Consider the following 72,089-nt stretch of genomic DNA (forward strand, 5'->3'; position numbering starts at 1 on the left):
ACAGGAGAGGAAACGTAAACCCAAGCTGTAGATAGCATTAACTAGCTACTCCAACACTCTTCTTCCTGTCATGCTTTATTAATAATGTTAAAGTTTTAGATATAATTTAAAAATAATGGAGTTGCTGCTGATACCAGAGGTGTTTAAAAAAAAAAAAAGTTTACATATATGTTGATTTTTTTTTTATTCTTTTCCTCATGGATAACAGAATAACATCTCCATGATTATTAGGTGGTTTTGCTAACAAGAATTGACATGTCTGCAAGAACATAAGAATACTGTTCAATCTGTGATAGACATGAGGAATAAAGAGTAGATCTGATATTGCTGGAGGCAAGAAAGTAGTTTGGGTGTTAAAAGCAGGGAAACAGAGCTTAACTTCCACATGCTCAACAGGCCCATGTACATAGGTGAACTGGATGGCATCAAAGGATTATATCTCACATTTTTAATAAATTTCCAGCTTCCATCACAAATCATTATTAACATTGTAAGTATCTTAGTAACACTTTTGAAAGTATTAAGCCCATTGTTGCTCCTAAATTTCCAGTTTACTGAAAATTTAATTCCTCCCTGCTGTTAAAACTCAAGTTGTATTTTTTTCCATTTCAAAAAAAAAAAAAAAAAAAAAAATTCATAGCTTTGTTAGTGAAGAAAGACTGTTGTAATTCCTTATAAACACGGTGATATAAGAAAGTCCTACTGCTAGATGAGAGTGGGCTAGCAGCCTCCAAAGGATTTACAGAGCCTGCAGGAGAAGAAATACTTTGTAGACATAGAATTAATCATTATTCATTTTGTTAAATAAATTTCAGTCTTGCCTATTAGGTTTTTGTAGTGACAGGCTAATTAAATAACAAATTCTCTTAAACTGAAATTTCTACCTATTTAAGATGCAGCAGAAATTAACTTCAGCTGCAAACAGTTTTCACAGGAGGTGTCTCAGCTGTTAAATGTCATGCAGTCTTTATTTTAATAGAGAGAAGCCTCAGGTTGAAAGATAAAGAAGATTCCATAAAGTAACTGCAAACCCCTCACTTGTTCTAGAAAAATAAAATATTAATAAAGCTCTAGCATTTGCATGCATTTTGAGACTGCTTTTACTTGGGATCTGCTTTTTATCTGAGGCTTCCCTGCTTGTTCCCCTCCTGAGCTCTGCTACAGATGTTGCATATCAGTGCCAATGACACACCATGCCCTCTGCTGACATGGACCATGAACCCCACTTGTGGGCCCATTTTCCAGCCCAGCCTTGTCCCATTCCCAATCCCCAGGGTGGTGCCTGATTTTCAAGGCTTGGGCTGCCTCCAGTGTCTCCCCCCGAGCTGCCCTGGTCCTGGCTGGGGTGGTGGGATTGGCCCTGCCCACTGGGTCCTGCCCTGCTTCTCTGGGGAGCCTCCACTGCCCTCTGCAACCAACCTCAGGGTGTCTCCAGACCCTACCATGCCCTGGAATAATAGATACCTGTATTTTATGTATCTTTATTTATGGGCCCACCTCTCAAGCCTGTCAACATTCCTCTGGATGGCCTCCCTTCCCTCCAGTGTGTCAGCTGTACCACACAGCTTGGTGTCATCCACAGATCTGCTGAGGGTGCACTCAGTGCCACTGTCCATGTCACCGGCAAAGACGTTAAATAGCACTCGTCCCAGTACTGATCCCTGAGTACCACCACTCATCACTCATCTAGAGATCAGGATGTTGTGTGGGACAGTGACAAATGATTTGCACAAGACCAGGTTATTGATGTCGGTTGCTCTTCCCTTGTCCACCAATTTTGTAACTCCATCATAAAAGGTCACCAAATTTGTCAGCCACAGTTTTCCATGCCCCTTAGCAGAGCCTTCAGGAGGATCTGCTCCACGATCTTGCCAGGCACAGAGGTGAGACTTACTGGCCTGTAGATGCCCAGGTCTTCCTTTTTACCCTTTTTGAAGATGGGCATTATGTTTCCCCTTTTCCAGTCAGTGGGAACTTCACCAGACTGCCATGACTGATACGAATAGCATCACTCTAAAACATAACAATTATTTAAATTCCTTCTGGTAGTCTTATGTAACTGCCATAGCCGTTTTGTCATATTTCTTGTATTTTAGTTGAAATGAAGATTCACATTTGAATTTATAGAACAGAAGTAAGCATCAGACATTATTAGAGATATAGTCTTTGTAGCCTGCAACAGCCTGGCTATCTTACCACCAACTTTGCCTCCAATGTTCACAAATATTTGAGGTGGTCAACAGTCTAGCCACTTAGCATTCAGAGACCATTTGTGCCAGACGAGAATCCCAGTGTAAGCTTTGACACAGCAGAGTTAAAATAATAAGAAAATTGCTAGAGCTGTTCTAGCTGGAAAACGACCTAAATAAGTACAGAGCTTTGTCTTTTCTGAAAATTAATAATGGAAGGCAGAATAATTCTACAAATTTGCTCACAGAATGGAAAATGGTAAAAAGAAAACAAAGGTAAAACTGCTGATATTTTGGTTTTGTCAAGAAAGCTAGTGTTCTTTAAATACTTTCCAGCTGACTTCTTGGTTACTTGCCATCTTAGTGAAAAATGTCAGAAACTCCCAGAAGCATTGAGGAATGCATCAACTTGAGCCATAACTCTAAATCTCACTATTCACACAAAGGATCGTGGGATTTTAATGACCCAAATGAGTAAGTAGCTTTGACTCACAGCTCACCTAGTAGGGCATTAACCTCAACATGTGTTTGTTTATCTTTACTGTTATTGGCCTATACAGAGAGGGGTAGTGTCCATTATTCTCCAGTTTAGGAGTTAAAAAGAAAACAAAAGGAAAAAGAAGACTTGTATTTCAGTCACGCCAACTATTATTGAAGATGTGAAACTGTGAACTTGTAATGTATAGTGCTCAACCAAGCTGAACAACAAATAAATACTGGGAAGAAATAACTGGGAAAACTGCAGTTCATTTTGAGCATTAGCTAAAGTCTTTCTTGCTACCTTTGTGGGACTGATCCAATATTAACATTTCTTGTGTTCTTCAAAAGATAATGGCTCTCCATCCCCTTGTGGTCAAATCTCTTTCAGCAATCAGAGCAGGGTAGTGATAATTAATTATAATGAATATTGTAACCCCAAGAAACCATGAGTGGAAACACAGGATAAGCACTCTACAGTTTTATGATAAAAGGCAGAGAAAGAGCATGCAGGCTGTGTAGCTGATAAGAAAGCAGGCGAATGAAACACCTAAAAGGAGAACGGGAAGGGAGTGGTAATCCTGATGCAGTACTGGCTGTCTACCCCTCTACCACTTTGCCATTTACAGCCCTGAGGAAATGGTCAGCACACACCCCTTTGGCTTTTCACTGGCCTTTTAGCATGAGGTCAACCCTGTGGTTTGGACTTCCTTCCTTTGAAGTGCTTGCCTCTGAGTTAACCTTCAGTTTACAACATCTGCTTGGAGGCTGGCTGTCTATAGGATTCACATTTACACAGGCTACAGCACATGGGCTGACAGATATTCCAGAAGCCCAGCACAACAAATCTATTTTGCTGTGTCAAATGCCAGAGCATCTTTTCCTTTTTTTCCCTCTGTTTTGTTGTCTTTCTGATGCAAACAGAAGTATAGTCAAGCACAAACAAGCACATGGTGATAAAGTGACAAATCCTCCTTCTGGAGGGTGGCAGTCGTGCACCTGCAGTGATGGGCATGCAATGCACCTTCAGCTGCCATCTGTATCCTAGCAAATCTGCTAGGATCTGATTTTGCTCTCTGGGATGCAGTCAGACATCCATCAGCTCCACAGATCTGTGTGTTTCCAGTGCCACATAGCATACCTTGTAAAACAAAGGTGATCTTCCAATCTAGGAATTCTGATTGTCAGTTCACCTTGCATTTCAATATTCAAAGCATGTAATCATGTGACTGACAGACTTCTGAAAAGAAGGACACTAAGTTCATTCTGTGATTTGCAGCTTGTGAGACAGGATGGGAAAAATAGTACTGAGAATGTTAATTCCTTATTAGGTTTCCACCAAAAACTCTATAGAAGATTTTAAAAATTTATCATACTGGTTACTTAGCTTTGTTATTGCCAATGCTCTTAACTTACCACAAATGTACAAAACTTTTCTTAGGAATGCTGATACACCAAAAACAATTGCCATGAATACTCATAGAAATCATAAAATAGTTTTAACATTTTCATTAAAACAATGTAATAGAATGGGACATGTCAGAAACGAATACAATAGCTGCTAAACATTGTAAAATCCATCCCCTATTCCTCTTTAATTCAAGTACTTAATTTTGATTTTACACTTCTTAGTCATTAGTGGAATGAAATTCTCATTTGATTTTCATACACTGTTAATTTGAAGTGCTTCACTCTTTTGCTTCTATTTACCCTCTTTACCTTCACCTGAATTGCAGCTCAGCATTTATCTTAGTTTTCAACTAAATATTTACAAGGACATTAATCCACCCACTAGAAAATAAAAAATTCAGAATTTCAAAAGATTATTTTTTTAAATATCTGAATAGCACAGAATCTCAGGCTCCTGAAGCAAAATTTTCTCAAATAAAGGCAGCATTTTTCTTATAGTTTTGACAAAAGTGTCAAAAGTCATAGGTTTTGTCACCTCAAGCCAGCTGGTTGTCTCAGCCCTGCAGGGTGCAGTGCTGAGAGTGGTGAGTGACTTTGCAGACTAAAGCACCTGCTGTGATGAGTCACTACTTGCAGCATCCTGCATTTTGCAGTACAGCAAAAAAAGTTTGTGCAACATTATAATCCAAGCAAAGTTTAAAGAAGTGTAATTTTCAGGATTTGTCTTTCTAGCACTAAAGTATTAAAAAAGGTAAGGATATTTATCCAAAGGTTGCAATCTGTCACTGTCACAAAATTCAGAACAAAAATTAAAGCAAATTAAAATTAGGTCATTGACAATATTTTGGGTTGAATGACTGTGAGGAATCCTGAGACTAAATTCTTTCATGCTGGGGTGATGAAAAATGGGTATTTTTAAATAATAAGTCTTTCTAATAATATTTAAAAATAACTATGTATTGAAAAAAGGAATTCATGTAGGCTGAGCTGTATACTCAGTTGGACTGTATTAAATGCTAATATTGTTACCAAAATTAAATTGTAGCATACTTTTATTTTCTCTAACTATGGAAATTGTTTTTGAAAATCAGAGCTCACTGTTTCCAAGTTCCCCATTGAAATAATGCCCAATAAATTCAAAAGATCTTAGAAACAGTAGTTAGGTAGTGTTGTCCAGAGTTGTCCAGAATACTACTAATGCATGAAAGATGACTCAGTGTCACAAATGTCATTGCCATGATTATTCCTTCTCATCTGTGACTGATACCCACTGCTTCTGATCCCTGTGTACATTTTTGGGCACCACACTGTAAGAAGAATGTGGAGGTGCTGGAGCAGGTCCAGAGGAGGGCAACAAGGCTGGTGAGAGGGCTGAAAAAAATGCCTTCTGAAGATCAGCTGAGGGAACTGGAACTGTTTAGTTTGGAGAAGAGGAGACTGAGAGGAGACTTTATTGCTCTCTACAACTACCTAAAAGAAGGTTGTGGTGAGGCTTCTGTTGGTCTCTTCTCCCAGATTACTGATGATAGGATGAGAGGAAATGGCCTCAAGTTACATCAGGGAAGGTTTCAATTGGATATTAGGAAGAATTTCTTCACTGAGAGAGTGGTTAGGCACTGGAAGGGGCTGCCCAGGGAGGTGGTAGAGTCACTATCCCTGGAGGTGTTCAAAAAACAAGTAGATGCAGCACTTGAGGCTATGCTCTTAGTGGTTAGGGAAATTCTGGGATGAAGGTTGGACTTGATAAACCTAGAGGCCCTTTACAACCATAGTGATTCTATGATTCTATTGTCAGTGTATGTAACACCATTTTATAAGGCAAACAGCCATTCTTTATGACTGAGCTGGTCATGTATCCATCCTCTTTTCCCTTCTCATCAGGCTTTTAAGGTCATGTGCATCACACAGATTTCTTCTCCCCCTCCCTATTCACCTCAAGGTTGCTGGGTGTCAGGCCAACTTCTTCCCTACTTACCAGCCTTGAAGGTTCCAGGCACCTGGCCATCCAGGTTGTGATGACCCTGTCACAGAACAGGGAAGCATAACAGCACACAGAGCACAGTCTATAAAATATAGCAGCTACAACCCCTAAGTGGGACTTGGACTGGAACTGCTGCTGGACAGCAAAACCTCTGATCCCTTGCTGGTCAGGAATGCCTCTGACACTGTCTGTTTCTCCAAGGACTGAGTGACTTATAATTCTTACCTGTTTTAAAGTCTAGATTATGATTGTTATATTGATATGGTAAACTAAGTAATAAGGCTTGAACCAGATTGCAGAGGGTCCAGATGATGAAGAACCATGAACTAAACTGTGCTATAAAATTCTGTGCTACACTACTTGTGAAATTGTGCTACTCTGTTTCTGCTTATAAAACTCCTGCCCTACACTGATCATAACATTCTGTTAAAAAAATAAAACTTTACTTGTAACTACAACGTAGTGCTGTCACCATTCTGCTGAGGATGTCCAAAAGAATCTGTCTGTCCCTGTAGTGTCAAGTGTCATGATCTTACCTACAGTTTTCAATAACTTCATTTGTTTAGATTGCAATGGGTCAGAAAGTAACTGGGAAAGCATGGTCTGAGAGAGATACCCAAGGTCTAAGCCATTAAATTCCAAATTTATATTCTGTCAGCATTGCTCAGGTAGAAGTTTAAAACCAGCAACAAATAGAATCTAAATTAAAATATACATATCAAAAGAAACTCTTTCCTTTCCCTGAAGAGAAAAACAAATAGATACAGTATAATCTCTAAGCTAAAAGTTGTCATGAAGACGCAAGAGGAAAGGTGCTGATGTAACAACAGTAAATACAGTATCATCAGTGGACTAGTTCTTGACAACAGCTGAATTAAACCTAGTGGAAGAAAACCCAAGGTTTTCCAGAGCAAGGTTTACAGAAGGTTTGCTGCCATGTGCAGTGCTGGAGATAATATTACCCTGCTCACCAAGACTGCAGAAATGAAGATGAGACTTCTTCATGCTTACTTATGCCAAGCTTCAATTTTAAACCTATTCACGTGTTTGTGTTAATTCCTTTGGAATATATTGTGACACCTTTAATGACAGAATTAAATCTTTACTCCATTTTCCAGGTAAGAGCCCAATATTGGTCATTTTTTACCTACAACATGGACAGGAGGAAGATTGAGAATACACACAATAGGCTTTATCCCTTTAATGCACCATGTATTCTTATTGTAGTGGCATTCAAAGGTCCCATTAAAGTTTCAGAAATTTAACACACTAGATAGATATTTCATGGATTTATCATGTATTTAAAAAAAAAAGTCCAAACTGTATTGCTCATAAAATTAGATAGAAGTTTCTCATGAGCACTTTAAATAATCCTCATTCATCAATCATGTAAACATGTTAGTTTACTGGTTGGAAGTATTTTTAATAAACTTTTTTCAAGTTTTTAATGAATTTTATAGTTTTCATCTTCTTTTCAAAAATGTAGCTAAATACATCTAGATACCTTTTTAATTTATGATCACATCAAAGAAAATAGGATTTATAAAAGCAAGCTTATTTCTATTGTCCTGAGGGTAGGAACACAGAATTATTTAATCATATGATACACTTCAACCTAAAAAATTTCTGCCCATTGGCTAAGCCTTCATAAAAGATTAGTTTTAGCCTACTTCATCTGGAAAGCAAAACATGCACATTTTAAATATCTTCACTGTAGGTCAACATGACAGTCTCTTCCTTGTGGCTAGAGTATGCATCGACAGTAAGCTGGGACTTTTCTGTTCATCATTAGCATTTTTTTTAACTTCTAACAATTAGACAAACCATGGGCCAAAGTGGTAACGGCTGAGCAACTGATTTGAGGCAACTCAATGAATTCACTTCCTGAATAAAGTTACCCTATACAAATTTCCATCTGAGTCAAAAACATTATTCAGCCTTAGAAAAGAAAGCCTTGAGCCTACAGATGAATTCCATCAATAAAAGCAGGATTGAAGGATATACAGATCTGCAGTATTGAATAGTTAGCATTACTAGGGCTCTTCAAAATTTTAAGAGCACTTTCGTTTTGAAGATTGAAATGTTCATAATAATGTGAAGTAGTCTCATAATTTTAAATCACTCTATACTACAGATCTCCAAGTTCCTATTACTGCTAAATTTCAGCTGCTCATTTGTTATAATCAATATGTTGGTTTAGAAAAGTGTTGCACTGCCTTTTTTACCAAGGCTCATAACTTCATTCTAAATATACAGTGAAATTAGCTGGGTCTTACAAGTGATGTCCTTAAAAATGCAAAAATAACAGACCAACAAACCAAGCCACCCAACAACCTTGATAAAAACATTATATCAGCTGAAGCAAAAACACAGAAGAGCATGGTGTGTGTTTTTTTTTTTTTTTTAATGTAAATTTGTCACTTTTTTAAAATATGGAAATTAAACAAGCTAGAACATAGTTGACTGTTGATAACATTCTCCTTTCACTTCTTTACGTAAATATTTTAGATATCTCTAAGAATGAAGACTCAACAACCTCTCTGGGAAAACTTTTCCAGTATTTGACCACCATCACAATAAAATGTACTTTTTGTTTTTCATGGTCTTTAGTTTGTGTCCATTGGCTCTTTTCCTGCCAATGGGCACTACTGAGAAGAGTCTGTCTGTCTCATATAAATTCCCCTTCAGCAGGAATTTATGTACATTGAGAAGACCCCTCCTGAGCTGTTTTTTCTCCAGACTCAATAGTCCCAATTCTCTGAAGGTCTCTTCAGGTGACAGATACTTTAGTCTCTCCATTATTTTCAACATCCTTCACCGGACTTAGATTAGTAATTTCATATCTCTCATGTACTGGAGAACCCAGAACTAGACATAGCATTTCAGATGATGCTGCACAAGTGCTAGGTCTCCACCAAACCATGTCCATCAGCACCACATTTGCATATCTTTTATATCCCTCTAGGAATGGTGACTCCACAACTTCCTTTCTTACTCACCTCTCTGTCCTGGCTGCAGTTACACACGTTTATTTTTTCCCTACTTGTCATGAAGGATCATTCTTTGGTTTGGATTAAGTGATCCTTAAATATCACCCAGCTCTTCTGAACCACTCTTCTCTCCAGGACAATCTTCCATGGGATTATTCCAAGCAGATCTTTGAAATAGATCTGCCCTCTTAAAATCCAAGTCTGTGATCCTACTTTTTTGTTCTATTCTTTCCTCTTAGGTTCTTGAACTCCATCATCTCATAGTCAGGGAATCACAAGCTGGTCAGCGTTACCTTGTTCCCTGGGAAGACGATGGAGCAGCTAATCCTAGAAACCATCTCCAGACACATGAATGGTAAGAAAATCATCAGGAGTGGCCAGTATGGACTCACCAAGGGGATGATGCTTGACCAACTTGATAAGCTTCTATGATGAAATTATTGGCCTGGTAGATGAAGAGAGAGCAGTGCATATTGTCAGCCTAGACTTAGGTAAGACTTTTGACAGTGTTTCCTATAAGTTCCTTATATACAAGCTGTTGATGGGTGTCATGGTCCACTCAACTTGACGGACGTGTGATGTTTCATTTGCTGTGATCTCAAAGTGGAAAAGAAAACCAGAGAGGGGAGCTTTACTTCAATTAAAGAGTGGAACTTTATTGTTTGCCTGTAAAGTGGTGTGCGATAGGTAAAAGAGTGCCAGGAAAGGTAAAGTAAAGAGGATAAAGAGAGTAATAGCTACCACTGCAAGTCCAGGGCATCCCTATGGTGCCTGGTCCAGATGGCATCTCATCCGTCCTTCTGATCATCGTGATCCTCAGTGGGGAAAGCTTCGCTAGTTCGGTTGCTAAGAAGCCATCTTTTATGCTAGGTGATGCACCTTGCTCCTCCTCTGACCCATGGACTCCTGACAGTCTCCACCTTCCTCCTGCCGATCTTTACCATCTCAAGCGAGGCTACCACACATGCCCAAGGAGGAGTGTCCGAGGCATGGTCTGCCTTAGAGGCAGATAGCTTTTGGCCAGGAGGTGTGTGTTTGTATTATAATGATATTATAATGAGCAAAGTTCACCCAAGCCCATGATTTCTTCATCAGTGCTGAGGTGGAAGTTGTGATCCACCTTCCTCAACAACAGCTAGGCAGTTTAATTTAGCAGCTCCGGCTCCTACGGGTAGTGCAGAACAGCTCAGTACAGCACACGGCACAGTACTGGACGCTTCATGGCACAGTCACAGGACACTTCACAGCACAGCACAGTGCACTTTATGTCACGCAGTTCTGGCTCCATCCTGGCGTGTCTACACCTTTGTATCCATAGGAACTGCATTCCATTCCAGGGATGCATCTCGGGTAGCTGCTGCAGACTCTTCTCAAGATGTTAGCCTAAGTTTCAGGGTACCTTGTTGTTCAAGTTTCTGATGGCAAGGTTGAGACAACATTCTTCTTTTGACCGACTCTTACAATGGATGGGTTGGATGAACAGATATTGAGGCTGATTGAAAACTGGTGGAAGGGCTGAGTGCAGAGCATAGTGAGCTTTGGAACAAAGTCTAGTTGGAAATCAGGAAATAGCAGTGTACCCCAGGGGTCAGTAGTAGATCCAGTTCTGTTTAACACCTTAGTTAACAAGCAGATGATGTGGTAAAATCTACCCTCAGAAAGTCTGCAGATGTCATGAAACTGGGAGGAGTGGCCATTACTGAAACTTGGTGGGACAAATCCCATGACTGGAGTGCAGCTATCAATGGCTACAGGCTGTTCAGTAAGTACAGGCAAAGAAGGGAGGGCAGAGGTGTTGCCATCTATGTAAAGAAATGGATTGCGTGTGAAGAGCTGTCTCTGAGGAATAGCCACAAGTAGGTTGAAAGTTTATAAGTAAGAATTAAACTCTGAGGCATCAAAGGGTACCTTGTTGTTGGTATCTACTACAGGCTGCCGCTGATCAAGAGGAGCCTATAGACAAAGTCTTCTTACTCCAGCTACAGGAGACATCACACACACAGGCTCTCATCCTGTTAGGGGACTTCAACCACCCAGCATCTACTGGAAAAGTAGCATGGTGAGTTGTAAGCAGTCTAGGAGACTCCTGGAATGCATTGAGAATAAATTCTTAAGCCAAGTAATAGGCAGCCCTGCAAGAGGGGCACAATACTGGACTTGATGGTCACCAATACAGGTGAGCTAATTGGTGACATCAAGATTGGAGGCAGCCTGGAAAAGAAAAGGCTCCAGGGAGACCTTATTTGGAGACTTTCAATACTTAAAGGGGGCCTATAAGAAAGATGGGGTCAATCTTTTAGAGGGCCTGTTGTGACAGCATAAGGAGTAACACTTTTAAACTGATAAAGAGTAGATTTAGATTAGATATAAGGATGACAAATTTTTTTATGCTGAGGGTGGTGAACCACTGGAACAGGCTACTCAGAGAGATGATAGATGCCCCATACCTGGAAACATTTGTCAGGCTGAACTGGGCTCTGAGCAACCTCACCTAGTTGAAGATGTTCCTGTTAGTGCAGGGGTGATAGACTAGATAATTTTTAAATGAACCTTCCAACCCAAAGAATTCTATGATTATATAATGCACCATACTTGGTTGACTTGCCATCCAGAGGGAACTTAACAGGCTAGATAAATGGGCACCTCATGCAATTCAACAGGGGAAAGTGCAAAGTCCTGAACTTGGTGAAGAACAACCTCAGGCACCAGAATATGCTAGCAGACAATTAGCTGGAAAACAGCCTGGCAAAAACAGACCTGGATCCTGATGGACACCAGCTTGAACATGAGCCAGCAACACACCCTTGTGGCTAACTAGGTCAAAAGTATTCTGGGCTGCATTAAACAAAGTATTGCCAACAGGTTGAGAGAGGTGATCCTTTCCGTTTACTTAGCATTGGTGAGGCATCATCTGGAGTCTTGTGTCCAGTTCTGAGCCCCTCAGTGCAAGAGATGTATGGATATGCTGAAGAAAGTCTAGCAAAAGGCCATGGAGATGATGAGTCTAAAGCATCTCTCCTATGAGAAAAGGCTGAGACAGCTGAGGATGTTCAGCCTTGAGAAAAGTTAAAGGCAGAACTAATCAATATGTATAAATTTCTAAAGGGAAGGTGAAAAGAGGACAGAGCCAGGTACTTTTCAGTGGTTCTCAGTGACAGGACAAGAGGAAATGGGCACAAATTGATACAAAAGAGGTGTCATGTGGACATCAGGAAACACTGTTGCAGGGAGGCTGACCGAGCATCAGCACAGTTTGCCCAAAGAGGTTGTGAAGTCTCCATCCTTGGAGATATGCGAAAGCCATCAGGACATGGTCCTGGGCAACTGGTTTTAGGGGGGCCTGCTTGAAACAAGGAATTGGGCAAGATGACCTCCAGAGGTCCTTTCCAACCTTAACCATTGCTTGACTCTGTGATTCCACATATAAGTATCAGATCTTGCAGAGTAGCTTTCATTTTTGTCTTCTTGATCACTTGTGTTAGGAAGATGTCAATGCTCTCCAGGAATCTCATAGATTGTTTGTGCCCTCCTGTGTTGTCCTTCCAAATTAAAGTGTGGTTGAAGTTCCTGACAAAGACCAGAGTATGTGAACTTGAGGCTCCTTACAGTTATTTAAAGGCCTCATCTACTTCCTGATCAGGAAGTCCATAGCACATACCCACTACAACAGCAGCCATATTACTCTGCCCCAGAAATTCTCCACAGACCCATCCCAAGGCAGAACTCCATGCAATCCTGCTGCTTTCTCACAAAAAGTGCAACATACCCCTCTGTCACCTAGCCTGTCCTCATGGTGCTTATCTAGCAGCTTCCAGCAAGGAGGTAAAGAGTTAATAAGGTACAGAATAACTGCAGTTGCATCCTTGAATCTAAGAAGGGGGGAGGGGGGGGAGTGGTGATGCCTTTTAAAAATTTGTCAGTATAAATTATAATCAATATATAATGGCTGACACTGTGGCTTAAAGAGTTGTTCACTGATTAATGCCATAATTTCAAATTGACCAATCAATTTAAAATGTAGTTATGGCAGGGACAGTGTAAAGCAAGTCTCATTTTTTTTTTCTATAAAAGAACGCAAGGGAGCTCCAGGCAATCATTTGCTAAATTTTGCCAGTCATTTCCCAATGGAAAGTTTCTTCCACAGCTTTAACCTGTAAGAGGAAGAAATGTGTGTCACGTAGCAGAAATTGTTCTGACTCTACAGATCCAAGAAACCAAACCTTAGCACAGAATGCAAGGGTGGGTCCATGGAGATGACAATCTCCTTTCTAGCCACTGAGGTCTAAAGGAAGGTGCTAACCTGACATGCCAGACACGCAGCAGTGGCCTGGATGGTTGCACTTGCACCTATTCTCTTGAGCTGTCAGAAAGCCAATGAAGTTCTGTAAAGCACCGTTGATTTGGTATGGGGTAATGATGACTTGACATAGTAGCACTCACTGTAAGCACTTTCTGCTTCCTCCCTTGAAATATAAAATTTAGCTTATATTTGGAGGTGCCTTACATTCATGCCAGTGCAGTGTCCTCATATAAACTATCTTCATGGCACTCAGCACTAGTGAAATAGTCTCTTCAAACTAATTTGAAGGCAGCTTTTTGTCTTTAGTAAATAAACGTAACCAATGGAGAAAGAAATAAACTGTAAATAAAGTTAGGAAACACCTACAAAACAGGTATTGTTTTTCTATTTTCCTGATAGGTTAAAAGATGAAACTCTGCCTGACTAGCACCATTCCTTTTTAGTTGTATCACAGAAAGAGTTGACGCTGAGGATTTGTGTTTGCATTTGCTACAGTAAGAGAAAGAGAGATCCTTCTGGCAGCACTTCCTTTTGGGAAGATACTTCTAACCAGTGTGCCTGCCAGAGAGATGCCAAGTGCTCCTGTGTTAGTGAAATCTCCCACTGTCCTTCACTCCTGGGTATTCGATGATCCCATATGGCCTCATTTAAGGTTTTGTTTGAGTGATGAGGATTCACTTGAGGGACATGCTAATATGGTCCTGAACCACAGCTGTAAAACTGATTGGATGTATGTCATATAATTGAAGACCTCTGTTTATTTGCAAAAAGGTAACTTATTTTTTTGCTGAGGAATTATCATCCTGTGTTTTCTTTGTGCAGTTAACAATAATGGTCAGTGTAGCTCCACATGTCGTAACCAAGGTGTTTGCTGAAATAAGAAGAAATGTGCCATGAGAGGGCTGGAAAACATGCCTTATGAAGATCAGCTGAGGGAACTGGAACTGTTTAGTTTGGAGAAGAGGAGACTGAGAGGAGACTTTATTGCTCTCTACAACTACCTAAAAGAAGGTTGTGGTGAGGCTTCTGTTGGTCTCTTCTCCCAGATTACTGATGATAGGATGAGAGGAAATGGCCTCAAGTTACATCAGGGAAGGTTTCAATTGGATATTAGGAAGAATTTCTTCACTGAGAGAGTGGTTAGGCACTGGAAGGGGCTGCCCAGGGAGGTGGTAGAGTCATCATCCCTGGAGGTGTTCAAAAAATGAGTATATGTAGCACTTAAGGCTATGATTTAGTGGTTAGGGAAATTCTGGGATGAATGTTGGACTTGATGGTCCTGGACATCCTTTCCAACCATACTGATTCTATGAGTCTATGATCAGTGAGATTCAGTCTGCTTAGGATTGTGTGACATACGTCCCTAAATATGCAAGATTTGAGCACTCTAAACTTTCTGTGCTTCCCTTGGCACTTTGGTGAAGTAGATACACATACACTTGAATGTGGATTGCAAGTTTTCATGGAGGCTTTGACAGATCTAGACACTTTTTCCCCATACAAACCTTAAAATACACTACAGCTTCCATACATACTGAGATGATGAAAACCAAGGTAATGTGTAATTTATGATAGCTCTATCAGGGCTAAGGGTTTTGGAATTTAATAGGTGGAACATAGGTAAAATTCAGATGCTAGGATTAGATACTAACTAGGAAAAACTGAGACAGATTTGATCTCATCTTCATAAGTACTGTCAGGAAGTAGTGATTGATAAATGGTAGGAATGGAAAATGAAAAGCTTACTTCTGTGTCTGTATTATTTATTCAATAGCTTCATTTACTTTACAGAATCTGACTGTATTTTTATGTCCACGACTGTGTAGAGTTTTTTTTTACGTATGTTAACAGCTCTTCAATAAATCTCAGTTTTATTATTTTTACAGCACTGTAAAACAGAACAGAGAAACTTTTAATGGACAGTAGGCTCACAAACATTACCAATGCATGTTCTTCCATCTTCTGCCAGCTTGTAAGAATCAGTATGGAGACATTTGTAGCTGCCTTTAGTGTTAATGCATTTAGCAGAAGGAGAGCATGGTGGATTAATTTTATTTTCACATTCATTGATGTCTGCAAAATGAATACATATTCATTAACAATCATTACCAATTACAGACAGGGATTACTACATTCCTATACACACCCTTTACAAATACTCATAAATGAAAGGTATTATACACTTTCAGTGACACATAGATACTGCCAAAAATCCTCACTGATACTGTTTAAAGCACAAAGCTGAGTGAGTGTTTCTTTTTTTTTTTTTTATTTTATTTTATTTTGTTTTGTGTTGGTTTGTTTTTTTTCCATTGGAAAATGTACATAAACTTATTGTTCTTGCGGCTATTCAAGACCTTTCACTCCCACATTCTGATTATGTGATGAAATGGGAGGCAGTGTGGAGTGCAGGAAAGGAAGTACTCAATGAGAGAAAGAATGGAATCTTTTCCATATTTCTGCATCTTTCTTTTTTCTGTGTAATATTTCCTGGGAGAACTGGATTCAGTTGCATAAATATAGGTGTCCAGCACTGGCTTAGGTAGTTTCCCACACTCCTGTATAGTATTTGCTATTTCCTGTATAGTATTTGCTATTTTCAGTGTCTTCTCATTTTGACTATATTCCTTTCCTTCCCTTCCCTACCACAATGTTGGATCTGCTACTTCAGGATAAGTAGCTCTGTTTGATCAGTATTAAAAATTGGCCCTGTAGGAATGATTTACTGACTTAGTTTGGCATTGTCAATACAAAGGGGTAGCTGTGTCCAAAGCCAGCAGCTGAAATGGTAAAAAGACTAATCATGTAAGGAATAATCTTAAACTTCAGAACCCTTAAAAAACACTAACTCTCATAAAACCTTTCTGAAGCAGGAAAATAATCTGTTGTTCAGGAAGAAGACTCCTGAATAAGTATTACTCCCTTCAAGACTACATTTTGGGTTAACTCCCACTATGTCATTATCTAGGAAGGAAAACCTGCACAGGCTTTGCCTGCGCTGTAATTCAAAGGCACCGTTTCAGTATTTGTAGACCCACAGTCATGCTATGTGTTAATTTGCTCTCTGTTCCATCACTAAATAGTGCATGTCAGACCTTACCAGCCTGTCCTACTACTCAAAGAGAGCAGTACTTTATTAAGGTAAACAGAGTTATCTATAAGAGTAAGATGACACTTAATATGAAGAAAGGTAGCATAGTCTAGCACTGAATGACTTCCTGAATCAGTAGAAATCATTTCTGTCAAATCCAAAGTTAGTAAGCAGGAATTAACAGCTCTCAGATTCCTATGCTTTTGCCAGCAGGCCACTCCATCTTTTCCAGAGCAGCATAGAAATTTGAAACCATCTGCAGAAATGCTAAGCTCTATCCTCCTCATTCTATGGCTTGACTTATTCCTAATTTGCTGCTGAACATTTAGAAGAATGGAGACACATTGCACAGTCATGCATAGAACAAAGTGCTTTCTACTGTAAAACTCAAGTAGCATCTGCATAAGTGGGTTTTGATGGCTTTCTTTTAATAAAGGCATTTCTTATTTAATATATTCAGCAGCATGTTTTCCTATAGTGGATATAGAGTCTTTTATTTACATCACCCAACATATTAAAAGAAACTAGGACAAGGAATGATTCATCTATATAACTTATTTATTCACTTTGCTGCTAGAACATTGATCTATTGAAAAGATTTTATTATAATTCATTTAACAGCTTTATTTCTTTATATGGTATTTATGTGGGTGGATTTCAGTGGATAAATAGGACTTGGATAAGGAAAAGAGCTGCAAATTTAATTTTGACTTTTTCCATACCAGGTATACAATTAGAATGAATAGCTTTCTATTCTACTGTCATATAAATACTGATACACAGATTTTATTGTGGATCAGCTGCAGCACTTGCATTCAAATGAATTTATCACCATCCATAATATATTCCTAAATATAGTCTTTTCAGTTTTCATTTTCTGTCATGTTCTTATAAAGCTAAGCAGTCTGAGCTTGTATATGTGTATATAAATATATATATATACACCAACGAAAACACATAGATTTGAAATGTGAACACAGATAATTCTTCCTTCATAGCTGTGAAGAGTGAAGGTCTTGTAATGAAATATTTGCCACATTCTATTTCTTCCTATCCTATTCTAGTCAACAGTAAAAATGAGGCAAGAGAAAAAGAGAAGACAAAAGAGCAATTAAAATAACAAAAAACGTTCTCCCCTGAAATAAAAGTGTGTGAAATGTCAAAAGACAATATCTTTTTACCGATTTTTTCACCTGCTCTACTTTTGTACTTGCAGATGTAATTCACTTCTAGCAGATCTTTTCACAGTTATTTGAGGGAGGAAGGTTGGAACAAAAGTGGTAATTAATTTGGTTAATTTTACTTATTCACTTAAGAATATTTTTTTCTTTGTCTTTGTGCTTCACTTAATAATCATGGCACATGAATGACTGGTGCTGAGCCCATTGTGTATCTAGAGCATCCATTGAAACAATACTGGGAAAATGACAGCTGCTTGTCTTGCTGTTATTTTGAATGTAGGAGGAAGCAATATATAACCCTGATTTGCTATTTTTTTCCTACAGGTTCTTAATAGACAATTTTTGTTTAATTAGGTAATTTTTAGTGACATTTTCCTCTCATCAACTTGATTGCTGAATCAGGATGTATGGAGATTGAGATAGCAATCCTGGAGCATGAGGAGTTTCACATTATTATGTTATTGTACCTATAAACCTAGAAGGCTACCTACAAAGGACCATAAGACAGTTTTGATGAGCTGTGCTTGATGTTAGCTCTTAGAAATTTCAGAAACAAGAAAAAACAGCTACCTATACAAATGGGAGCCTCAAAATTCCATCCTTTACTTGTGCAGGTTAATTGCTCTTCTCCTTGTAACTGAAATCCATATTGACATGAATAAGTGACTGTAGTTTTTCCAAATTCTGAACAGTATACAAAATCACCATTTTCCACACTCTTTGGTGCTCCACATATTTCCTCTATAAATAAAAAGACTATATTAGATGCTTTAAATCAATTACTATTTAACCTTAAACAACGGACATTATTGTTCACTATCATCCTTTAACTTTGTAAATTAACTGTGGTGAAAATACATGTTTTAAGGTGATCAAGAATTTGTTTATTTCTGGACAAGGATTTATATGGAATACCTCAGGTATGACTCACATTCCTTGTCAAATTACCATTAATTTCTAACAGGGCATTCTGCAGAGTTCTTTGTTAGTATTTTCTATCTAAGAACTTATGCCCCAACTGACATAATGTCTGGGTATTTTACAAGCCATTCATGTTATCAGAGTGCAGCTGGCAAACACTATCTTTTTTTGCAGAGGAAGTTAAGAAAGAGAAGAACCTAGATCCCATTTCTAAGTGCTAAAACTAAAGATCTGCATCAGACCGGTAGCTCAAGACCTGCAACAACCAAGGTGAGTGCTCTAACTGCTGGTTACTCCCCCCACCTGTCAGCCAAGATTAGGAATTACCAGATTACCTTCCTGATAGAATTCTTGCCAAGCTTCTAAATTCATCCCAGGTATATTGTCACAATGCTTAAAATCCTCTGGAAACTTTCCAAGTTGAAAGGCATCTGCTGGCACTTCAGAAATCCCTGTATTGTCACAAATCACGCGGGATAATGAGTGTTTTTTGAGTTCATGCTTTTGAGCTTCTGTGAAGACATTGTCATTTTCCCACCAAAATCTGGAAAGATTGATAGAAACATTTTTAAAAGATCAAATACAAAGAGCTGATTATTCTTACTTTCATAGTAGCCTATGTAAAACACCAAGAAAACTAATTACAGCAAAACCCAGGTGCATACAACAATAATAGAAGCAAACACCATGATCTGCAGATTTACAGGCTGATGTGAGTCTGGTGTACTGGTCAGTTCAGATGATGTGTCTGAGTTAAAACTATTAATTATTCCCATTTGCAGAACTGCTTTTCATTAATGATACAGGGCCACCAAGAAAATTTACAAACCTGAGAGAAAAACCTGGAACTATTTTTTTTTTTTTTTTGCTCTGGATACTTAATCTTGTGCACAGCAGCATTCATTTTGCACTCATAAATTGTCTTAAACATAAATTACAGGTAAATTACAGGAATAGATACAATAGATTTCCCCATACTATAGCTTTTGAATTCTGTTTGCCATTACTGAGTGGTTGCTATGAAAACAGGTATTGCTGGATGCTCCTTTGTTTAATGCGGAATTCTTAATTTGCTAATAAAGCTGTAAATGTGCAGATTAATTTTAGCAGAAAATCATAAGACAGTAATTGTGCTTTTAATCATACAAAAAGGTATGTTAAGAGGACTGGCTAGAACAGAGATGAGCTGCTTTTTCCATTTTGTCAGATCAGGAGTGCAGTGCCACAGCAGAAAATCAATTTGCACTGCAAAGGTGTGCATTGTATATGTTAAATGATTTGTATTACATACAATATATATGTGTGCATATACACAACCATGTGCTTAAAGATAAAAAGAAATGGAAAGAAAATACTGGGGGAAAAAAAACCAAAAAAACAAAAAAACCCCACATTTTGTACATAAAGATGTCATGAATAGAAAAAAAAAATATTTTTTTGAGAGCTTGATAGCACATCTGCATTATTACATTAAACAGTGTTAAGCACTGATAAACTGCTAAGATAGTTCCCTCTGGTACTCAATTTAATTAGGATTTCCCCAAATTCTGGGCAGGATTGTTGGTAACATGTCCTAGGACCATTAGCACTGTACAAAATGATTTCAGGTTTAACAGAGTGGAAAGTGTCTTTATTTGTGGGCGCATTGTTACCTACAGCAGGACAATTTGGGGAAAAACCTGACCCACTGTGCCCGTATTGGAGAAGGAGACGATCTACAAAACCAGGGATGGAGTGAATGTCTCACACCTCAGCAACACTGTGACAAGAAGTGCAGGAAAAATGGAGAGGCTGGAGAGAGAAAAAAGAAAAAAAAGCCTTCTTCCCAGCCCTCACCTGCATGGTCCTCAAGGTTCTCAGAGCATGCTGAAACCTCACTGACCATTCCAAGGTCCCATCTCATAATCAAAGCCATCAAATACTTTGCTCTATTGGGTCTCCTACACCTGTCATTTCCCCTTTCATGTGCATTAAACCTCATTCTACTTCCATCACAAAATCCAGTTTTGTCTACACTGCTGAGCAGCCTTGAGAAGATATTTATTTTTTTAACCTACCCAGCAGATAGGTGTTTATCCAAACAAAGGTTGCTCCAATTGATCTGTATCGAGAGACCAAAATTTTACAGGTAAATTTTACAGGGTTAGAGTAAAAAAAAAAAAGAAAGAAAAGAAAGAAAAAAAAAATTTTAAAAAATTAAAAATAAAAATAAAAATAAAAAAAGTTGCATGACTTCCCGTGGAAAGAATGATAAAATCTGCTTTAGACTTTTTGCCTGACTATTGTAAACCCTGAAATTACAAAAAGATTCAGTACTCTGGGTAGAAAAGGAAAAAGAAACAATTTGTTCCAGGTGATTTGGCTGAAGACTGCCTCAGTTCAGTACATTGGAAAAAGGAATCCTTTCATGTTCTGTCAGATTACTAACAAAAGATTTTAAAGCTACCAGAATGCAGTTCAGTCAAAAATTCCACTTAGTCATGATTTCTGAGCATAAATGAGTATGTTAGAAGAGATATTTTGAAACCTCTACATAATGACATGCACTTACAGTATCTAGTAAGCACATAGTGTTACTGGTGCAGATATAGATAATACCCAATAGTCTATTTGACAAGGCACTGCAATGGATGTTAGACTTTTCTATTTTTATACTTACTATGTGACAACTATAACATGGTACATATCTCCACCTTCTCTTAGACAGTTCCTTTAGTATTAATGACAGAATACCATTTCACATTTAAGTTAGCTGACACAAGCTTTGTAGCAGAAACTTGGGGAATTCTTTTGTTGCTGGAACTCTTTTTCTCAATTTGGAGGTAACATTAAATTATGCTTAAGTTTAATTAATGCTAGTAGTATCATAAGACACTGAATAATAAGGAGTATTGTAAGGCACTGAATAATGGAAACAAGGCTGGAAGGACCTTGATAGATTATCCCTCCCCAGAGAGGGTCAGCTATTCCTGTACAGTTCAGAAGACTTTCAATCATGTTTTTAACACAGCTGAGTGGAATGTTTGCTGCCTATATGGTTTATGGTAATAAGATACCACCTTTATGATTAACATCGCTCTTTCCTGTGAGCTAATTAATTAACATTTTTTAAAGTTCAGATTTAAATTCTGCCTTGGATGCTTATTTACATAATGGTTTCTTTCCACAACAGTGACTTATGAGAGGAGCTTAAAGGTGAGCGTAAGGACCAGACGTACTTAAAACACCACTGCTAGCATGGTGTGAGCGGTTTGAAATTAGTGTTCTCATGAGGTTCAAATTTACTGCCATAAGTACTTGATGGAAATGAAAAAAAAAAATTGTTTTTATAATTGCTTCAGGAGCAGAAGCAAGATATAAACTGCATCTTGCACCCCTTTGTGACATGAAGCTGCATTTCTCCTACGTTCCTTGTGTAGAGGGCTGTACTGACACAAGATCCTGGTGGCAGTTGTGCAGGGTTTGGTGGGTCATAGAATCATAGAATCACCATGGTGGGAAACGACTTCCAGGATCATCAAGTCCAACCTTCCTCCTAATTTCCCTAACCACTAGACTATAGCCTCAAGTGCCACATCTACTCAATTTTTTAACATCTCCAGGGATGATGACTCCACCACCTCCCTGGGCAGCCCATTCCAGTGCCTAACCACTCTCTCAGTGAAGAAATTCTTCCTAATATCTAATCAAAATCTTCTCTGGAGCACCTTAAGGCCATTTCCTCTTGTCCTGTCATCAATAATTTGGGAGAAGTGACCAACAAACACCAGCTTCACTATAAACTCCTTTTAGGTAGTTGAGTAGAGTCCGCCTGTCTAGGCCATAAACCACAAGCTTCTCTAGCAGAATGCTGTGGGAAATGGTACCAAGTGCCTTGCTGAAGACAGGTAGATAACATCCACCACTTTTCGCTCATCCACTAGATGGGTCACGTGACCATAGAAGGAGATCAGGTCATGAAGGGACATCCTGTGCTGTGTCTGATGAGGCAATTCTGGGAGCACTCTGCAATCCTAGTTCAGATAAGACCAGATATGTGGTGTTTTTATTAACCCTTCTAGCAAGCTTAAATTATATCTCTTTGCCTGTTCCTTCTGCCTTTGCTGTGGTTACCATGGAAAATGTTGAGGTTCTTCTGGTTCCTGAGTCCAGTGCAGCCCTCAGGGAGCAGATAGCTGAAGAGTGCACAGTATTACAACCACCCACACCACAGTTAGCTGCCCCTGCCACTGTTAACTGCTGGTGGCATCATACATCTCCACCAAGAGTGCAAAGCTGGTCATCTCAGTACCACAGAAACAATCTCCATGGTATCTGGAATTGAGATTATATACAGACCAAAAAGAATAAACAAAAGTTCACCCAAAAAACCCTGAAGGAGCTAAGATAAAAACATGGAAGTGGCAGGGAATAATTAGTTTAAAGCTTATATAAAAGTGTCACTTTGTCTTATGTTATGGGAAATACCCTCACATATCTGTAACATCTCCATTGCTTCTGCTTTTTCACACAAAGGATTCAACAGCCTGAATAAACTCACCGGTCACCATCCCGCAGTGCTTTCATTTGCTTTCCAATTAGACACGCAAACAGGGGACCAGTTCTAGCACCTGGAAGAAAGTCTTCTACTAGGCCACCCAGCCAAACATCAATATTGCTAGGATTATGGTACAATTCCATTATTTTTTTAGTGATATTGTCATTGGTTATTACTGTATTCAGGTCAGTGTGAGTTTCCAGTTTTGGTAAGCCACAGAATTCTCGCCAGTCATTATAACCTGTAAATATTATGTTAAAAGAAAGATTAGACTTGACTGTTAAGCATGATATATAAAGTTAAGAAATTTGTAAGCACTGGATTCTGACAACCTTAATCATAGTTGTAGACAGTTATGTCTAAAAATAGGCCTATTATTATTGGCTAAACTGATCAGTGAAATGACAGCAGGATCTGAAACTACAGGATATGCAATTGTTATATCATTTTAATAAAGGAAAATAAAGATTTAAAACAATTCTCCTGTATTTAAGCAATGAAAATATAATAGGTAATAGGAGCATGCACTGCATCTTGAGATTTCCACAGTAGCACTATAGGAGTTAGATGACAAGTGGGTAAGAAGTAATCTGGATGAAGTTAGTAACTACAGCACTTTGCTAAGGAGAGTGTCCTAGGGCACACATCTCTGGAAAATGGCTTTTTTTACCATTCCTTTGCAACATTGCAATTAAAGTCCTCCACCTCCCAACAAAACTTCAACTTCTGGTCTTGGAGATCAAAGCTCCATTTCTACCCTTGGATAGCTGATAGACTTAAACTCCAAGCCAGAGGATTATTTATTTAACAGAATATTTTAATTTCAAATGTGGCAGAATATTTTGTTTCCATCAAAGTTAAAAATATTAACAACTTACATTTTAAAAAATACTTTAGTTGCTTTTCTCATTATCAAAGCTATTATTGAAAAGCTACAATTATGTCCCAAATATAAGTGGTTATATTTAAGTTACTAGTTTGTATTAAGTTACTAGTTAAGTGGAAGAAAAGTCAAGAAAAATCAATAGACCTGGGAGTCCATGATCACGGCCACGCTGTAAATTTAATGATGCTAAATCAAGTGAACCATTATTGGACAACACAAACAGTTTTTCTGTTAACTCCTCATTCAGCAGTTGATCTTGTACCTGCAGTTTTGCTGAATGTGCTAGAAGACCCCTCAGTAAAGGATCCAAACCTCCTTTAAACACAAAAATAACATAAATTACAGCATATATGTACATATTTATAACTTTCTTAAGAAATGTGAATGCATGTATGTTTCTGTGATTTTTAAACACTGGCCATATAGGTTTTACATTCAAACCCATGCAAAAATCTCCTTTAGGTTGAAACAGAATTAACAGTGTTATGAAAAGGCTATATCTTCTTCTTCAGGTGTAAGAAAATGTTCAACCTGATAATACATTCATCTACAAAAAAAAAGATATGAAATATCTTTGTCATCAATCAACAGTTTATTGTCAATCTACCATTCTTATTTAATCTGGAGAATGCCATTTTTTTCTGATCCAGATACGTGTTTAACTGAGAATAATCATTCCAGTTCATGTCGGTGTTCTGGAAACCTTTCAACAATTCAAATCAGTGATGTAATTAAATAAATAGCCCTATTCCTAACTCAAGAAAAGTAACTGAAAAAAAGCTACAACACTCTGAAAAAAAACCCCAACCAAACAGTTTAAATAAAACTATACCTTCTTTAATGAGCCTCCAAGGACTAAAGAAAACTTCATGCAGATGAAGATTTGGGAGTCCTGGGTCATCTAAATACTGTATATTCAATCGCCTTACTATTGGTTGGATTGTTGCATGACCAAAACGAAAAGCAGCTGTTGAAAATACATTAGAAACTGTAGGATTCATTGTAGGATCATAACCTGTATAAAGGCCAATATACAGATTAAAAGCATCTGGACCAATGATTTTGGGAATGTAATCTCTTAAAGTAATAATCTGAAAGAAAAGAAAAAGAAACATTTATCATTCAACATTTTTACACACAAATAGTAATGACTCCCAGGTCCTAAATGCCTTTTTCTTCACTGATTTATGCTCAAGCATCCAACATGACTAAGATTACCATTAGCTGCTAATTAACATGGGTCTTATTTTTGCAGTAAGGAGATGAATGATGGGAGAGAATCAGTGGCACTGCTTAGTACAGTGCAACAGTCAGGCCTCTGTTAGCTGCTACCATAAATGCTGGACCAAAGCCTCTTGAGCAGAGATTACCAGTGTAGCTCTCTTGCAAACCACAGGAGTAATCCAGCTCACAGGAGGTGTGCTGAGATCTAAAACACTAGAATGCAATGGTGTAAATTATAATGCCCTTATAAATGGCAATGAAAGCATGAATTACTATAAAATCTTTCAAGAATGGTTGTTGATACGAATAGATTCTATTTTCAGACATATATTTGTGGCACAAATCCTCTTTACTAAATAATTTAAATGACCAGGCTTTAAAATACTGGTGCCCAGAATCCCTTGGTAGACATTTTACGCTAAACTTAAGGTAATTTATGGACTCCTACAAAACAGACCTTGAAAATGAAAATGCTGATAAACACCTTCTGTCAAATGCTTTTATAATGCAATAGTATTACAGTTCCCTGAAAAAAGCATATGAGTAATCATGACATAAAGAAAAAAGGGAGAAACAGTCTAATCTACTGAATAAAATGAAAGTGTATTCTAGGCTAAAAATTATGCTGAACTCAATAAAGCATAATGAGATGAATATGATGTATAAAATACCTTATAGATTCAATATTGTGTGTAGTAATATATACAGACAAATGTACTTCAAGACTGATATAGTGCATATTGAAAAGCTAGTTGGCATAAAATGACCTTATTAAAAATTAATCTCTTTATTTTAGGCATGCACAGACAAGGAAACTCTTCAGAATCTGTTCACTTTTCTCAGAAGTAACAATTTCCTTATGTTTTCAGGTTAGGTCACACAGTGAACAAAATATTTGAAAGACAATAGGTTAGAATTCCTTTTACATCTCCTTTAATACAGCATACAAATAAAATAAAAATAATTGCTAGAAATTGATATTAACACTGTAATTTGAGAAGTTAACCTTTTGCTACATTCACAAAGATTTTACAAGAAAACTGTTTTTTTCTAATTTCAGCTTTAGAGTTAGCTTTTACAAACAAAGACTTTAAACAGAACTAGGTTAGCCATGGACACAAACATCCTGATACGACTGTAAATTTTTGGTTCATTGTAAATGAAATCCCAAGCTAAGCTGCCCATAAAGGCCAGATTTCCTGAAGGGAAGAGCAGTTCAGATTTTTCATTTGTTCCAGAGGCAAGATCTTAATTTCTTGTTTCCTTGGTGGGGAAAGAGGGGTTGCCATTTCACAAAACAAGAATTAAAATGTTAAGGGTAAAACGTGGTCTTATGCCTGCCTTGAGCTAGGACAAGCATCTGTTTGATGGAAACTTCCAATGGCTAAATGAGGCTCCATCAAGTAGAGGCAATTTTTAGACAATACACACTAAGAAGCTGTTACTAATACAGCAGAAGATGATACTACCAGAAAAAAAAAAAAAGTAGAGTCTGACATAGAATTGGATCTAAAGTAGCACCCAGTATTTGTGTAGTCTCTGAATGTACCTTGCCTGAATTTGTTTGCCTGAAGTCAGAGGAGAGGCTCACTCCAAGGTTTGATAACTGATACATATATAAGTTTTAAGAAAGGAGTAAATAGCTGATAAACATAAAAAATATTTTTGTTAAAATTATTTTGCATGCACTCCCTGCTGTGAGAGAATGATTTGAAAGTTTTATTTCCTTTCATATTTGGCGTAAAAAAGCATAATATTTTCTTTCAGTAGTGTTCCTTCAACAATTGAGATTCTTGTGTGGAAACACAGGAAGGTGCTTGTCTAAAAATACGTCAATAAAATCAGAGCCAGGAAGGGACTATACGGAAAAGAAATTGCAAAGAAGCAGAAGGAGCTGCGGCACCATTTATTGCTTTGAGTTTATCTGTGAATAATAAATTAACTTTCATGTGTTTGCAGCAGCCTGAGGGATTTGTGTGGATATGATGAGGTGGAACCTGCAAGGTACTGGGTGGTCTCAACTCCTTGTGATATTTATGAGATTAGTGATAATCCAAGCTCCTCTTAGGATACATTCAGCACCTCATAACATCAAATCAAGCTCTACAGAACCCTCATAAGGAAATTAATTTTAATCAATAAAGTCATTATTTCTACTATATCATGGCAGTCATTGCTTCAATGGTATAATTCAGTGATAAGTGATGACAAACGGGCACTACTTTTTACATAGAAGTCCATAGCCTCAATGTTTAAGTGACTTTAGTAGTCTATATGACCAGTTAGCAACAGAGCAATTAAGAATATTTAAATGTTATTCATTTAGTCATATAGGAGAACATAAAATTCTTAGCAATTCAACAATTCGTAAGGCCTTGTAGTGATAGGATGAGAGGTAATGGCTTTAAACTGGAAGAGGGCAGACTGAGATTAGATGTAAGGAAGCTCTTCAGTCTGAGGGTGGTGAGACACTGGAACAGGTTGGCCAGGGATGTTGTGGTTGCTCCATCACTGGGGGGTTCAAGACTAGGTTGGATGGGCCTTTGAGCAACCTGGTCTAGTGAGAGGTGTCCCCGCCTATAGCAAAAGGATTGAAGCTTGATGATCTTTAAGGTCTCTTCCAATCCAAACCATTCTATGATTCCATGATTTGGTAAGCATCCAAACAGAAACAGAATCTGAATGATTACAAGACTGTCAGAAAAGGCTTTGTACAGATTTTACATCCTATCATGAATGAAAAATGCACTGTTTATAGAAAAGTAACTGAATACTGATCTGCAAAGACAGTAATAATCCACTTAAACAGGCTGTTAGCATGAAAGGCAACATCCCTTTCACTCAGAAGCCAGAATTACAATGGAGGTTCCCAAGTGTCATTATGAAGTCAGCAAGCAATTTGTCTGGGTTTGCCTCCAGGCTGGGCCACCTCCAGCTGAAGTCAGTCATACATTAGATATTTGGAAACAGGTTACATAATTTCAGATTATTTTTTACTTTTTTTTTTTTTTTGTCTATGTTAAAAGTTATTTCAAATTAGGTGCAAATGATACAGAAATTCATATTACTTCTAACAAAGTTCAGTAGGCTTCCATTGCTAAAACCCCTCCAGTATTTTCCAAAGTAAGCGTGAATGGGACACAATGGATGTAAAAGACAAATTTAAAAAAAAGTGGAAGAGAGAATATAAAAATAGGTGAACTATCACAAGAATAAGATCAAACGTGTAACTTGTCTTTGCCACTGGCCAGAGGTAATTGCAAAGGAACAGTATCTTACTGAGATAATGAAGAGCCAATTAAATGAAGGTCCTGCACTAGAGAAAGATTGCAGAAATACTAGAGAACAACCAAACATAGCAATGATGTTTAATTCTTTAAAGTGCTATGCATAGTTAGTTCTTACTGTAAATATTAAGGATTTACAGATGATATTGAAGTCCAAAACTTTTATATAAAGGTTGATTTTAAGAAAGTTTAATTTTTAATAAAAATAAACACATTATTACAATTCTGTTAATAGTCTGAACTATACTCTATAAATATGAGTTATGACAGTGTGCAACACTTCTATAATATCTATTCTTTGTCTATTTATCCTTTATATATTCATAGAGTTTAAGCCCTGAGAGGAGTTCTCTAACCATCTAATGTCACAAACAATTTTCATCCAAGTTAGCATGTTGAACTCAATAAGTGTAGTTAAGTCCACGTATGTCAGCCTCAGAGGACACCCACTTCCAACCCGCGTCTTGGATCATGGAAGAGAAGTAGGGATGCAAGATGCTCAGAGAACACAATCAGATGTAGAAGGAAGTGAAAAAAAAAAAAAAAAAATATATATATATGCACATACTGAAAACTAAAGGTGGTTGTCAGCTACAATTGGGATCAACTGGCAGTTATACCATTAATTCAGAGATGGTTCTCTGATACTGTAATAAATCAAAGAGAATTTGATTCAGATTGATCTGCAAAACTTCTTTTTCACTCTGACTAGTGGAACATCATCTGGCGTTCACAGTCCAAATGGCACATCGAGAGGAACAGCCTCTGGAAGGAAAAGCCCATGTGCCTGCAACTTCATCCTGCAAAATCCTTTGTGTGTATGAAATAGTCATGTTAAGACTTTAACAGCTGCATAATTTAGCTTTTTTTTTTCATATTTTGTCTACACTTTTTGTTTAAAAGAAAACAAATTTAAACTATTTTCTTTCAAATATCTTAAAAGGAGGAATCCTAGTTCTCCTTAGCCTGTTTTCTAAAGTTAAAACAGGAATACGCAAAGCAGGCTGATAGTTTCATTTCAGTTAGTAAATGACAAGGAAAAAAAGTCTTTCTGTGCAAAACACTAGGTAAATCAGAGAATCCATTTTTACCACTGCATACTGCAGTGTTAATACTTTAGAGTTAAGCACCTGCCATGCCTGTGAAGTATAAGGAGAGAGCTAACCACTGTTGTGGCTTATATAAACTATGACTTATCATTGAAACATGTCTACAATGTAACCAAAAAAATCTGTTTTGTCTATGATATCAACAGAGTATTGTTATGTTTGGTAGCTTTGTCAATTTTCTATTATTAAACAATTGTCACTGAAGATATTTATGGTGCCAAAAAATATCCATGAGGAAAAGTATGGTCTAGAGAGAGATTTTTTTCATTCTCCTTTGTATAGAAAGAAGGGAAGGCTTTTTGTTCAATTCTCTATAATTACACACCCACAGGCAAAAATTATACTTGAAAGCATTTGTTTTAAAAAGAGAGAATTTTAGAAATGTGTAGCAACTGAAATAAAATTTTAGAGTGGAAATCTCAAGGTAACTTCAACTAGAGCTGTCATTAGTGTGCTGGTTAGCATACCACATTAATAGAGATACTCCAATTATTTCTCTTGAATGAATGTCTCTAAATCAGACGGATATAACTCACACACATTTCTAATAGGCCATTGGCAAATCTCATTAGTCTGTGATACTAGCAGAGATAATGAGTAGCCCAGATTCATGCAGTGTATTGCTGTGTACAAAGTGTTTTCTTTCAGGTCATAGTATTAGTGGGTGTAAAACAAAAGTGTATGAGTGCATAGAGGCTTACTTTCAGATTTGCACTTTTCTTCTGACAAGTATTCACAACCATCTAACTTGTCAATGCCATTAATTTGATGCAAAGAGCACATTTAAAGCAGCGTAGTTGACAGAGTTAATGTAAACAAAAAAATATATATTTTCAAAAGTGCCAGGCTTTTGAAAAGGACTGATTAAATACAATTAAATAAAGTACCTCATTTTTCTGCGATTATCTGACTTTAAGTGCAAATAACAATATGCCAGAGAAGCCAGGCAGTTTCTTAAAGGAAACATTCTGCATATTCTGCTGATTAAAAAATTTTGCAGAAGAAAGGAAAAGTGTTGTATCAGAAATGTTCTTCCCTGTTTCTCCAATTTATCTTCAAAAAAGTCAACTTACTGGACTAAAATTATCTGTTTGTAAGAATCAGACTTCACAGGAATGTCCCCCAGCCTTCAGTTTAATCTAGTCCTGATGTTGCTCATCCAATATTATGGATTATAGCAGACAGACTGAATCACTTCATCTTAGGTTGTGTGATTGAAGGTGAATCCACAAACTCAAATGCTTTTGTGAGGCTTGGAGGAACAACATCAGGTGGCACAACCTGAGTAACCAAAACACTGAAAAGGTACTCACAAAATTGTACTTTCCCTAGGGCCAGAAAAGTAGAAATAGGTGGCAAAGAAAAGGTAAAATGTGCTCAAAAGCCATTCACAGAAACATGTTTGAAGTTGCACAATCAATCAACTATGTTCTAAGACATTCACTGCAACATGTAGATAAGCAAATAAGCAGCCAACCTGATGCAGAGCACCGACAATTTTTCGTGCTTCTTGGTAGACTGTCTCGGCGCTCCAGTGGCTGTTGATGTTTTTGAGGGCTCGGGCCAGGCGGTTGTGCTCTCTCAGCCACAGGGTGTGCATAGCTGCCAGAGATGTCACCTCGCTGGACCGGCTGTCCCCAGCCATAAAGCATTCAATCCTCTCACCTTCACTTGCATTCAAGTCCTGTGCACAAGGTGATGGGATCTGGTCTGTAAAAGGCAAGTATTCCCTGTGGTTATCATGATATTTAATGTTTACTCTAAGAAGGCCTTCTTTGCTTGTTAAATTCCTCAGTTTGTTTTCAACAGCAGGGGTACTGCCATAGACAGTAGAAGCATCGAGGAAAGAAGTTAAGCCATTGATCTGTTGTCTTGGAGTTAGTGCTGATAGATTTCCAAACAGAATACCATGATCACCCGTGCCACATGCAGGGGATGAGCGGTAGAAGGGTAGGCAATCCATCCCTGTACTTAATGTATCATTGGTGGTCACCTGCATGAAAAAAAATGTGTTTTCTGAGTTGAAGGTATCAGCTCTGGATGTTGAATTAAGACTTATGTAAAGATTTCCCTCTTCCTTCTCAGTTTTCAGCCATTAAGATCTCATCTACTGGAGTGACATATTCTAAATCTGTAAAGATTGTTTTCCTTTAGGTTTAAAAAAAAAAGATTATTTAACCTTTTTTTAAGCAAAGACAGAAAGAAACCCCAAAACCTTTATTCTGTCATAAGACCAAGCTGTTGATGAAACCCCTTTTGCATAGATCTACACCTAAATTAGTCTGGCATCACAATAGAAATTCACCATGAAATGATGTGAAAAAAAGATGTGAACATCTGGTCAAATTATGTTCCACTGAACATCAAGTGAAACAGTAGGTTTACACATGTACATAAAAATGTAATGAAGAGTTTCAATGTCTGCAGCAACATGTTCTAAAATCTTTGTTTTGTTAGCTAATTTTAATCCACTTTCCTAACTAAAAAAAGGCATATGTAATTATTCATTCTGCTTTCTGCCAGCCCCCACAAACCTTTCCCCACATTATTTTATGATACCTGTCTTACAAGTATTTAATTCTGACTGTCTTTATAAAAAGTAAAGGCTGAACATCACCTTTGACAAATAAAGTGCTTCCCAGTCCTTAATCCTACACATGGCCAAGAGACTGAGGTCAAATGGTGATACAGCATTTTGTGTGGATGCTGGGTAGTCAGCATTCATATAGTCTAAACCAACCTGTTACACAGCCAGCTACTCCAAATATAGTTAAAGGGCATGGGAGAAATGTGGGAATTATCAAATTGGATCCTCGGTATAGGTAAGAGTCTTAGGGGATAATACAGCCCTAAACCAGAAAGCTAGTTGTTTTGCCACAGGAGAGCATCAAAGAGGGTGTGTGAATAACTTAACAGATGTGAGGAGGGCAACAGAGTTCTTGGAGGAGAACAGAAAGAAAGAGGGAGAAAGGTTTTATTTCCATTGTAGGATATGTAAAAGCCAAGCTCAAAATATAAATTCTATGTCAAAGAACAGAGTTCATCACTAAAACAAAAGCTACCAGGTTTCAAAATAACTAAAATCTATCTTGGTTGTCTTTGTTGTGGATTTATGAACTTTGTTTCTGTGAGAAACACATTATTTCCAAATTCTAACAGTGCTGCATTGCACGGCAGCAACTAGACGTAACAGCGTGGCAGTTCCAAGAGTTTAAAAAAGAATAATGTCAATTAAAAATGTTATTAAAATCATGGAGTCTGAGTTTCAGGGAATATAATGCAGGGGTTGTCTTATCAATTGATTGGCATGAAATAGGAACAGATAACACTTACTAAAGCTGCTGAAATATCTCAGAACAAAAAAAAAAATCTTCAGGTATTTGAATAATGTCTGTTTTGTACAGACATTTAAGCTGACCCTTTTTATTTGTATTCTATCTCTTTGCTTTTCATTTTTTAAAACTCTTTGGCAGCAGACAGTGAATACTGCTGGTGTTATATAAAATATTTTAATTTCTTCTTCACACTTCTAATAACACAAAGATCAGCCTGTGAGGATAAAATAGCATTACATTTGGGATGAAAATAACAGAGCAACTTTGGAAAGGAATTGATACCAATGAAACATTTTAGCTAAGAAAAAGTTTTATTTGGTTTTCAAGTTTTGTTTATTAAAGAAATTCTACCAGTATTTCTATACTGATTAGGATTTAGCAAATCAAAGCAGGTTATTTTTTGAAGGAAATATGTAATTTCTTTTTCTTTTTTTCACTTATAGCTGAAATCAGTAATTTTTCTGCCTCAACTTTTGTATTTAGTATTTGTTTCTATTATTAAGTCTTTTGCTATTAGTGTGGCTTCTTTTGCCCTTCAGCTGGTGATGTAAGGAAGAAGCTCATCTCATACTAGAAACAGCTGAACTTGGCAGCCACAGCTTTTTATGTGTATGAGTGCCTCCTGCTTCTCGTTATCAGGAAAGCCTGAAAGAATTCAGGTATCCCTGGGAAAAAAATGTATGAGCCACATTTAAGTTGTTAAACAGTGAGGCTCACAACAAAACCTATCAACAGTGAATGAAGTTCATATTGAATAATCTTTAGTTAACTGCCTCTGCAATTCCAGTTCGAAACGTTCTGTGCCCCAGTGGAGAAAAACAGCAGTAATGAACATTCAGGGGCTGGCAGAGCTGCATAATGCAGTCCTTTCTCTTTTCACAGGGTAAGTAGTGTGCAGCCAGCTGCTGAATGTGCAGAGGAGATTCCTTATGTTATTAAATGACATAAAAAACATAATCTGAGGAAAACAACACCCTCCTCTGATGAAATGGGTACAGAATCATGCTTTTCCCCAAAACTAATGAAGAACATCTGTATAATTGTTTCTCTGCCTTGCATAATTCTAGAGGAAAAAATCTTCACAACAAAATCTCCTTTGGCAACAACAGTTTTCCTAGTATACCTACATTTTTAAACTGTCATCTATACATGGTCAAACCTGTTTGTGGTGAAATTTTACGTGTAGGAAAATGAAAGGCACTAATTGTTTCATTGTACTACAATGTCTAAACTGTTCTTTCAGTTAAAGAAAAGTCTCTCTTATTGTGAATTTGTTCTGTGGGAAATGACCTTCTAAAGGGATTTTTTTCTGTAGAGCTAAAGGAGAACCTAGTTTATGGTCTATGAAAGCTTGCTCATATGGAAAACATGAATGTTTATTTGTAGACATGAAACTCAGAGAAGAGGCAGTGACTGTCTGTCGGTGAGATGCTAGCTCTGAAACACAGAAGTAAAAAGCAGGAGCTCATTTTAATGGTGGTTCATCACACACAGTCTGATCCATTTGTAGCAGAGAGAGTAATCTGCCACGTTACACATCATCTTTTGCAAAACATTTCACTTTTCTGTGGGTCTGTCTCTTTTCCACCATTTTGTATCTGAACTGTCTGAAAGATTTGTAGGATTGTATCTTACTATGTGTATGCACTGTGTCTAACTGTCTAATTTATTGTCAGCAGTGTAATTAATACTGAATAAAGTCAGTAGCTCTCCTCTGAAAGTCTTTCTAATGCCTCATTATGTCTCAGCCCTAACCTGAAATGATTATCTGAGAAATGACAAGTTATGTCCACAACCCTGTGCCATGTGTCAGACTGCTGTAAAAGAAGTATAACTAAAGCTAGTGATCTCTTTTCTTTTTTCTTTTCTTTTCTTTTCTCTTTTCTTTTCTTTTCTTGTCTTTTCTTTTCTTTTCTTGTCTTTTCTTTTCTTTTCTTGTCTTTTCTTTTCTTTTCTTGTCTTTTCTTTTCTTTTCTTGTCTTTTCTTTTCTTTTCTTGTCTTTTCTTTTCTTTTCTTGTCTTTTCTTTTCTTTTCTTGTCTTTTCTTTTCTTTTCTTTTCTTTTCTTTTTTCTTCCCTTCCCTTCCCTTTCCTTTTTTCACTTTATAGGATTCTGAACGGATACAGAAGGAGAATTCTCAGGCTCTGCCAGAAGCTACAGGCTTGGTCTGAGAATCACTGCGTGAAATTGTATAGCCTTTATTATGAAAATATCCAGAATAGAAAATCATAATGGTTCCTGCTCACCTATGAATCATTTACCTACACTTTTTATTAATATTAATGCACTACTGTAGCTTTCAATCCTTCATTGAACTGCACTGACTCAGAACATTTCCAGACAGCTTCCTTAACCTGCACAATTAGGAGCTTCCTCTCCCTGGTGCAACCCCCAGAGAGGGGGTGCAGCCATAAGCACCGTTGTCCTTTTCCTTGGGTGGATTCTCCCCTGGGTGCTACTGTTCTAGGAACACAGCAAAATTACAAACAGCAGCTTCTGTGTTTACACTGTTGGATAATATGCTATTGATTTCACTGTCTTTACAAGCCAGCCACCATTTCTTCATACACAAAATGAACTTATAAAACTAGCTGTGGCAGTTTTCTAAATATATAATAGGTGGAGATTAGTTTTAATTAAGATTTCAGGAAGAAGATCCTTTCTAGAAGGTAAGAGCATTTTGTTTCACTGTTCAAAAAAATAGTTCCTCTGGTCCGACTAGTAACAGATTGTTTTTAGTACAGTGTGTATTCTTTGCCTTTGACAAAAACATTTACAAAATATGAGACATATAATAAAAGCAAAAAAAATTAAATCTTCATATCTCTCCCTCTAAGCTGTGAATAACATAATAATAACAAATTTGAGCTAAAAAGTTCATGGGACTGTGATCATGTGTTGAATCCAAAAGCTGAGGAGCTTACCGAAGACTTCCAGGGTTGTGCCTGGATTTCTGTGTACGTCCCACCACCATGGCTCTTCTGAGTATCAAGCCCTAACTCCCAAAGGCAGTATGTCCATGGGTATGCCTTGACCTCGTTCCCCTGCTAGGCTACACTGCAACTCCTTAGGTTACACCTCGTGCTAGATTTAGTACCTGTGCACATAACTTACCTTCCTTGAAACATTCTCTGTGATGATCTCTTCACAGGTCCAAGACAGAAACTTGCAATATGTTCCTTCTTTAGAGCACTAAATGATGCATTTGTGGGTTTATGCTATGGCGCTTCTTCTTTCTCTCTGCAGTGTAATGCCACTATTACATGAATGATATTAGTCTTGGAGTCCTTTTTGGAAGCACTGCTAGTCAGGGAATGGACTTCTGCCTTAACCTCTCCTGATAAGACTCTGAGAATGGGAATGTTTCTAAGGCTATTGCTTAACAGCATAAGAAGCATAAATAATTTCTTGCCCCAGATGGAAATTTGAGACATAGTATACTAGAGATTTTTGCTAGAACTACAGAAAACTCCTTGAAATTAGGACTGGTGTGGCTGAACCAGGTTAAACAGTCACTCAGTGTTCTGAGAATATGATTCTTTAAGAAGTAAGCCTGCTCAAACTATGTTTGCAAACTCTCAAAATTCCATACAACCTGGCTGAGAGAGACTAGATTTACCTGTTTGTGGTAAAACTGCAGGCAGTCATTAAATTCACTTAGCCTTCATTGTGTTTTATATTGTCTCATCAGATGGAAGATGAGCCATCTTTCAACTTGGGACCTGATTCAGTTTGCATTATAGTTAGCTGAGTATTTTCCTCTGTGTTTAATGGAAGTGGAATGAGGCACTTAAAGCAAAAGTAGACTGTGGCATAGTTATCAGTTATGGTTTGTTAATGGGAAAAGAGTTTTCTCTTCTGCTGGAACTCACTCTCTACACTGGCTTCAGTACCTAGAGAAGTCAGTCAGTAATCAAGCTCCAGCACTAAGAAAAGTAATTTAGGTTGCTCTGGCTAGAGATGGGGGCATCAGCCCAAGGGCATGGGGCTCTCCTGTAGCATGAAATGGACAGGCTAAGCTTTGAGAAAAAAAAAAAATAAAAAAGTGGTTTGACTTTACTACTTAATTTATTGAATGAAAGAATTACTTCAGTTCAAAATTAATCACACAAGAATATAAGATCCTATAACAATTTATGTTTCTTCTAACCCTCTAACAAGCTTTGAACTCATGTTTCGCATATACTCAAAGCAAAGAGGTGATGTATGTAAGTTTCAGCAATTCCATGAAGATCATTTTATACATACGTTGAAAAGACATCTCTCTTCAAAAGTTCGCATTAGCTGCCAGAAATATCTTTGTTTTCACTGGCTAAAGTTAAGATCCTTTCACTTCATCTGGCTGGCAATTTAAAAACAGAATTATTTATGTCTACTTCCCTGTTTTCCCCAATAGAACTCAAAACCTTGAAGCATGAGAACAATAACACTGAGGGGGAACTAGTCAAGGTTTCTCTGAAACATAAACCCGAGAGAAAAATTTCATATTTGTACTAAGTACCTTAGCTGTCATTTGTTACCTCTACAGAACAACTTAAATACCTACCTGTTTCATTAGATAGTTGCACCGAGTTTGAATTCTTCTATCACTGTCTGCTCTATTATTTCTGTACTGATGATCTATCAATTTGCTTTATAATTATTTCAGTGTATGTGTATCACTAATGTGTTTTACTTTCCTCACCTGTTCAAAGTCTGGAATTTCTCCTGAAGAAATAAATTTAGAATCTTACCTTTATTGGAAAACATGGATTTTGTTTTTCACATGTCATCTGGCACTCCTTTCCATTTAGGAAGGCGGTTCTACTTGTGCTCTGGGGTGTGAATGCAATGTCGTGGTCTATGTACTGCCCCCACACCATGATAATATCAGAATACAGGTTGTCTTCAGTAACAGCTTCATTAGACGCGTGAATAATTTTTCTTGTCACTTCACGAACCTGGGAAGAGAACTAATTTACTTTGAATGCCAAGGAGTATTTACTTCTCACAGAATGATGAAACACTAAAAAGTAGGGAGAATAGTGATAAAAGCTATCTTTACCCTCCCTCACTCCTGCCTTAGAATGCTTTATTTCTAGACTATTTTTAGCGGTTTCCTTACAAATAAGCAAACAAACAAACAAAAAAAATCAGCAGCAACAACAAAAATCCTAGACTCTGACAGACTCTTATTTCTGTTCAGGAGCTGAGATACTGGTGCCACAAGCAGATTCAAAGATGTTTCAGCTGAGTTTTTCTATATATTTGCCAAATAAGCAGTGTATCTTTGATCTGTTCTTTCCAAGAGAATTTTGAAAACCACGCATTTCTTTTGGACTGTCTAAAAGTTTTCTTTCTATTTATTCTCTTTTCTTCTCCTTTAACAAATGGTTTCTGTTTGCTGGGTGACCTCACATCACTGCAGATACACAGAGGCTCTGGGCTGTTCTGTACATAAATGGAATAGCTTATGTAGCCCAGGAGACAAGCTAGGTTGCAAATACATGGTAGGTAGCTGAAAGGTCTGCTTCATTTTCCCACACAGGAAGAAGCCAAAACATATTTCTGAGGTACTTCTATAAAAGCTGCATAAAGATACAGATGCTCCGAGGTGGAACACATGGAGACATCTATCCTACATGTCCAACCTATACTAATAACCAAGCAAAACCATCAGAGCAAAATCAGCAGTTGGATTGTGATGATTAGGGTGTTATTATTCAGAGATTCTTTCCTCATGTTGCAAAATATTTCCTTGCATACAGTAGCTGCCTTAGAAGTCAAGCAATTGATAGGGTGGCACGTAAGATAGAGTCACAGAGCCTGTAATAAATATAAGGGCTATATAATGGACAAATAAGGCAGGTGCAGTTACACAGAACTAGTAAGGACAAGAGGCAACATGGGACTTGTTAGGGACATCAAGGACTATGATGAAATAGTCAAGAGCAGAGATACATAGAGCTCACCAGGAATAAAAGACTTTGTATCAGTATTTTAATGGCTATGGTGGCCCAAGAGCACAAACTTTTTTTCCTGCAGTTAGTAAGATTTTTCTCATCACTGTTAACTTGCACAGCTATGCTGTATTCTAATACTGCTTCAGAGTAATCCTCGCACTTATCTCTCACCTTCACATTATTTACATGTTGTTTCTTAAAGGATATTGTTAGACAGCTAAAAGTACAAAACAATATATAATTATGTAAATGGGGAAAAACATCTACGACACAAGTCTTATCCTATCTCCAAAATGAAGCAGAGAACCTTGCTGATGGTCAGATGGCCAGGTTGGGTGCAGTCATGTAGATGATGTGTCATGTTGGTTTAGTGTGTTTTATTTCACAAGCGCGTACCCTGATGAATTTAGAAAAAGGCAGCTTGTACCATCTACTAGAAATGTACCTGTGTAAATGTCAAGTTTTCATCTTTCAGTACTAAATTGTGCAGCTTAGAGACAATGTCATTTAATTAATAGCATGAGTTGCAGATGACATTAACACTAAATTCTCTTGCTCATCCTTATTAAACATACGGTGGTTAAAATAACAGACTTTGAGTCCATTAAAAGTCAGGTTTCAAAGCAATGATGACAAACCAGAAACAGTAAATCCAGATCAAATCTTTTCACACTTCACTAGGGAATTTTTCATCCAGTCTTTTATACAAATATTTTTTGTTCAAATTTCCTTCTATAGCAGCTCTGCTATTTTTTAAGTATATGAGCTGCTAAAATCCATAAATATTGCAATACCTTCTTAGCTTAGTAGTGTAGGCTAGCTAAATGATGAAGTTATGATTTGACAGTAATGCCTATTCAGTTAAGGTACACTAACCAGGGAGAAATGGTATATATGTGTGCACACATACACATGCTAGTACATCTATGTGCTTTATTTTGTTAAAAGCCAACTTTGTTTCCCCTCTCCTCCTCCTCCTCTGAATTAAGGGAAATTAGGGGCATGGTTCACTGGTGAGCTTGGCAGTACAAGGTTAATTGTTAGAATCAATGATCTTAAAAGTCTTTTCCAACTGAGATGACTCTATCATTCTATTATTCTAAAGGCATCATTATTGAAGCAAAGAATCATAAAATCATTGGAAAGTCTAGGCTGAAAGGAAACTCTGGGATCACATGCTGCACCTTTCTATTGAAAACAGGGTTTAGGTTATCCATTTAGATTATCCAGAGCATCATCAAGCCAGGTTTTGGGTATTTCCCATGAAAGATATTCCAGCAATTGTATAGGCAGCCTTTTCCAGCATTTAATTGCTCTCATAACAAATCCTTTTTCTTGTATCATGACAAAATTTCCCCTGGAGCAACTGCTGACCATTGGCTCTTGCCCTGCCAATGTGCATCCTTGTGAAGACCTCCCTCTTCTCTATTATGTTTTTTTCAGTGTGGGAGGGCTGTGATTAGGTCCATCCTGCACTGCCTTTTCTCTGGGCTGAGCAATCATCACCCTGCATCTGCTGGCTGCCCTACATCTAGTGCAAGCTAAGCCAGGCACAGGGCTGGCTCTCCACCTTTTCAGTGGTCCTTTTTTTCAGAGCTGCCTCCCAAGGCTGCCAGTGTCCTCCTGCACTGCTCCATGGGTCTACCTCAACCTAGGGGCAAGGGACGTCTCACTGGATGACTGAACTTAGGCCAATGCTAAACTTTTAGCAAAGCAAGGGGTTCCTTAACTGAACTCTTTTGCTATTTGATTTACTGATACAAATGGAGGCCTGTGGTGCCAGATATGGTTATGGTCTGGTGTGTTATGTGATCTTGTGGTACATTTTCTAACCAAGGGTAACTGGACTCCGTTGTATCGGATGGTGGGATCCCATCCTTGAGGTTGGCTGAGTCCATCTTCATAGGCTGCTGGGAGCCACCGAGCCAAGGCTGTGTTGGATGCTCCCCATCTAGGATGTTCCCTGGGAAAAGGAAAAGAAAAAAACAACACCCACACACACACAAAAAAAAAAAAAAAAAAGGAGGAATTATTAATGAAATATTACTACCTTACTTATTAGTTATCTTTTGACATCTTTGAAATACTTGCCTTGATGTTGATTTCCTGGTAATGTCCTCATTCCCCATAAAGTCAGAGATACTCTCAACTGCCTTTGCTGGCATCTTTTAAAAGATACTTGTTTAGATCAGTAGCAATAAAATTATGATTTAGGAAAATATAAAGAAGCCTTAGAATAAAGGTGAAGAAAGTTTAAAAGAAAAATAGGTACTAGTCTTACAGAACTGATCATTTAGCAAGACCTAAGGAGAAAGGACTGAAGAAGTGGGAATGATGGCTGAATTCAGTGGCAATTCTCCCTCTTCTAGAATCTGTACTAATTACTCGGGTACAGCTTCGGGAGGGTGTATGCACAAGCCCAAGCACTGGTATGCATTTAACTATACTTTGAAATTGCTAACAGTAACTGCAGTGTGGTTTTGGCTCATGCCAACTAACATTTCTCTGAACAACACCTGTCTGAGCACTCCTTGGGATTAGTGCTTGCCAGTTTGTCATTCTGCAGCCAGCCTGCTTAGTAGAGGTAAGGGAAATAAAAAAAGTTTAGCCTGAAGTCTAAGAGTAAAAGGGTGGCAATAATCAGGTCATACTTGATTTGAGGGCCAGGAAATTATTCCAGGTGATTTTCATTAATTAGTATAATCAATGAGTCATGGGCTTGACCCAGTTAATTTTCCTTCTATCATGAACATTTCTTGTGCATATATTAGAGGTTTTTTGTTGTTCTTGTTGTTGTTTTTTAACATGGTCTGTATAATATATTTCATAATTGTTAAATACATATAGACATTAAAAAGAAGAAATAAAATTTTTGCAACATACCCAGTTGACTAAAATTGTAAAGTAAACCACAAAGAACCATAAATATTCCCTGACTGTCAGTAGAACTACGCAGCGTTAAAACATACAGATGTCTACTGGGATGCTAAAGAGGGAACAATTATTTTATTAATACTTCATTGATCTTCAGCATGCAGAAGTGGCTCAATTTGCCAAGCTATATGGTAGAGTAATACACTTAATTATCCACAATAATTCACACTTGAAGGTTGAAGTATGCTTTAATAAAACATTCAAATTAGTTACAGTTGATTTGTCTTTATTGAAACTGCATAAAATACTGCACATAGCATAGTGCTATTTCACTCAATTAAAAATAATGAAATGTTAATTTAACTGCTTAACCAGTGATTTTTCTCCTGATTGCTTTTATATTTTAGCAGATCACTGGAATGCTACTTTAGTAAAAACCTTCTCACATGTGTTTTCTTTTTTTTTATTATTACATTAAACATGTTAACGTCTTGGAACCTTGCTTGAGTTAAAAGGATTTTTACCCAGGGCAGTTGAAGTGATGAGATTTTGGTACATACAGCTTTATTGAGTAGTCAAATTTTATTACTACACATTCTGTTTATGGGAAATGGGACTTTTGATTCACATGTGAAATACTGGAATTGCCCAGTTTTGATTTTCCTTTGGCTCTCTGAGAAGGAACATGGAGCTTTAAGATGCATTTTACAACCCAGATTTATGTCTTTTCAATGTGATTTTAATGTCCTGCCTAGTTTCAGGTAGAACAAATGAATACAATATGGCAATTTAATAACTGGATTTTGTCATGTTTTACATTGTTCTGAGCTACTTCTGGCAAACATGGAAAACTTCTGAAAGATAAGCCTGCCACCAATCTCAACATTTAGCTTGTATTGAAGTGAAGCAGCTATCCTAAAGGAAACACATCAATCCCTTCTTACAGTCAATGGATTCACTCAGGACTGATCATTCTTTCCACAGGTGAGCCATATTCATACCCCTAACTCTGGTATTACTGCTTCAGACTAAGCATCGGGTCCTTCCCTGAGGAAATGGTTAATGACACAGCAAGGAAACTGAGATGCTGCAGATCAAATTCCTCCTAGCTGTCCAAATATTAAGCATGCAAAGTGTAATCTAGTCACCTAAGCACCTATCCATCAAGACAGAGAGACAGACAACTCCTGGGTTCCACCCTGTCATCTCACCATATCTCTCACTATTAGGAAAAGCCAAAGCTGCTGTACCTCAGAACACTAAGATTAGGTGAGGTTAATTGCATTGTGAGATTCCATTCCTTTAATATCTGTAATTCCTTCCCCTTCCAATCCCTGTCATTGCACTATGCAGATCAATGTTAGCTGGGATAGATAAAAAAAAAACAAAACAAAACAAAACAAACCAGCTATTCAGACGTGCTTTGTCTGCCTTATTCTTCATTTAAAAATAATGTTGCAAAGTTATTTTGTATATTATCCACCCTTCAAGCAGCAAGAAACTAAAAATCTGTGGATATCTGTTATTGGTAGATGTGGATAATGACACTGCTGGGAATGCCTGATGTCACATTGGTATGCTCCACAGAAAACCATGTTTATGCTATTCTGTTACAACTTTGTTCTAGGAAGTTCACACTAAAACAAAGTAACTCCGTGCTATGGAATAAACGCTTTGTAATCTATCTGATTTGTCCCAAACATGTGAACTGATTAAGTAAAACGTCTGTTGAGAAATTACATGCTCACTTTTAAATAGATTTTTCCTATAGATAAACAGTTAATTACACTGTGAATTTAATTTTTTAAATTTCACCTATGAAATGCAGCATTTATCAACCTACAGCACAGCTGGACATTCCTACTGGGTACCTAAAATGATGAATACAACATAGACTCTTATATATTTTCTGCCTGAAAGTGCCAGCTATAAAGTAAAGAAATCTACAGACTGGTGTTTCATTTAATGTTTGAAGTTTCTGAAGCTTGCTTACATTGTAGAGTATGTTGTTTACATCATACTTTGTACTTTTTACATTGAAGTATTTCAGTTAAGCTTGAGATATTTCAAGGGACTCACAAGGTTTTAGCTTAAGTTAAGATCTGACTTGCTGGTTTCAAAATATTGTTCATGAGGTTGTTGGTTGGTTTTGGGTTTGGTTTTTTTTTTTTTTTTTGTTGCCTTGCACCTTTTACAAATGTTTAGAGCAAAGAGTCTAAAACACCCCCCAAAAATGAGTGTTGAGTTCAAACAGTGTCTTAGTGCAAGCACAAAACTATAGAAAGTAGAACACAGTGACTACAGACCAACCAGGCTCAAGGGATCAGGTTTGCCCTGCCCAGCTTTAGAAAGCAGAAACACCTGTAGGGTATTACCAGAGTCACTGCAGAGAAAAAGGTGTTTTACCTTACCCCCAGCAGAGTGTGTTTCTCTCTGGCTCTGCAGAGAAAGACTACAGCAGCCACGCCTATAAATTAAGAGCTTCAGCCATGTGCCTATGTTCAGCTGAATGAATCCTGGTCAACGTGTGCCAGCCCTGATGGAGTTGTCAGTGCGAATATTGTACTAGCTGTTAGTTCAGATTCCAAGCAACCCTGCAAGTGCCTGGGGGAAATTATGGATATCCACATAGTCAGATTTATAACATCAATGCATATCAGGCCGTGTCCTTTCAACAAAGAGCCTATCAGGCATGTTCCTTGCAGATGACTTGTGATGTAGCAAACCAAATTCATCTCATAAAAACAGAGTGACTGAATAATAAAACTGCAGAATTTTACTGCTGTTCATTCACCACGCTGGAGAGTGTCTTAACCTGTGTGGTGCTAATGGCCTTCCATTTACAGCTCTGCAGCCCTTCACTTGGAACATTACTGTCTGCCTTTCAGTTTGTGACCTTACATCTGCATATCCAAAGGCTGCTGAGTATAAATATCGTGTACCCTTTGTACTCAAAAGGGTTCTCATTCTCAGTTTCACAACCTCATTGCATTGGAGGATTTTGAAAATATAGTTACATCTGTTATATTGGGGTTCACAAGAAAAAGTTGCCACATAAATTAGGTAACAGGTAGATAGTAGTAAATAATAGTCATTCAGATAGCAAATAAGCATATATTTATATGGATAGATACATAAAAATAAATACCTCACCCAGAAGTTTTAGATGTATGCTTGCTAAACGTTAAGGTTGTGGGAAAATATGAAAATGAGAATCTACTTGATTTTCTTATGGGTCCTCATAAAGTAATTTCATTTTCCTGCACAACACAATATTATCCAGTTCAATCAAATCTGAATACTAGGTTAGAATTCAGTATATTTATTTTTATCATTTATATAGAAAGTTTAATCTAGATAAGGATCTACTGAATCAGTCCTCCCTCCTTTTAAAGTTCCTTACATAATCTTAGAAGCCTTCATAGGGACAGCTTGTCTGCCAAAATTAGTGTACCAAATTTTAGATGAAGTGGTTCTTCCCCTGGGAGCTTTCAGAGGCACCTCATTTGGAGACAGGTTAATGCCAGTTATCTGATTGAGGTCACCCTTCCCCCCTCTCCCTCATACAGTTTTTCTAGGAAAAAGTAAACATATCTTCTTGAGTTTAAGGAAAAAGAAAGAAGGATTTTTCAGGGCAAAATTCTTATATCATACATACCTGTTATTGCAGGCACCAGTGATGAGTCGATATTTATTAGCTAAGCAATTATTTGGACATTTTGGTGGCAACATATAAGGCAGACATCCAGAAATATTAGCAATCATAGTGAGAAGATCAGCAGATAAAAAGTCTGAAAGGAAGAACCCAAACAAGCCATTTGCTCTATTGCTATATAGTTGCTACAGAAGAAAAAGCATTATTGTCAGCTACAACTACAGCATCCTGGGACCAAATTCTTCCTAGAAAGGTCACTTAGTGAGAAGTTCTGCAGGAAGAAGTCTCAGAGACTTAGAATAGTTAGAGGGTGAAAAGGAAGAGCTGGTTTTATTTTCTGGTGCATAGAGAATGAGAGGAAGTAGTCCAGCCACAGCTGCAAACTGAGGTGGACCTGCTCTTTTTTTCTCTTTCTTTTAACCTTCTCTCTGCTTCCTCCATTCCCTGCATTGTAGTCACATTGCTTGGCTGGTCCCTCTGCTTACAACAAAGGTGTAAAAAGTGCCATTCAAGAACAGAAGTATATACAAAGGAAGATAAATATGGGACTGGAAAGATGCAGAAATTTAAAGACACTACAGCTGGCTACATAGGTATGGAGTGGAAGACACTCAGAATTATTAGCTGGAATTTGGAACCCACCACCTATCTGCTCTGCCCCTCCAATTCTGAACATTAAAATATTATTCTGTCATTATGTACTAGCCACTCACGCCAGGTTTGTGGATACAGTTCTATTTCCACGTAAGTTCAGGTTTGAAGATCTACTCAGAGCCCTATTCCCCCATTATCTGTGCTGCCGAGGTATTGGCTCAGTATGTTTTCTTTAAGATCATTGTAGTTCTTTAATTCACATAGAACTACCCTTTGTCATGGCACATAGATTGCATAGCATTTATTAATCTGTTTTTGAAAATTAACAACAGTTTTGTGCACTTGTTCTATGGTTTAGAAATTAAATTTCTTTTGAAACTGAACCAGCAGAAAAATAATCGTGTCTCAGCGAGTGTCTGTGTATAAGTAAATATATTCGCACACACACATGCAGATATATATACTTTTTTAGTTCTACAGATGTCCCATGAGTTGACTAACCCACATGTTTCCACAAGGGAAAAAACATAATAACACAACTATGGATCTTTATGTCTACAGTACTCTAATGCTTCCATATCTTGAATAATAATGTCATGTTATAATACTAAGAGAGTACAAATTATAATTCTCCAGTTCATCCTGCTCTAAGTGACAGAATTAAAATACGGAAAAAAAAAAGTCAGTACTTCTGAACTTTTGAACTTTCCAAACACTAGACATCTTAAAATTAATCTCTAATTAATGGGCACAAGAATTTTACTTTACTCAGACAATTATACATCATTGAACTTTTAGGACTATCTTTCTTTCTCCATCTAACATAAAGAGACAGTTAAAATAACAAACAAACAAAGTGGAAACAAATGTGTAGCAACAATGTATTGTAAAATTAGTTTTGGATATAAAGTATTTTCTTAAAAGAAGGCTATTAATAAAGCCATCAATGTCCAGAAGAAGTGTACATGAAAATGCCAGTGTCATAAAGTGATAAAAATTGTTTTATTTTACCTGTAGACTCCAGGTCCCAGAAGCACTAAACTCAAGGTATTGAGGAAGATGGATATTTCACTGTAAACAAGAACCTTACAACACTGCAGATTTGCAAGCTGATTTATAGGCATTACAAATATACAGTCATGAGGTCACAGGATGCCAACAGCACAGTACTGCTCTCCTCAACTGTAGGAACACAGCCCATGCTCCAGAAGTGAACAATTTTAAACAGTGACTATGTGAGGTGCTTTTAAGAACAAAAAAGAGGGCATCCAGGCCCCAGGGTGCAGACAAGCTATGTACTCCTGCCAAAGGTAAAATAAAAGTGAAGCTAACCCGCCTTTAATCTAAAAGACAACATTCAAGAAATCAACAGGGATTTTGCCAATGTTGATGTACTATATTTACCAGTTGGATGTAATGAACGTTTGTGCTTCTGGCAAACTTTTTGTTTCAGCACTTGAATTGACATTTCCATTCGTTCGGCTGCTTGGGAAATATCTTGACTCTCTTGTTCAGGAAATTTTGAGAAAGCCAGCAGCAAAGTAGGAGTTGCTAGTCCCCTTTCCTGGATACTTCTATAGTTGAGATAAAATACAAAAGGGTTTTTAACATATGACCTTTTAGAACTTATTCCATAGCTGTATTTGTCTATGTTGAATATGTTCCAAGTTTAAGGTACATTTTGATTGAAGGGTATGCTGGGAAAGCAGAGAGGAAGACTACTTTGTGACCTTGTTCTGCAAGGAATATTCTGGAAAGAAAGGGAAAGTGCCCTTCCATGGGAGACACGCAACAGGGTTAAGCTTGTGAGAAGCCTTGAGGACAAGACAGATACTGCTGAGATGGACAGAACCTGCAGTACAAACTGGCTGGGAAGATCTTGTTCAGATTAGTCATAATATAAGATTCCCACTATAGACATATGTAAGTTAGTAGGCTTTGCTTTCATGTAACATTTAATATCAAAGACTATCTCAGTCATTGCAGATGCAAGCATGAATTCTCCATCTCTGGAGATATTCAGAGCTCAAATAGTGCACTGAGCAACCTACTCTAGCTGACCCTACTCTGAGCACAGCACTGGCCTAGATAGTCTTCAGATCCCTCTCAAGTGTGATTCGCTGTAAGATCTATTTTTTATTCATCACTAGCCATCTTACAGCTCTCCTTATATTGGCAGAGGATTCTTGAGAAAAGTGCATCAGGGACAACTTCCTTTTTAGCTGGAAGTCCCAAGTCCTAAATTGACTCCTACAGCTTAGAAAAAAACCACTCCTCTCTTCCATTTCCAGACATGGTCATAGGTTGCAGTCATCCCCAAGGGCTTCTCTGCAGCACAGATTTATTTGGACATGCAATTTCCATGAAAACATCGTGCTGTCATATTCACTTAGGTTTGTTTAAGGCACAAGACAAGTTTAAAATGGAAACAGCAGTTTTGAATTTGGCAAAGCAAACAGTTAAATTTCTGTTTGCAAAATGAGAAATATGGTTACATAAAAAGCATTAAGTAAGAAGATATAACTCCAAGGGTTTTTCTAGATGCTAAATTTGTCCTTAACTGATCCAAACAAGCCTTAGCCTGCTTGTTTATTCTTTACACAGAAACTACTCCTCTCCTTTCAAGAACAGAGCTCAAGAACACTTACAACTATAAAAAAGAGCTGTCTTGCTCCTCAACACCACGTTTTGCAGGTTTTCCATAGACAATTAGGAATTTGACTGAGAATCATGGGAATTAAAAGTCCTGAACTGTGCACCAGTTAAAAAAAAAAAGAAAGATAATATAACTAAATGCCAAGAACTCAGGTTAGTATTTAATATCCACATGAGGATAATGTCAGTCATGAATAATTTAAAAAAAATAATATATATATATGAACAGAGAATCACGTTTATACATATGAGTTAAATAAGAACATTTGTACAAATTAGCTACCTGCTGAAATAAAAAATAAACCACTACTCACCCCAAAAAAATCCAAACTAAAAACCCACCACCCTTAATGGCAAGTTATGTTCCATTTTGAGATATTTTTTATCCTACATTTTGTCTAATCTCACAGATTTTGTAATTTAATTGCAGCAGTTATCAGTTTTGCCACAATCCCTGTGTGTCATGTCATGTCCCATCCCTGGCTACCACCCTCCCCACTTCTTATTCAACATATGCATGCTAGTCCCTTCTAGTTCTTACCCATGCTCCTGAAGCCGAGCTCTGATTCTGGAAGAAGATGATGGTTTTCTCACTGTGTAAATTACAAACTGTTTTGATATTTTAGGATGCTGAAATAGCCCTATAAAACTGATAGAACAATTTGTTCTAGTATCATTATTAGGAAGATGAGATCATATATAAAGTATCTTCACATTTCTTTAATAATATATATCCTAGTGCAGACCATGGTGTTTAGACAGAAGGTTCTTTATGTTTGCCAGAGTCTTAGTTACTGAGTCTTATTACAGATTATAATTTAAAATTATCTGAATTTAAATTAAAAAAAAAGGCCAGTTAAAATAATTTCTCCAGAGTGTGAGCCACAATTTCTCTGTCAGCCTCAGATATTTTGAGTCTCTGCGAATCTTTTCTGTCTTAAATTACTATATATTTATAGAATACCTTGTTTAGAGACCTCAGAATTAATGCCTTAGATATTTTTTAGATATTCCCTGTTTACTGCAGGGGGCGTTGGACTACATGATCTTCTGAGGTCCCCTCCAGCCCAAAGCATTCTGTGGTTCTATGATTCGATATTTGTCATCATTCAAGAGGTCGCTCAAAACAATGACACAGTGTAGAATACAAGTGATAAAGCTATAAAGTGATAAAGAATATATTTTTTTCTTTCCTGTAATGTTTATATACATGGCCAGTCTGCTTTAAGACTAGAGTGACACGGACTATCTAACTGATCATGCTCAGTGCATTTCTGCAACTATAACTTCTGATGTGATATGCTGAAAATTACTTTCCATTTCCCTGTGCATACAGGTGATTCCACAGATGGTATCCTCCGTACACTCATTTTGAATTGGCATTGAGAGGGGCCAACAGAAAAATCTTAAGTTGCAATGGTCACAATTTCGAATGTTTAAAACCGTGAAATGAGTAAGTTCAAATGTAGTAAATAAAAGTAATTTTACCAAAATGAAGATTATAAATATCTTAAATCTGCTGTTAAGGCTTGACTTTTTTTAAAGTTTGTCACCTATACATTTTCATCCATTGAGAACACTGTGCCTTCAGCTAAAATATATGTTAAAATACACTAAGTAATTTCAATAATTTCTTTTTCAAATTGTATTTTACACAAACACATCTTGTGTTTGTGTTTGAATTTTACATACCTTCAATTTGTAAGGGTAATTCCAAATCTAAAAATATGTTATCTAAAACTCAAACCAAATGCCTACCACAAGGGAGGAAGCCCCACCTGTCCTAACATCATATTTCACATCTATCTTACACATAACTAGTTCTGCAGTCCTTTTGATTTAGTTGCCAAGTTTTAACAGGAGAAATATATGATCATTTGCAGCTGCAACAGCTACCACTTTGTACAGCTTGCCCATTCTGGAGTTATCTTTATTTTTTTCTACACCTTAAACCCCCCCACCAAAAAAAAACCCCAGAGACTCAGCAGAATATAAGAAGGACTGCACAGTCAGAATTGGAAGCCTTTCCAGCAGTGCTGAGGTTCATTAGTTAAAGTTAGTACAAGTTTCATAACTTGTACTGGTTGTTATAACAAGATCTACTGGAACTAGATTTTCCTCTTGCAAGTCAGCAACCACTGTCAAAATGTATGTTTTAATGCACCTGGTGGTAAATTTGCAATGCATTTGCACATACCATTTGGCAAGTGTCAGAACCTCACAGGTGACATAAGGCTCTGAGAGCCTCATCCAAATTGTCTAGATTCCCATTGGCATCACCACTGTAATACAGATAGTACATTTTAATGATGATGCCATTGTGTTCCATTTATGATGTTAATACTACTATGAAGATTTGTATTTTAATGACAAGTGTGAAACCTACTCTTAAAGACTAACAAACCCATAAATTAATTGGATTAGTAGGCAGGTACTAGCAAGCAGTCATAAGATGCACTTGACAAGGGGAGACAATCATGAACAGCACAGCAAATTATAAGGACCACAATGGGATGCATATAACTTTAAAACTTGGGAAATAATTTGTAAGAAATTACATTTTCCTAGAAGATCCTAACATGCTTTAAAAACTAGAATAATAAAATCATTTCAGCCAATAAATTTAGTGCATTGCCAGTCAATTGCTCCACCAGTAAAAACACAATTCAAGATTTTAAGTGATGATCTTAAAAACTGAGGTGAAGAAATGTACTTGTCCATTTTAATCACAATTCAAGGTCAAACTGAGGTCTCAAGAGAGAAATCCATTTATTTTGATTCAGTTTGCAGTTCAGACACTTAATCATGAATTCAGAAAACATCAGGCTGGACTATTGTACATGGAACAACTAAGAGTCTTTCGATTCTAGCCTGAAAAAGGAGTTGCATTTTCATCTCAGAACAGGATTTTCAGTCTCAAAGACAGCACTGAACTCATATATATTGCACTATAGTTTCCTTCAATTACTGGTAAGCCAAAGTAAAATGAGTTTTCACAGTATGGTGACCTCCATAACTTCCAGAAGCCCAAATACATAGACACATCCTTTCTTTTCCTGCTTTTTAGCCTTTGTGCTCACCAAAGCTTTAATTCAAGTATAAAGTATTCTTAAAGTTACAAAGGAAAGATGCCTTAGTAGCTTTGAACTCACATAAAAATGCAAAAGTAATTAAAGATTCAAACACATGCACATTTACTCTTCAATATAATGGTTAGATGAGACAAAAGTTCAGTCCTCTGTATTTTGCAAATGGTCAAGGACTAATGTCTAGGATGCAGGTGTAGAGTGCATTTACAAGCCTACATTAAAACAGGAAGAAATCTCTTAATGATATTTATAATTCTCACTGCCCCACTTAATTGTGACATAATTAACTGAATTATATAAAAGCACACAGTAGAAATATCATTTTCACTTCTGATAATGATAATTTCTAAATTGAAAGAGGAAGTATTTTCTACCAGTTAACATAAAGGCAAGTGACAGTCTTATGGGACTCAAACTCCTAACGTAGTTTTCAGACACTTGTGGCTCTGACCCCACAAAACAGGAAAGCTTGTGCTTCAGTGGTGATACCAATGCACATCTTTGGATGCTCTGCTGAAAGCCTTTGGCTACTTACAGGGTTAACCTCAAACTTAAGCAAAAGTCATGGCTGATTCTCAGAGCACTGTTACTAGCATTGTTCTGTATAAGATCCGATGGTTAACGATGTCTATCAGATCAAATCCTTAAGAGATTTAAATCACTGATCTAATTCACAACTGCTGCTGTTCAAAGACAGAAGAAAAGGGGAAATGGAAGAAAGGAGAGTGAGGAGAATGGAGGCATGAGAGCAGAACAGAAATGACCAAATAACCTTCAGAGGTCCTACTAGCCATGCTGTGACTGCAGTTCTTATAAGGGCTTTTAAAGGGAACGCAGTAATAAGACTTCTGAATAACACTGCTCTTTAGAGCCTATATGTCCACATATATGCTATTTTGAAGGTAGCTTATCAGTCTGGTAATTTGTCTGGAATGAGCAAGTGGTCTCAGTTTTATTCCTAATAGAAATCAAACAATCCTCTTTAAGCATTTGTCTTTTAGCATTTATCGTCTTTAAGACATTGGGCAAATATTGACCAAATAATTGTCACAATATCCTATCAGATAGTGAAACATCAGTATCTTCATTTTCTACATGAGACAGATGAGCCACTGAAAGGTTGAGATCTACGTTTTTAAATTTGAGTGCCTCAGGATTGTCACTGAAGTACTAAGAAAGCAAAATGGAAGTGATCTCAGTCTCTATGTCCTGAGCAGCCGCAGTTTTGGACAGATTCTGTCCATATAAAAGTCATCGCTCCTGGATGTCTTCAAACTGTGGCTCCTTTTCAAAACACAGACATAAGTCCTTCAGGAAAGCAAAAACCTGGTAATTACACCCTGTAAAATTTGGCTGATGTGTTCCAAATATTGGAGAGAAATGAATTTTGTATAGCACAGATATGTACTCAGAGCTACATGGAAAATGGTTCATTTTTTTTAGACTCAGGGGTAATCATCCTGAGGTACTTTCACCATTCTTAGAAAGGGATCACTCTCATAGCATAACTCAAGCACAAAGGAGCATTCCCTAAATTGTTCACTACCCACAGTTCAGGCTAAGTGTTTTATTTCCTTTCCCTTGTCTTTCTATTTCATCTGCTTTAGATGGAAGGGGAAATGCAAAATTTACTTCAACAGTCCCATTTAAGGTAATAGGGGTTGGACACTGATGCACAGGGGTTGTTCCTGTCTCACTTTGCAGTGGAAATAACATAATTAAAGTTCAAAAATATGTATCATCCATAAAATTACAATTTTTCAAGCTATATGTTAATGGAATGTGGTATGTTACATATAGAGTAGAAAACCATCAGAAAAACATTCCTATTTATTTTCATATTTCTTATTTTTTTTTACATTTTAAAAGAGTAACTCATGCAGTGATAATGCACAAGGTTATATTGGTTCAGAGGATCATAAACATAATCTATCATTATGTTTTCTCAAAGAAATCTCCTTGAACATCGCTCTTATGAAACCATTTTTTTCTGAATAGATCCTTTGCTATTCTTTTTTTTTTACCTTTTCAGTGTATAAAGTGCTGCATAATCCACCAGATTAGAGCCTTTCTGGATAGCCTCAGTAATGCAGTTATCTTCAGTTTCTTCTCAACAGGGAAAAGAAACAAAAAAAGGAAAACGAATATGTTATCCAATAAGATATTTATTCAAATATTAACAATATACACAGGTTGGTCATATCAAGACATATGTAATTTTTCCCTATTAAAATGATCTCCATATTTTAGTGTTTCTGAAACTAATGTTGTGGTTTCTGACCTTTGAGAAAGATAAGGTAGGGGTAGTAAATCAATTCTTCCCTAATTTATAAGCTTTGAAGACTTAGATTTGCCTTCTGTTTCATCCAGTAAAAATTCAGCTGTGTACATGTTATGTAGCAGTGTACAAGGCTAAGAGTTCCAGCTGAAAGCTGGTGTGTTCTCTGCATGTGATTATGCTCCTTAGGCTTCACATGCACTTTGCATTAAACTGTTCTTGGATTGAGAGAAGAAACCTGAGCCTTCCTCACAGGCAGTATGTTCTGACCCAAGCCACAGGAAGAATCCAAGTCCCTGTTCAGGCATATGAACAAACTTCAAGACCTTCTGGGATCTAACCAATGAATGAAAGACCTATTATAGTTTCTCCACCTATGTTTGATGGAAAGACATACATGAAGTTAATAATACTCCAGCTCTGCTATTTTGCACAGTGCTGTCATGGAACATAAATTATTCCTCTTTTGTGTAGATCTCTCTTTACAGTAAATGAATCAGTTATATTTAAAATTCAGTGGTTTAAGTCCCACCTATATTTTTTGAGATCACTATTTTTTTCTTAGAAAATTAAAAATTATTATTAATAGTTTGCTAATAATCATTTATGTACAATTGCTCATCATTTATGTACACTGTAATATTAGGTGACATATCTTAACTGTAGCCCATGTTGTGCTACATATTCTGTGATCTGTTTTTTTAACAGGGTGCTCAGCTAAAGGGAAAATAATGCATGATGAGGAGTAATCTTTCCTAGGCAAAATTATACTTCAGTCAGATCACGATCTTCTCAGCCTCTAAGTATAGCAGTGTTTATTTTTTTCCACATATTTGCATTATAATTTAGATTTCTGTTAGATCTGAAAATGTTTTTCAATCTGTTTTAAAAAGCAAGATTTACCTTTATAGCCATACAAGAGCTAATTAACCTAGAATTTAATATTGCATGATGTTTAATTACTTTTCCATAATTTACCTCTGAGAAATACATTATGCTCAAACTGCTGCTCATCATGTGGTATTGCTTCAGACTGATCTAGAAGATCTACTTTCTATACCTGAATTCAGTTGTCTCTCTTCATTTTTCTACTGAGAAGTATGATTTTGGTACCACTGCAGTGTTTTAAATAATATGGTTCTTGTGGTAATAAACATTATTTTGTATTGTTCCCATCTAACTGAAGGACACTTACTATAAAAAAAGAATCACATACAACCCATCTATTATCTTTATTTATAGCTCACATATAATTCATTTTATATTAACTAACTTACAATAAAACCTAATTTTAGACCATGTATTTCCAAAAAATTAATATGGGAGGTCCAAGTAAAGGATCCACTATGGAAAACAAACATGATCCCATTCTACAGTGCTGGTCTGAAAAAAGATTTCCCATCTGAAGTAATGGTTTAGGATTTCATTCAGCTTTTTTATTTATTTTGTATATAAGTTTATTATGTTTGTGATTCTATACTAACTTCAAATGAAAACTTTTCTAAAGACTTTCCCTTCTTAATGAGGTCTACAGTTACATAATTAAGAGAATATAAAGATTGAAATTCTATTTCTTCATCATCTCTGCCCTACTTTAATGTAAAATCAGTCTCTGCAGAAGCCTCTTAAAAATCAATCTATTACCTGCTCTGTTTCTAGTCTACTCAGTCTAACTGATTTAGACTGAACAGATGCAAATAGCTTTAATGTTTAAAATGGCAAGGTGACATTGTTTGGACATAGGCACTACTACAGTCTGAGAGGCTCTAGAAAATCTCCCAGGTATGCCCAGGGTGCCAGCAGAGAAGGGTCCCACAGGAGACATGGACTCTCACAGGCCAGCAGCAGGGTGCCAGGTGGGACATCCTATAGCAACTGACTAGCCCAGGATGACTAAACACAGTGATGGGCAGCCTGGGAAAGAAATCCAGCAATCATGCTTGTAAACATGTCATCTGACGTAGGAATGGCACTAAGAAAGCCAAATCACTTCCAGTCAATGCATCCATAATTGAGATAAATTATACATACAAAGATTTCCTTTGGGAATTTATGAAGCTGAATTTTAAAAGAAAATACTCGCGGAATAGTTATTGCAGAAGTCAGGTAATGCACTTTGCACATAAAAGGGACTTTGGCTAAACTGCCATTACTAAACTGTCTGCAGTGCCAGAGTGTTTTCAGTTTAACAGTAATCACCAAGATAAGAAAATAACATATTTTTTTCTGTTACTTACCAAATAGGATATCTTTGCCTATCTGAAGGAAAGAAAAGAAAACAGCTGTGAAGGCTATAGCTGCTGAAATTCCCAAAAGAATGAACACTTTCATCTACAAGAAAGAAGAGATAACTGTTGACAAAATCCATACCTTCATCTTCTAATTATAAGCCATGTTATAGTTAATTTCCCACATATTGTAAATTTTACTTTTAAGTTATATTTGTAGCCACATGTTTTACTGTTTTTGAAGTTCAAAATCTGAAATTTTAGAATTAACTATGTTTATTTTCTATTTTTACCTCCCTTCCTTTCTCCCTTCCTTCCTTTCTTCCTCCTTTCCTTCCTGCCTGCCTCCCTGTCTTTTTCTATCTTGAGAAACTGCTGTTATTTTATAACATAATATGTTCTGACAATATTAGCAACATTTAATCTACATAGTAGAAATTCAGTGATATTTTGTCATTCATCGTGAACTTCTCTCTGCACTAATGTGATTTGTTTGTAAATTAGCCATCGGATGTCAGATAGCGAAACTGGCCAAACTAATAATAACACAGATCAGACCTCTATAATTCTATCCATGTATAATTGTGGTAGCAAAGCAGCACAATTAATGTGTTTATATGGCAAATACGAGCTACATTCTCCATCTCAGTGCACTGGTTTTATTACAGCAGTACAAATACATAAATTATCCATGAGGTAACATCTTTCACTTGTGCTATGTCGATTGGAAGATTTAAAATATTTTTAGTTCTATATTCTATCAATACAAGAAATTAATAATTAATAAATTAAGTCTAAACATCCAGGGAAGTAATATCACCCATAGAAACTCAACGTGAAAACATCCTTTTTTTTTTTAATTTCATGAGTTAATATGATGAATTTCTTATGGAAAATGGCAAGCAAAATTTTATAGTCTGACCTTTTGTCTGTTGAGGAGATTATCTTCCACAGTTCTGTACTTTATCGATGGCAGCAACTGTTCTGAAATCTGAAAGTGAAGTACTTTCCAGGGGCCCAGCTTACAGTATTTGCTTCATGCACTGATACTTACTCAAGCTTTAAAACTGCAAATGATTTCAAAATCCTTTTGGCCACAGTGGGTTCCCACAAAGCAAGACTTGACATTTTATGCTTGACTTGTTTATTTTTGTCCTGCTAGGAACCAAGAGCTACCTGTGTAGTCAGGTCTGATATCAGAGTTGTTTTCTTGGAAAAGTGAAGGACAAATGTTGAGACTAAAAAAAATATTTCCTTGCAGCACTTCATATTTTGTTTTTTTCTCTTGGATTACTTAACTCAAAGTTTTTAGCCTATATGGTTTTATTTAGTTACAGTTTTCAACCCTATTGTTTCTTCTAAAGTCATCATTTCGACCTAAAGAATCTAACTGGCTGGTTTGTTCCACTTCATACACAGGCAGAGAGATCAAAATCAGAGCTGGAATCAGGATTATTCCCTCGTTTCATTTTTGCTAGTGTCAAAAGGGAGATCACAAGGTGGAGCCAAAGCTCAGTGGTTTGATCTCTGCCATAGGTGATAAGTCAAGTAGAGGCTGGGTAGCAGGGAGCATCCTGGAGCTGGTGACTCTGGTATATGGTAGTGAAAGGAAACGTACAAGCATGTGAACTGACTGGAGGTCAAACTAAAGATTATTATTATAGCAAACTTCATTTTAGGAGTATCATCCATAATCCCACTCCCTGCAAAGATGAGTGGACATGGGTGAAAAGTAAGCAGAGTGTAAAGGGAAACAGAACTCTACTGGAAAAGTAGGTTTACGGTCCTTGGTTGGGGGCTTAAAGACTTCAGAGAAGTCAAACTCGCAAGACATCGTTAAGTTCATTCCAAATTAAAAATCTTTTAAGATTGTTTCCTTCTATAAGAAAACAGAAAGAAGACTGACTTCTTCCATGGCACAGTAAAGCACTGAAAAATTAATTCCATTCTAAACATCTACCAGAATAAGGAGCTTTTACCTTTCTGTCCTATCACTTGTTACCTGTGAGAGGAGACTGAACCCCCCCTCCCTACAGTCTCCTTTCAGGTAGTTGTAGAGATTGACAAGGTCTGCCCTAGGCATCCTTTTCTCCAGGCTAAGCTACCACAGGTCCCTCAGCCAACCCTCCTAAGACTTGTCCTCTAGACCCTTCACCAGCTTTTTTGCTGTTCTTTGGACATGCTCCAGCACCTCAATATCCTTCTTGTAGTGAGGGGCCCAAAAGTGAGCACAGTATACGAGGTGTGGTCTCACCAGTGCCAATGGTGAGGCATTTCCCTAGTTCTGATGACCACACTATTTTTATGTACAAACCATGATGCTGTTGGTCTTCTTGGCTACCTTGGCACACTGCTGGATGATGTTCAGGTGGCTATCAATAAAGAACCATAGGTCCTTTTCTGCTGAGCAGCTTTCCAGTGACTTGTAGCATTGCATGGGGTTTTTGTGACCCAGGTGCACTTGACCTAGTTTAATCTCACCAAACTGCCCTCAGGCCATCAATCCAGCCTGTCCAGGTCCCTTTGAAGAGCCTTCCTACCCTCAAGCATACCTACATTGCTGCCCAGCTTTGCATCATCCACAAACTTATGGAGGGTGTCCCTGGTCCCCTCATGCAGATCACTGTTAAAGACATTAAACATATCTGAACCCAGTACCGAACCCTGGGGAACACCTGTGATTGGCTGTCAACTGGACTTAACTCCACGTACCACCACTCTTTGGGCCTGGCCATTCAGCCAGTTCTTTACCCAGCAAACAGTACACTCATCCAAGCCATGAACAGCCAGTTTCTCCAGGAGGATGTTGTGGGAAACATTGTCAAAGGTTTTCCAAAAGTCCAGGTAGACAACATCCACAGCCTTTCCCCCAGCCACTAAAGTGGTCATCTTGCCCTAAAAGAAGATCAGGTTAGTCAATCAGGACCTGCTTTTCAGTGAGCCATGCTGACTGGGCCTGAACTCTTGGTTATTCTGGATGTGTGTCTTGATGTACTCAAGATGATCTGCTCCATGACCTTCGCCGGCACTGAGGTCAGACTGGCAGGCCTGCAGTTCCCCAGATCATTCTTCCGGCCTGTCTTGTGGACGGGTGTCACTTGCCTACAGCTTACCTACATGAAGGTTTGCTTAAATATGTGTCTCAACCTTAGCTCATTGGTTGCAGTTGAAGTTTTGTGAACAGTGAGCTTTAGATGGTTACATGCACTAAAGTGATTTGTGATGAAAAAGTATGTATCTTGTGTTTTTCTGATTTTAATTTAAGAGTATAAATTTCTAAATTGCCACTGACCCTCAAACACAGTTTTAATTAGAAGGTGTAGGATGTCTTAATGACAATGGACTGATAAGATAGAGGCAGTTATATTCCCATTCTTACTGAAGTCATTCAGAGTTGTCTTATCAAAATTTGCAGAAAGAGAAAGAGAATTATGAGGACAAAGTTTAGTGGCTCAAGAACAACCTTAATTTTCTAAATCCAAGATTCATACATTGCCTGCATGTCAGTGCAGATAATTTGGATTAATATGTTGCTGACTGTATTCCTTCTGTTCTGGATTTTCTGTTACCTGCCTGCCTTCAGCCATTCTTTATGCAGAAAGGGCATGAGACCTTTCTGCCCAGCACTGAAACTGCACAGTTCAATGACTGCCTAAGCATGGAGTACAAGACAAGTACAAAACACTCCTTATGCTAAGCAGCACTCCTCAGAAAAAGAACAGTGAACCTTAACAGTTAACCATACTAACATTTTTAAGTTTTAAATTACGTGACTCATACAATTTGTTATATTCCCAAGATTTAAATCTGCACATGAAGAACAGTACTGTGCCTGTTTTCTTAAAAGTTGAAGACTTATAAAGTAAATCTTTGAGTTGTTGATAAAAAGATTAACTCTGTTCAAGGAAATACCCAAAACCAACAGAATTTCATATTATTGACACATACGAATTTCTGCAGACCTACTATGGTATTCAGAAAAATTATCCTGTACTTAAAATATTATACAATTGCAACTGATGTTTGATACAGGGAGCAGACACATTTTTATAACCTCAGAACAACTTTTACATTTGCACTGGAATAGCCTGCAGCCCTACCAGGCTCTCTGAGGCATCATCAGTTCTTACAAATGTTGGATTAGAATCAGAGACCTCCAAGATAAATCTATGCAGCAGAAGGAGCTATTTTTGATAGCAGATTACACTGTTTTGTCATATTTAGTGGCAATCCTGGGCTCTAGCATGGCATGAAGGGCACTCTCTTTATGTGGATGTCCAATCTACAATAGGAAAATTAGTTTCTGATCTTTTCTGACTATTAAAATTCCAAGAATAATCTTTTGCAAGAGGAGAGGCAAAAAAAATGCATAAAATTATATGATCGTAGAATCATAGAATGTCTGGGCTGGAAGGGACCTCCAAAGGTCATCTAGTCCAACCCCCCTGCCATAAGCAGGGACATCTCCAACTAGATCAAGCTACTCAGAGCTTCATCCAGCCTGAGCGTTAATGTCCACAGGGAGGGGGCCTCCACCACCTCTCTGGGCAACCTATTCCAGGGATCTATCACCCTCATACTGAAGAACTTTTTCCTAATGTCCAACCTAAATCTACCCTTTTCTAGCTTAAAGCCAGGTCCCCTCACCCTGTCATTGCAAACCCTTGTGAAGAGTCCCTCCCCTGCTTTCTTGTAGGCCCCTTTCAGGTACTGGAAGGTTGTTATAAGGTCCCCCCAGAGCCTCCGCTTCTCCAGGCTGAACAACCCCACCTCCCTCAGCCTGTCCTCACAGCAGAGCTGCTCCAGCCCTCTCATCATTTTTGTGGCTCTCTGCTGGACACATTCCAACAGGTCCACGTCCTTCTTGTGCTGGGGGCTCCAGAGCTGGACACAGGACTCCAGGTGAGGTCTCACCAGGGCAGAGCAGAGTGGCAGGATCACCTCTCTCCACCTGCTGGCCACGCTGCTTTTGATGCAATACTCCAGCAGAAGAGATTTCACTGAAGTTCCAGCTTAACATAATGCAAACAGCAATTCATCATCTTCTAGTTAGTTCAGAAAAATGTCACCAAGTGAAAAAAATGCGAAGAAAGGTGAAAGAAAAGTAGTTTACAAAGAAAGATCAGTTTAGTTGGGTTACATTGATACCTTGACTTGTAGTCACTTTAAGCATTTACTTTTTTCCTAGAATTAATTCCATTTTATTAGGAACATTTTTACTATTATTCCCTGCAGTTAGAGAAGACCTTACCGAGGTCTCTGAAGCCAGAAATGGGATGAAGAGGTTGAACTCATAATGATCATTCATTGTTAGTACAGAACTAAGGGTCAAGTAGGTGGCAGGTTGAAAACAAACAAAAGAAGGCAATTATTTAGACAACACATACTTACATGGTGGAACAGCTTGTACAGCTTGTATTAAGAAGCTCTGATTTAAAAAAAAAAAAAAAAGGAAAGATTTAAATGAGTTCATAGAAATGTTTTGATAATTTTGTGGAATAAAAATTTTTCAAAGCCTATAAGAATCAAGATTTGCATCAGGAACTCAATCACAAATAGATGATGACTGGATTTTTTTCTTGTTCTTGTTTTACAGGCTTCTCTCAGCAACAATTTGTTTTTTGTCAAATGTGACATAGAAATGTAAATAGCTTTTAGGATTAATTTCGATGGTTTATGTTTAGACTTGAAGCTCAGCTTAGTGAAAAAATATATGTGGGGAAGATATAGTTCTATAGTAACTAAATACTTCAGGTATTATATCAGTCTTTTTATAAGACAGTGAATAATAGATTGAGGGGGAAGTTTATTTAATTTTCCTCAGGCTCTATGATTAAATTGTTGTCACATGGTCAAATAGCTAAAAAGATCAGGAAATAAGCTGAAGTAGGCCAGTAAATCACTAAAAGGTTGTCTATAGTAACTAAGAGCATCCAGATTAGCAGCAAGTACTATAATCAAGGAGGGAAGAGAAGAGCTTTGGTTCTTTACTCCTGTGATAAGTAGGTTTGAAGAAAGAACAAGCAGCTCACTGATCTGGAAACGTTTGATGGTCTGTGGCCGAATAAACTATTTATCCATCTGGATGACTTGGTGACTGGTTTTCAAATGCTGTACTTGTTCTCTAAAACAATGTCTCTGCCTTTGCAGATTAGTTCTCATTCTGAAGAAGAAAAGTTATCCCAGGCTGGTGGAATGTATCTTATGTTCTTATCTTTTCTTATGTTTCTTATCTTGTACTCTAGGTGATCCTGCTCTGGCAGCGGGGTTGGACTAGATGACCTGTTGAGGTCCCTTCCAACCCCTAACATTCTGTGAATCACATTCTGTGAATCACGTTCTGTGAATCTTTCCTTAGGCTAATGGCTTACTTTGAGTAGATCAATAGGATTTGGTCATTACATACTAATTTCAGTGTGTGATGATGAAAACATGTTCTCAGATAAATTATTTTTTCTCAGAAACAGGTGGAATATAATATGCAAATAACTGTGATTACTCAAATTCAATGAACATTAACTAAATGCATCTATAGACCATGATATTGTCTTGTCAAAATGTTAATTTAAATGCAAACTGACATTAAGTCTCATGCAAGCAGACAATATTTTAAACTCTAGTTAAAGGAAGTATTCCCAATACTTTTTTAAAGTGTGCTGTGTCATATTATACTTTGTAATAAATGTAAAACAAGAGTCTGTAGAGGTAAATTTAGCTGCAGAGGACAGTCCACTCAGTTTCTTGTGTCTGAATTCATAACAACCCTGTATACCTCTGTTCGAAAACTCTGCCTTAACTAAAGTAAAAATTATGATTTATGTGAAAAATGTGGAAGAGATGAACAATTTTTAAGGTCTATAGAAGGTCCAAAACTCAGTGGATTGTATCGCAAACACTTTTCTTTTTAAAATGAGATGAAAAATTAATCTTTCATCTTGATTTCAGACCAAACTCAATCTCCTTCAAAGAGATCATTTTAATGGTAAGCTTCATGGTGACATTTCTGCCTTCTTAAAAATGCATGGCCTTCTTGCAGAGACCTTGATGGCATCATAGAATGAAGTTTTTGTCTTGGATTTAAGGATGGTAGGTAGATACATCACATATCTTGTAGCCATAAGGCTGATAAAACACTACCAAGATAACAAATACAATCTTCTATAACTCAGCAGAAAACGGACATTGATCTAGAAAAATAAAAACAATGACCACATCATCCAATTGCAACAGACTAATTTTAGAATTCTGCCTGCTGTGAATGAGGCTCTCAGCATATTTAGTGACCAATTCACAAGAGGATTTAAGATTCCAGAAGAAAAACTGTGAGGTGCAGCTGTGATTCATTGCCATACTGAAAATGTTCACAGATGGCAGATGTTTCACATCAGCAGCTCCTTCAAACAGGAGTAGGATGTGGACCAATGTCTTTCACCTCCTGCCTCCCAACACCAAGTTAGTGTGAAAATCTGAGCAGCAGCAACATGTTTTAATTTTGTACCCATCATTTGAAAGAAAGAAAGAAAAGAGATGGCATGATCAAAGTGCTCAAGGAAAGGACATGGTCTATAAAAGGAGAGGGGCGTAGAACTGTGACTGGAGAGAGGCTCTGTCTTGCAGTGAGCAGTGCAAATGCTGTATCATGAAGCATGTTTTATGGCCGTTGTATGTTCTCAGTTGTTCTTACTAGCTGGGTCAGGTGTCTCAGTGTGACAGCACTGCTACATCCCATTCCAAAGAGCCATATTCTCTCTCCATGTCATCCAAAAAGCCTGAGTTTTTCTAGGCTGGATACTTTTCTTCAAATGAGGCATTACAGCTATCAAGGTTGTGATGTGGAAGCCCTTCTACAGGTACAAACGTTCCAATAACTTAGGGTAGCAGCGCATGAATTTCTCCTCACTCGTAAATGTTTTCTGCTGGTCTGTTTTAGTTCATTGTGTGGTAGCTGCATTGGAGAGGCATTGACTTTCAAAATGCATTATTTAATTTTTAATTAATCTTTTTTATTAATTCAAAGATAAAGGGAATGGTAAGAAATTGTTTCAGAGATTAAATTGTCTGTTTGGAGAAGATGGTAATAAAGGGAAACAAACAGCCAGTGAAAAATTAGACTTCCATTCAGTAAGTCAAGTAATAAAAGAAATTCTCAAGATGTCCACCATCTCATTAGATGGATTGTTCACTAGACACATCCTACATTATAAACACATTTTGTTAATTGAAAAACACATTTTAAATCTAATGAGATACTCTTGAACTGTTTTGATCCAAGTTCATATTCACTCAGGCAAATGAGCATGCTTCTGAATTAATCTCTAAATTTCCATTAGTCTGTCACAAATCAGGAAAGTAAATGATCTGAGGAAGTTAAACGAAACATTCTTCATGAGCATTGATATTAAGAGGTCACACAGCACTACTGTCTGGGACATTTAGTGTTCAAGTGAGCCTTATGACTGAGTAACAAAAACAGCTTGGCTATTTGACGTCATGTCAAGGTTCCACAAATCTTGAGCTGTTATTTTTAATGCTCTAATGAATTTGAAGCATTCTGTGGCTAGATAAATTATGTTTTAGAAAGCTTTCAGACTGAACAAAAAAAAGAGGTGACAGCTTTCTTATTTTTATGTTGAAACGTCCATATTAAAAAGCTACATAAGAGTTGTCAAGCATGCATCCATAATGTATGGATGTTTCAATATAATAAGAAAGCTGTCACCTCTCTTGTTTGCTCAGTCTGAGAGTAAACAATTAAGCAGAGGTTACCAAATAGCTGAATAAACAGGGAAGATTATATGTGTGAGAGTGTGTGTATTTGTGTATATATATATATACACACCTATATGAAATTACACAGACACAACAAAAGAACTCATTTTTCACTAAGTCTTCATATCTGAATCGAAGCAAAATTAATAATACATGTCGTGGTAGACTGACAAATCCAACAAAAGTATTTTAATACAGCCAAATACAAGGCAATGTCTTTCAAAATAAAATAATGTGTGCCCCTGAGATGTAAAAGGAGAATTTTAAACAGTGATCTGATGTCAAAGTATTGAATTGATAACACTACTACAAGTTCACCATGTTCACTTCTGAGGTCTGCAGACCTGTGAGTAAGCTTTAACAATGTAAGGCTTAAAGCAGTGGAAGTGCTTGGTTTGGTGAGAAAATGCTAAGGATTAACACCTGATGTGGTTGAGCATTTACACTTGGAAAAAAACCCAAACCTATAGGGAGCAAGTTTTCAATTCTGCAGAAAAAAGTATAAGAAGATACAATACTTGTGAGTTGCACTGGAGTCAAACCACCTCGACCATGAAATAAAACATAACTTGCAAGTCTCAAAAAAAAAAAAACAACTAAAAATTGAAAGGGGCTATAAGGGTGTGCAGTGAGGAAGAAAGGGAAGGAAAGCTTTCTGCACAGGGCCCTGGCTCCCTGGGCATGTCTCATACCATCCCCACGGTCACCAGTGGCTGGTACTGTAGCACTAGCTCTGTGCTCTGGGTACCACAGTTAGAAAGCATCCAAGTCTGTTTTTGCCTAGCAATGTACCCCTCCCTCAGTCACACAGCTGACCCCTGGTGCACAAGGTAGACCTTTCTTGGCTAACAGAAAACAATCCGTGTGCTAGTCAGATCAAAGGTGTTTGGCAGCAGAGTTGTTTGCCTTCTGAAAGGATCACACTTCCCACCAGAAATAATTAAATTTGTGTTAATGAGAAATAAACACTTGGGAGAAATATCCTTTGATGGGAAGCAATTTTTGTGGATTATTTTTGGTAGCACACTGACAACACATACCCTCAAGAAGAGTTCTAACCTTATTTTGCTGCACTGTTGAATGCACTCAAAATATTTATCCATGTTAATGTGATACCAGTGCTGTAAGCACACTTCATGTTTTGTACTGTGTAATTCTGCAGCATTTCGATACTCAGCCCTTCTTTCTCGTTTCCAGTAATGCCATCAAGGATCAACTAACTTCTCATCTGAAAGGCACACACAGAAGACCTGGGTGCCTTTTTCTGGTACAAGGTTCCAATGCCATATGGTGGAGCTTGTAGACAAACACTAGAGTCTCTGGCATGGAAGGCTGCTCCTGTAGAGTAAATTAAAAGCATGGGAGACAGTACAGCTTTAGTCTGTATTGTTGGAAATCTCCTATGCAAATCAAGGTGAGTGTAGCTAAACTGCCTGTAACAAGCAATGTCTGGCCCAGGCTAATTCTTCAGCCATGCCTAGGGGCTGTTTAGCAGAATAGTGGTTTGACCTTGAGGCAAAATCATATCAGAGACAATTTTTACAATTTTACCTTAGGGATAATCGTAACTCAGATCCTGAAGATATCCTGATATAGTCTAATTTACTGGTATCAAAGGAACAAAAGTGTTTTCACTAGAGAACCAAATTGATTAAAAAAAGAGTGCTGCCCAAGCAGTTTTTCAGGGTGATTGAACGTGGCCAGCACAGAAGACAGAGGCATCTCAGATTCTTCATTGTGTGATGGAAGAGACACAGTAACGTGCCAAGGCTCTGTTGATGGTCACTCTGTAAGACAAACTGAACTTCCCAGGGCTCTAAGTGGAGGGATTGATTAATAACTTGGTGTGGGTATTCATTCACAAATAAAGACACACTATATGACAGAACCAGTAGAAGTATTTGGATGTGACAAACATAATGTACCATTTTTGAAGGACCATCAATAAGAAATGACTCTACCTACAAAAACTATTAAGCAGAGTCTGAAATCGTGTGTATAACGCATACAGATGTGTTTATAATCTTCATATATCCTTTAAACCCACGTAACAGTAGGACACCAGGAAGCTTTTCTTAATATACTTAGATCTAGGAACTATGTCATCTTTCTCTTCCCCTGAGGCACAGAAAAGTTTAGATCCTCAACTTCTTTTCAGTTGCTGCCTGTGACAGCAGCTAAGCACCTGAATTTGTGTTGATAAAAAGTCATCACATTTGTGCTCCTGTGTAACAGTACAACTGTCCAGCAGTGCAACACGAGGGCCAAGCAGCCTGTGATCTGGAGGAGGTAACGCTCATTCTTGTGGGTTGTTTCTCCTCAAGTCTGTCTGCAACAAATGAACACAATGGACTAATGCCTCCTGTTGTCACCTGTTTGGGCATGGAGGAGAGATATCCACACACAAGAAAAAGCAGTGGGTAGAAAAGGAGGATGAGTGGAGATTTTTAATTTTTTAGGGATTTGACCACCAGAGGAGTATGCCCTGACTACTCTGCATTAACTGCCACCTCTTGAGAACTTGTCTAAGACAAACAGCTTCATTTGTCAAGGCAGTGAGCAAATCTGCCTTATCAAAAAGGTGACTTTTATGCAGGGTTGTACAAAAGATGTTAAATATTCCACTGTCATATCAACATTAGATCAATATGAGCCAAGTTCTTGCAACATAGGAGGCACGTCTTGGCTAATGGAAAGTAATTCCACCATCAGAGAGATCAGTGCAGGCTGGGAAAGGTAGATGCAAACAGGTTAGAATGAGGTAGAAGGTGGCAGAAAGAGCAGGTGTATCCTTTAAAAGGGGAACAATCAAGAAATGGCAATAGTAATGGGCAGGAAAAGGCTTAACTTTCCTGGAATTCTGCCTGTGCTGGTCACAGTAATTATATGGCAGGATGAAGCTGCCAGCAGCAATGTTTTGTTTCCTGTGCAACAGCCAGGCTGTGGTATATATAATTAGCAAGCAGATGGCTAGAGACTAACAGGGACCGTAGTTTTTGAGAAGTTTTGCACTCTGCTGTTTGTGCCATAACATTCTTTTTAAAATAGTGCAAGTGTTAGATCTGGACAATGGTTTAACAGATGCTTTATCTTGGTTTCAGGATGGCAGATGCAGGAAAGTTTCTCTGAGAGCCAGGGAGGAGACATTCATGAAGCTATGGATGTTCCAGTGTGTATGACCTTGTTCAGCTGCACATATGCTCCTTTAGCCCTGAGAAAGCCAGGGGCATATAGATTCAATGTGGGAGTTCAAGGAGGAGGAAAGTGCAGAAGACAGTGGGTTCATTCCTTCCCTTGAGAGCCCAGTACTTTATGGCTCATATCATTGAGTGAACTGACACTCAATTTTTGGACTGATCAGTTTCTGGACTGAAAAATTTGCATCTGAGATCCAGAGGCCGGATGCTGTTTTAGAAGATGCTGAAAGGTTCAGTGGGCATGGGCACAATGTGCCTTGGTTACATGGATCCTCTTACAGAAATTTGAAGGGTCCTCCATTAAAAGTATTATTAGCAACAACCTACGTCTAATAGCATCTTTTTCATACTTCAAAGTATCTTTTATTGATCAGCTACAACAGCTCTCAAGAACAAAAAGGTTGCTCAGGGAAGGAAACAGGTAAAAATGAATGGGTACAGGACAGTTGGTCACAAGGCTTTTGGTACACTTGTGTACAAATAAAGGTTGTGGCTTCTCCTTTAAATCTATTTCATGTGTCAGCTTTAACTTGACCTGTGCAAGCCATTACGTTCAGGCAGCTCAGGTATCTGCTCCCTTTACAGATCACTCTAACTCTCTGCTCTTCCTCACTAGCTTCAGTTCAAGCCTGCAGTTATTTCCTGCTCTTTTCAGCTGTATTTTACCTTAAGCTCATTTATCACCTAAAGTTTCAATTTTTCTCCATGTTCACTGCATTGGCCAAAGTTTTGAGGTATGTCTCACCCTTTCCTTAAAGTGAGTACATCTGATGTCTGTAAAGTGAGTTGAATAAGAATACAAATCACGACAAAAAAGCTCTGAAAATAGATAAGGTTGAAATACTCTGGGCAAGACATTCAGATGCAAGGCCCTCTCCATTTGAGGTCTTTCCTTCCAGCCATGATCTTTTTCTAGCAATTTTCAGTAATTTTATGGTTGTAACAAACCCTATTGACTCATCTGCATCACTAGGAAATGTCTTACAGACCCCCCTTGACTGAGCGTCCATCCTGCTTCTTGCCCAGCCACCCCAGTGCACATCTGAATATGCTCTGTGTTAGTATCTGAAAGGGATCACCACTCTGATTCTCAGTCAAAGGTACAGATAATTGCTCCTTTTCTGTGCCAGGACACCCTCCCTCCATCCTTTCCCTCACTTATCTTTACCTGTCTCACAAAGTCCCCCTTGCTGACCCCACATTTCTACTTCCAATTTTCCAAACCTTTCCCATGAACCACCCTCCATTTGCTCTCTATCCCTCCCTTCCTCTTTTCCCTCATATTATTTGTCCTTATCCTACTTCTTGTGTCCTGGATCTTTTTTTAATTGTCACTTAACCATTCCCCCAATTTCCAGCACAATCTTGGATCTAACAAGGAGGGTCTTACATGCTTTAAAACCCATTAACAGATAATAGTACTTCATGCTAGCTAGAAAAATATCCTTTAGGTAAAATAGTTTGATTTTGTAATGCTCCCTACTGAACTGTCAGATTGGTGTAGGTTTGCAGAAAGGATCTGGGGCTGCTGCTGGGCTGGGAACTACCCACTCCCGAGAGACCAGAAAAGACTGTTCTGCAAATCTGAGCTTGTTGCAGCTTCTTAGGTAAGAGAGGGTGAGCTCTTAGATTTTCTACCTCTGTGCAGGGTAGGCGATAAGTATTTCATGCAATGGGAGTTTCACAGATGGCAGAGATACTGAAAAAGTAGTCTTAAGCTCTTCTTGCTCTACTTTTGACACCATCAAGTAAAATTCCCCCTTTGGGTGCAGGAAAGCTGAGCTGCACCTGAATCGTTAACCAAGGCTACATATACAAAGTCCATCTCTCAGAATCAAGAAAAGGAACAGAACCACTTCTCTTTGGGTACTTAAAAATTAACATACCCATTTCTCTGTCAGGTGCAATGCTACCAGTCTTGAGTTCATGGGATCCAGTGGAACACGAGTATGACCTAGTTTAATAAAAGTGACCTGTGAAGAACAGCTTTTTTTTAGAAAAAGTCAGGAAGTTTACAACTAACAGCAACCAGCACTTAAGAACATAAAAGAACTGTTATTACTTTAAAACTACCCACTGTCTTAGCATTTTTTCTGCAGTTGAAAAATAAACATTGTTTCTTAATCAGCAGGAATTTTCTTCTCTTTTGAGATATATACTGGAGAAAATAATTCAGCTCTGTCACTCCAAGCATGAAGTAGAACAAATCATCTGAAATAGTTAATATAATTTAGTGCAAAGCAATTACATCTATTGCCATGAGAAGCACAATTTACTACCACAGGGAAGTGAAAAAGGCCGATATGTCATAGTAAAATGCAATTTAAGCTGCACATAAATGAGACCTTCCTCACATCTCTCCAATTTTCTCTTTGGAAAAGGGACCAGAGCTCAGGATTACACCTCCCCAGATGAGTGCCCTGCCTGCTGGGTTACAGAAGTTTGCACCTTAATCTGTGTTTACTCTCCTTCCTCAGGACATTTGTTTCCACCCCTAAATAGCAGCACCACCACAGCAGGAGATCCAAAAGTGTGACCACTCACAACAGCATCTTGAGATGAAGGCAGCAGCTACAGCATTGCACCCAAGGGCTCCAGTAGATGCTGAAGCAAAGAGGAGTAGCCATATAAGAAGTGTGCAGCCCCCCTGGCTCTCCGCCCACTCCCTCCTATCCTTCCTGCCCTGCTGCTGCTCAGAGGCTGGCATCCTAAACTCATCCCCTTCAGGGACTACTGGAGTTTAAATGCCAGCCTGTGACCTATGAGGCAGGCATGTCATCTCCTCTGCTGTCTATTCTCAGAGGGCAGCCCTGAGCAGAAAAGGGGGACAGGAAGGAAACAATACCATCTAAAAACCTAGGGGCTGCTCTAGGAGCTCATCTGTTAAAAGAGCAATTTCCCCCTCTGGGTCCACTGCTGTAATCAACAGGCGGTTAAATAATGGGGTCACTCTGCCTCTTCCCACCTGGAATTACGTATTTTAACAGAAATGGCAGCTGCCCTGCCGTTTTGTGAAGAGACTGGTCTGACTGCACTCTGAAGATGCACTATAGCATCAAGCCTTTCCCTGAACCAAGCAGCCTTCCTCCCAATTGTCTGCCCTCTGCCTATGTAGAGGGCACAGCAGCATACCTGGATATTTGGGTTATTAAGGATGTTTAAAGATTTAAAGCCTTCGAGATTGGTGAGAGAAGACTTTTTTCTGTGCTTACCTTTTCAATCTGTAAGTTTAGTTGTATGTCACTTGAGATACACTTCTGTGATACTAGGGTACCTCTTGATTTAGAGGTAGATTTCAAAGACTGAAATATGGTAATTACTACATGTTGTCTTTGATTATGACAGTATTGGCATTACCTAAGGAAGAAATCTCAGCTCCATTCCTAGAACATTCTTTTTTTTCTTTTTGGGTTTAAATTCAGGATGTATTTTTCATTTGGAATATATTCTCTTCTTCTTGAAATACCATTATTTCCTTTAGAAATAATTTCTTTCTCTAATTAACAGCCCCTACAGGTGGATAATTCCACTATTAACAATATGAGTATTGTGTATATGGTGGTAAATATGTTTTTTATTTAGAGGCTAGATATCCTGTTAGCAAATCAAGGAGCAAGTACACAAGAAATCTCAGATTTGAATCTGAACTACATCCAGCTTTGAAGGCTGCAGATTATTTTGCTGTTTACCACGTTTTTGAGGATTTCAGCACTGATCTCTCACTGAAACAAATGCCTATCATGGCCATTACATCTCCCAGTAAATCTCAACTGCCTGCATTTGAATCATGGGAAGTGCAAGTGCTTCCAATTCCATATCACATATTACATGTTACAGACAAAGGCCAGACCCTGACTCAGTCTGGTGCTGTCTAAGAATGAAAGCACTTG

The 72,089-nt window shown here is 37.7% G+C and overlaps 1 protein-coding gene across 1 annotated transcript; it reads right to left on the reverse strand.

Moving 5' to 3' along the window:
- Nucleotides 1-15,288: 15,288 nt before the first annotated feature.
- TPO (thyroid peroxidase) lies at nucleotides 15,289-59,122 on the reverse strand (the record flags this gene model as incomplete). Its single annotated transcript, XM_008945143.1, has 14 exons — nucleotides 58,946-59,122; nucleotides 56,243-56,336; nucleotides 53,752-53,836; nucleotides 47,388-47,557; nucleotides 45,393-45,525; nucleotides 40,694-40,823; nucleotides 37,652-37,858; nucleotides 31,061-31,576; nucleotides 24,796-25,054; nucleotides 24,108-24,278; nucleotides 23,081-23,318; nucleotides 18,876-19,084; nucleotides 18,190-18,360; nucleotides 15,289-15,420 (listed from the first exon to the last, which is right to left on the reverse strand). Coding segments are annotated over exons 1-14 (2,692 nt in total), but the record flags the coding sequence as incomplete, so codon positions are not given.
- Nucleotides 59,123-72,089: the final 12,967 nt, after the last annotated feature.

Source organism: Merops nubicus, unplaced genomic scaffold (genome assembly GCF_000691845.1).
Source record: "Merops nubicus isolate BGI_N331 unplaced genomic scaffold, ASM69184v1 scaffold4478, whole genome shotgun sequence".
In the NCBI taxonomy this organism is placed as follows: domain Eukaryota; kingdom Metazoa; phylum Chordata; class Aves; order Coraciiformes; family Meropidae; genus Merops; species Merops nubicus.